The following is a 72,089-nucleotide window of genomic DNA, read 5'->3' as shown; positions in this document are numbered from 1 at the left end:
GGGATGCCTGTGGGAATCTTGAACAGGATGGGACTAGAGTTGCCTACAATCGACAAAACTCATATTGTCTTAAGGCTTGTGGCCATGGTGCAGAGTGAAGCAGCAGTTATCTCAAGTGCTACATCTTGGGTGCACAGACACACATGTAGGAATACTGATTATCAATGGGAACTCCTCAGGACGTCTTCTGTGCTCTGGATCCTTAGGTTATTTGCTGCATGGAGCATGACAATTCAGTTGCAGCCAAGGAAGCAGAATGAGCAAGAATCATCAGACAGCACCATCCCTTGTGTTTATGGGTTGTCATTGCCTTGCTCTGAATCCCTCAATTGATCATGTCCTTTAAGAGATTCCCCTGCAGCAATAGTTCTGAAACTTAACTGAAGCACAGCACTCAGAAGTTAAGACCCAGATTTCAGCACCACACACTTGAAATTTTTGGTTCAACAGGTAGAGCTTGGAGATTTATTTTTCCTTCGAGTTCACTGGTGCTGCCAACTCTCCCTAGTCACAGGACAGCTTTGCCTCAAGGATTGGGGAGGGTTTGAGTGCAATGACAACAGCAGTGATTTGCGTTTTAATCATTTTTTGTTTATTTTTATTTCGTCTCCAGACTTTTAATTTTCTGAAAAGACTAATAGAAGAAGAGTAAATAGGCAGTAAACACATTAATGTTTAATAATTCTTTAGGGTACGGCAACTGACAGCTTTGCCTGTCCTGTATTTTGTTCTTCAGTCTTAGTTGTCTACTGGGAATATGGACTTTGATATTCTGCTCATATCTCCTCTCTATTGTAACAGTCTCCCTTTCCTCCAAACTCAAATGGCAGAGCTGGTTATAAAAGCCTTTGGTTGTTGTGTCAAGCCCCCAACACTCCCTGTAGCGCAGCAGGCTGCTATGCCACCAGGGCGGCAAGTCAAATTCAAAGTGAATGACTGGCAAAGATTATACATCTCTCTGGAGACTCTGATGCCTTTTTTGCACAACCAGCTTAATTAAGAATCCTTGGCAATATATTAACCACAAGCTTATGGATCTCAATATGCCAATCATACATAATGAGATAAATGCAAATGTCAAAGCACAGACTCTTTGCCTAGGAATATCAAAGGCTTAAAGCTGTATCCTTAGTCAGTTGTCAGAAGGCAGTGGGAATAGCTGGGCCTGTAGAGAGCAGGGCTTGCCCACTGCAATTTAAAAATCTATGGCATGACCTCCAGGATCGCACTATCCCATATCCAGGTGGAATTATATGGCTAAAGTCAGACTAGAAAGCTTTGGTTCAATTTTGCATTTGCATAATAGTAGCAGCAGTAGTAGTAATAATAGCAACAATATAACAAAACAATAATAGTATAACAACTATAACAACAACAAAATAACATAGCTCAAGATACTGAACTACTTCTAGAGAACATGGCAAAAAGTCCTGAGCTAAAAATCAAAGACTTTCCCACAGAACTGTCATATATAATACTAAGTGGCAATCCAATGACTCACTTTGAATATCCAATGAAATAGGAAAGTTAATAATTACTTCATAATAATGCATATCAGAAAAGAAAGCAGTAGTTTAGTCATGTCTCTTTATCCTCTTGACAATGTCGAAATGGTTGATGTTGAGAACTCTACTCCGTGTATCAGAGCCAGAACCAGAACTTAGGGCAGTGGGCAATTATGACTTGAAATGAAACTTCCTAGGACTGAAGGACTTGGCCTTGCTACATTTGACATTGGCCACCATTTTTATTCAAGTCCCGTGTGAAAGTACAGTTACTAAATTTGAGTGACGTGATGAACGTTTGGGAAAGATATCTGTGTCTCCTGTGAATAATTTGAGAACCAAATATATTTTCCTTATATTTAGTGTTTAAGTAATTTTAATAAGCTTCACGAGAGATGGCTATAAAGTTCTTCTCCAAAATTATTAAGAACATTCAAGCTAATCCCTCAGCACACACACACACACACACACACACACACACACACACACACACACACACACACAATGCAGGTGATCTGAAAATCCCATATGGGAAAAACTGGGATACAGTGTGAAGTATTATGTTGTTATGTCTTAGAAGTGCTAGCTTCTAATAACATTACTGTGATCTGTATTGCTTTTAAAGGATAACACTATAGAGAGGATGGTGATGTTGTAAATGAACCAGACTACACCTGAGAAACAAGCCTAGGGTAGAATGTGAGCTCAAGGTAGAACACGAGTTTCCCCACGAAGTGTTCAAAGTCTAGCACTGTAAAGATAAACAGCTATTTGCTGTTTTGGAATATAAATCCCTGGATCATTCATCATGGAGGCGATACTGTGGTGGCACAGGAGGAAATTCTTTCTTTTGGAAAATAAACTTTCATCAGTATCTTTCAATGCACTGATACATATTTCAAACACACACTTAACTTACAGACATAAAAAATACTGCAAAGGTTGTAATAAAATTTGCAGCTACCCTTCCCTCTTAGCATAATCTCTGCTCTCCAGAGGTAACCCCAGGAGAATATTTTTATTCATTTTTGATGATTTCTTGCATTTCTAAACATCATGCATATTCTGCTTTAAATATGATTAAATTTTATAACTTCTAGAGAACATCAGAATTTGGATCACTAACACCATCCTTTTGCCTCCTCACATTCAACCATCTTAGATAACTGTTTATGAAAAAGTTAGCATTTAGGATACATTTTTAAAAATAAATTATGAGTGAGCCAAATAAAATATTATGATTATATAAGTATAATAAACATATATGCATATTCTTCTCATATAATTTTCTTGTATTTCCTATATTATTAATTGTCCTTTCATTATTTTCTAGTGATATTCTATAACACATCCCCAGATTTTGTATCATAGCTGCATCCATCTCGATGCAGTTGTCTACCTCTTTTTTGACTCCTAGAGTGCCCTCTCTCTATATTTTAATGGACTATTCTTTTGGAAAGATATATAAAAAATAAACAAAAATTGGAATCGACTGTCCATGCTGCTCAGTTTTCTGAAACTGTGACAAGATAGCCATCACAATTAGTAAACAAAAGGGAAGCTAAGTTTCAGAGATTGCAGTCCAGGTGGCACATCATAGTAGAGGGAAATGCTGGTTACCTCATAGCATCTGGGAGAGGGATGGTGTGGGCTGAGAGAGAGAGAGAGAGAGAGACAGAGACAGAGACAGAGAGAGAGAGACAGACAGAGAGAGACAGAGGCAGACAGAGACAGAGACAGACAGAGACAGAGGAGAAAGGAAGAGAGAGGGAGAGGGAGAAAAAAGAGAGAGGGAGAGAGAACAAGGGAGGGAAGGGAGAGACAGCAAGAACAAAAGAGTGGGGACAGGGTCTCAGAGAACTCTTCAAGGACATCCTCATAGTAGTTCCCATCTTCTTAATGGTCCCTATTCTTATAGTGCCCCAAGGTGCTGACCAAGCAAATGGGCCGTTGGGGAATCTTCAAGACCCATCTCTTCTGTAAATTTGAGAATTGTATAATTTTAGACTGAAACTTTTACTCTGTGTTTTGAAGGTTGACCATGTTATGATTTACCAGTTAATATCCAAAGTTGTTGCTAAGATGGAAACTGAACTCTTTGTATAAATGAGACATTCATTTACTTTTACTTATTTATTTGTTTTCTTTCTGGAATTGTTTAGTGACTTTTTCTTTTTTTCCTCAATGTTTTATACTGTGTAGAACTTCTGCATTCATTTTGGAGTGTCTCTTGGAAACTCTTGGCTTTTAGTTTTGACAACATTTCTTGTTTTTAATCTTTTTTATGTATATGTATGTGTGTTTGCTTAGCTCTGTATGCTCCACATGCACGAAGTGACTGTGTAGGCCAGAAGAGGGCATCAAACCCCTGGAACTGAAGTTACACACAGTGTGATTGGGTGCTGGGAATTGAACCTCCTAGAGCAGAAGGGATTTGTGATTGCAGAGCCATTTCACTAGCCATCTTTGTTTATTAAAAAGAAATCTGTCTCTCCTCTTTTCCATTCTATCTAGAACTCTTATTATAATGTATCTCTTGGATCTTCAATTTTTTTGCAGGGGGGTATTGGCTTTCATACTCTCCATTTTGTTTTATATTCTGGGGAGTGTTTCAATTAGTTTTTCAATAAGTCCACTAATCTTTATTTCCATTACTGCAGTATGAATGCCCAGGGGCTCCTAATTACCAGCTAAATGGAACATACCTACAATATTGTGGCTTTATTTTGTGATTTTGTTTGTTTTCTGTCCTTACCTACCTAGTATTTATATTCTCTTCATTAGCTCATTTTAACTCCTTGTATAATGACTGAGACTCAGTCTTTGATGTAGATACTTCTGTTTTGTAACCTTACGAGTCTACTATTAGTGTTTAAGATTAGCTTCTCTAGGAAATGGACCATGAAGCAGGTTTACATGGAATTCCATTGGGATCAACACTTCAGAAAGACAGTGATGAATTGAATGCTAATGTATTTGAAACCAGTCCTTAGGCAATCATATGTGGATCGATCCATTTTGTGTGGCTGTAAGAAAATACACAGACTGGATAATTGATAAAGAACAGAGACTTATTACCATTATGGAGGTTAAGTCCAAAATCAGAGCTGCATCTGATAGGCAAAAGATGTCACTGGTTAGTGACAACAGGAGAGAGGAACTGAACTTGTTTTTATATAAACTCATTAATCATCTTTTACAGTTTTTGTCTCTCAACACTGGAGCTCTGGGAGCTATGTTTCTAAAACATGAATTTCAGGGTGCACAATTAAACCATAGCAACATGAAAAGATTCTGGATATGTTTCTCAGTGATATACCAATGTGAAGAGAGTGCCAGGATGGACTTAGACTACATCTGTACATCATTAGATTTGAGTTGTCTCCAGAGATGGCACTGGCCTCAGGCAAGCAACTTTCTGGAAGGGAGCTGGGTATAATTCATAAGCTATGAGCCCTTTCAGCAGTTAGGAATAAAACCCTGGTGTGGAAGGAAGAACCTAGGTGATAAACTACAGCAGCAAAAGTTCTGAAATGCTGGCCGATAGATGGGCTTAGGCAAATGCTAGCCCTCACGGAAAAGTGAGCATTTTGGAAAGAGGTTACTGAGAGACGAACTGAAAGACAGATCAAAAGCTTTTATTTCTGACATGTAAGTTTTCGTAGGCAAGACTGAGGGGGGTTGGGCGGTGCCCAGTGTGGCAGCAGTTGCTCAATGTCCGGTGTGAAGGCTTGCACTTAATCCCATTGTTCTAGATGATGCTTTGTTTCCTATTTCCACCACCGACTGTGCCTTCTGTGTGGTTGTTGCCATTATTGTGTTTTAGCATTTTTACAAAGTATACCAGCATGCTGCTGCCTGGGTGGCAAGGAAAGCTTCCTCTGTGGACAAAGAAGAAAACCCAGTTTCCTGATTTTTCTTATAGGTCCTTGAGATTTGGGGAGATTTTTAAAAAATAACTACTCACTTGTTTTAATTATATTCCAAAGATGAAGAAAGAAGATAAATGGATTGCTCAGTCTTCCACGGTTGGCATTAAGTTTTACTAATTATTTTCTAAAAAGAAAAATGTGCTGCCTCAAGAAGTGACAAATTCTCAATCACTATAGGTATTTAGAAAGAACAATCTTCCTGGGGGAATGTGGGCAGGATTCTTGCCTCAGTTTGGAATTAGAATTCAGCATTATAGAAGCTGGAACGTCTGTGATTAAGCATTGTATTGTAAAGGTCTTTGTTTCCAGGAAAGGAATGCTATATGAATGTCAAAGAAGAGTAGTAGTATAGTGTGACTGCCTCATTTGATGGATAGGCTTAATTCTTGTGGCCCTTTGTCTACCACCCTCCGGTCATCACCATTCCCTGAACCCTTAAATTCAGCTACACAAAATTTCTAAGAGTTTCCTAATTATGACATAAGATTTTATGCCTCACATGATGTTATACATGTGGCTAATACCTAGTGCACTGTCAAGACTTCTGCTGCACTTCAGAAGATTTCCTTATGTGTAAGACATGGTTTTTATTTTGTTGTTCCACATTTTCGTGATCTCTCTGTAAGACTCAATACACTGAAGAGAAAGAATCCATTACTTGTAATTTTTCTGTTTGCAGAAATAAGTAATAATGTAAAAATCAGTGATTCAACTGTGGATAAAAGCCTGAGTGGTCATAGGTAAGGCATTTGAGAACATTCAAGACTTGACCAATGGTACCTTCCTGATTGTTGTCAAAGTTAGTCAGAAATAGAAGAAGAGTTTTTAACTTTAATCTACAATGTTCTTTGAAATCAAGACACAATTACTTAGCAATTACTACACATTTTCCTTTTGATAAGTTTGGAAAATGAAATTATGAATTCTACTTATTTGTGTCTACCTCCCTGTCTCTGTTTTATATCTGTAGTCTTTCTCAAAACTTTATTCACACTCTTGAGTTGTCTCCAGTTCACTTCACTTAATCTTTCTATTGTTGTTGCTCATCTACCTTTTCGTAATCCCCGTTCTCTTCACCTTTAGGGCACCCCTCACTTGACCTTTTAACACCATGGCTCCACTTGTTACTGTCTGAATGTAGGAAATGGCATGGCATTGGAGTAGGTGATGTTCACCTTTCCCCATTACAAAATCAAATTGTTATTGCTATGACTTCTTCCTTACTTAAATGTGAGTCACATAAAAGGTAGAGTAGGAAGCATTTGGGAAGTGATTAAAGAAAGAATGCTAGTTTAAGGACAGCCTAGGACACACAGAAAGAATATGACTTAAGCAAATAAACAACAACAAAACCTCAACGAAACCAACTGGGCAATAAACCAAGAAGTAAGCTAGAAGTTACTCTAGTGAGAAAGACTCACCTGCCTGCTTAGATATCTCAGTTTTTGTTACTGGGCAAATTTATCTGAGAAAAAAAATTTTTCCCTCTCAGGATGAGCTATTTCCTGATATACGTTTCAGTTTCTTACACAAATAAGCTCAAGCTGAGCCTCCTCTTCCAGCTGGCTGGAAGTATCCAACTGTGTCTGCATCCCAGCAGAGAACATAATTTAAGCTCAAACTGAGATTTTATCTACCTAAGAAGGGAAAATGAATTACATACTCAGGTTGCGAGTATGTATTCATAAACAGATAAGCACACTGAAGTAGTAGTCGTAGAATGGGCACACATTTGATGGTCTCTTCTAGGATAGTCACATTCAGGAGCGAAGCACAGACTCTTGTCCCCCCCCCCCCCACCCCACATACACCCTGAAGATCATCTTAACGATTAGACCAAATGTATTTTTTTATCACTTATTTTAGGCAATGTTACACTTAATGGTGAACACTTACATGGCTTTTGCTTTGTGCCAGTCACTGCTTTGCATACATTAACACATTTAATCCTCATAATAGAACTGCAGGAGGTAAGATAATGCTCCATCCTTATTTATTAAATTCTCTGAAACAGTGTCACAGAGAAATTTGGTAACTTGCTCAAGATCACACAGGCTGTAGGTGACAGACTCAGAATTTTATTTAGTTGCAGAGCAGATACTGAGCTGACTCTAGACTACAGACTACCATGTAGTGAGGAAGAGACCAGATTCTCTTCCATGTGAAACAATATCCTTCAAGAAACTTACTCAAAGAAATTCCCAGAGTGTGACCCAGAGGAGCAGCAACAGAGAAGAGTCATATCTGAAACAAACGAACGAACAAAGAATTGATTTCTGATAATTCTGCCAAAATATTTAAAATACACCATTTAGTTAAGACAAGTTTTGTTGCTCATTAGTAAATACATGGTGATACAGAAAATTCAGAAACTTGCCCTGTTTTATACAGACGACTCTAGCCTGTGCCTACCAGAATCCAGGTCTAAGGTGGGAACCACATCTCAGGACTGATTTCTGTGCAACCTCAGGGAGACTTCTGGCTCACTTGACTTAGTGTCATCAGTTCTCCATAGCTGCCAGTGACACATCTAGGACTATCAGCAGTTCACCATAGCTGCAAGTGGTTCATCTAAGACAAGCAGTATACTTGATAATCATGGAATTTTAACATAATCTGTTTGCAGCTCCAGGCCAGCTTAGCATTCACTCAAATACTGGGACTATGGTCATTTGACAGATTCAGTATTTATGTTTGTTATAATTTTAGAAATTATATGCAAAATAGGCTTTTGAAGATTTTAAAAAGCTAAGAGCTTTGGTGAGCCCAGTTGATTATTATAACATTTCCTGTTGGTCTATGTTGCTTGATGGCATAAATGTATGTATGGGCATTAACCCACACGTAACGCTCCACTTACCACATTGTTGCTGCTTCAGAAAATGTTCTTTAGATGGTTGAAAGTTAGACAGATTAAATCGCTTCTAGTCGTCACCATTGTTATTTAGAGTATTAGCTCTGGGTAGTCACGGAAGATTCTCAGTATTTTTAATTTTAAAAAGGAAATCTGTGATATTAGTGCCAGCTCCATAAAATAATATGAAATATATCTGGTATGAGTTCCATTATGAACATTTGTTTCCAAGGTAAAGAATATGTATTTTAAACATTTATTTTTGAGGGTAGAAATACTAACAGGCTTGGCGATAAAATTAGAAAATTCCACAAGGTGTCACTATTTCACTTTGTTGGAAATGCTTTGTTATCAAATTGCTTCTGAGCCACTTTAAATAAACAGAAGTGAAGTAAATAATCCCCCCCCCCTTAATGAGAGAGTCAACCAGCATAACAAACGGTCTACAGAGAGACACATTTTGATATTCAACCCAGCCTGCGTGTCAACTTTGATACTGGCACAGTACAGCCTCCTTAACACAGAGGCCGATTTGTATGGTATTGATACATATTTTATAGAGAAGGATGCAAGTACAGTTCACTGATCTGTTCTGCTCTAAAGAAAATTGTGAGTAGAAGTAAATTTCCTTTTAAAAAGCAAGCATTTTAATTACCATCTACAAAGAGTCACAGCCACTTTCTTACGTGCTCTGTGCTCTGTGCTCAATGTCATTGACCCAAGTGTAGACAATTAATTTCTAAAATTACCAGAAAGTGGCCTGAGAGGAATTACAGCACCCTTCTGTTACATTAATCAGATCACAATACATACAGATCTCAATTTGATTTTACACAAAGCATGAGGGCCACTTTCCTCTCATGCGTTTTTCTTTTTGTGCCATGGTTGTTCTCCCCATCTGCCTTAGTCCATTCAGGCAGGATAGCAAGGTTTCATACACTGGGTGGTGTAGACAACAGAAACTTATTTTCTGATGTCCCTCAGGACTGCGAAGTCCAAGATCAGGGTTCCCACAGATCTTATACCCAACCAAATTCCTCTTTCTGCCTCTTCTTTTACAGATGGCCATTTTTACTCTGTATCATTCCATGATGGACAGAAGAGATGAGAAAGGGGAGGGATGATGAGGAATATGAACCGATTTGAATCTTGTCTCTCTTTGGTTAAGGTCATTCACGAAGGCTTCACCCTTAAGACCCAATTATCTCATGAAACTCTCCACAAAATGCTATTTATTGTCTGTTAGGCGTCTATGAATTCTAAGAGGACACAAACATTCCATCCATAGAGCAGTCAAAAATACCTTAGCCACAAGTCCTTGGGGACAGATAAACAGCATGGTGACATGGCCCAGAATAGAACATTTGGAAACCTTTACATCTTGAAGACACCAGGAATGTTTTTACCAGACACACTTGCAGCCGTCTACGTGTGAGAGTGTGATCAATTTATTCATCAAATATTTGTTGAGCTCTACTTTGCTTCTATAGTTTACTAAGGAATGAAGCTTTGCAGATATAAAAGAGGAGATGCCAGGTGTCACAGAGATTCCTGATAATGAGGAAGAAGGACAACCAACCAAAGGAGTGTACTATGTGTCTTGGGTTACGGTAGGTGCCCGCAGAGCATGTGAGCACCAGAGGTGGAGAGTCTTTGAAACTTGGGAGGCTCTGCAGTTCATGCTCAAGAAGCTCTGATGCCCACTGAAAAGCAGCTTTTCTTAGCATAGTCCCCTCCCCTGAGACCTTAAGACCACCCGAGTAGGATGCATATATATATATATATAGAGAGAGAGAGTATAAGTCATGGGCACATACATTTCATATCCAAGAGTCTTTTTGAAATTGATGATTTTTCCTAGTAAATTTTTATGCAATCTACAGATTAAGTTTGGAAGCACATGATTTTATGCACTGCACTCCAAGTAATGTATGTATTTATTTCAATAACATAAATTTTAATGCTTTACCACAGAAACAGATTATAGGAAAAAGTAATGAACTGGCCTTCTTTTCTGATGAAGGTACCTAAATATGTCTTAATAAAATGCAGGATAAAACCATTGGTCATGTTGCTGGATCTTTGTCTTCGTGAGATATTTCATTGATTGATTAGCATTTTTTACTAAAATAAATGGCTACTTTTCTTCCCTGTAGAGGATTAAGTGTTTTAATCCCTAGACAAAGAGTGGCCCACTTTCATTTCATTTTGAATTTGCTGATACATGCAGATAAGCAATGCCCCTTGCCACTTCAGAAGCCTTAAAAACTGGCAGAAAGGAACAGAAACCTGACAGTCAGGTTATAAAAGAAGTAAGTGATGTGGAGAAGAGCAAAATGAAACCAGATGCTCAACTATTGGTATACTGGTATTGTTTTTTCAGAGGTACACAGTATTCCAATTGGAAAGTTAGGGCAAAAAGCTAGCGAATGGTAAATGAGAAGATTCATGGATACTTTCCTTGAAAAGGTGCATTTTAAAGTTTGTTGTGATCTGATTCGACTTAAAAAAATCTTTGTGTAGATGTTGCTAATGGCAATGTCTTTAAATTCACAAAAGTAGTTTATAATCTACTTGCAATACGCAAATAAAAAGAAGTCGTATCTTTTTAAAAAATCACTGCTCTTTTCTGGGCTGGTTTTTATACTGTTATTATATCAAGTGAAGCCACTGTGTTCTACAGTTTTTCTGTAAAGATATTCAGTGAGTACTTAAAGCATATTTATTTTTCCTTTAGCAATGATAGTTGTTAATTATGTCCCCCAGGAGCCAGAGCAGTTAACTGAGTCCTGTAATCTTCCACTCCTTGAACCCATGGCTATTCCGGGAATTATGCGAAGATCTCAGTATAGATAACCGCATGTTATCTTTCACATTAAAGCATTTATTTTTAAGCTCCTTCCCTCAAAAGCTCCCAGCACTCCTCAAACCCTAACCTACCTCTTCCTGGGCATCCTTTCTCTAGGTTTCACCCTCTGAGAGTCACACTCCCTAAGGTCAGTGACTTTGACACTGGAGCTCAATTTGTCTGCTGGAGATTAGTGATTCCCACATCACATGACCACACGGCCACACACCTTGTTAACAACAACTGCTGACTTGCTTCTCTGCTTAACTTCCCCTAACATCCCATCTCACGATTATGGAATGGAAGCGGTGCACAAAGAGAGCAAAATATATAGACAGATTTTATTAAAAATAATTTTTTATTATTGTTTCTCCCTGAGTGAAATGACAGACTCTAGATATCGCCTATGTGGAAGGAAGTGGTGATAGGGTGGGAGGCGGGGGGGGGGGGGATGGGGAGTATGGGAGGAGGGGAGGGAGAGGGAACTGGGATTGACATGTGAAACAGATTTCATTTTTTTAAAAAAGCAACAATACCACCTCCCTTGAAAACCATACATGTTTTCATAACCAGGTCACAGAATGCAGTGTTGGTGTGGGGAAGATATGTCCTGGGTTATGTCCAGTATTGTTTCTTGGCTTTCACTGTTCTAGTATCAGAAGACAATTACCTTCTTCTGTGAATGGCTTTATGATTCCATTATTTTGAGTGGGTCTCAAATTGATTTCCCTAGTTTAGTGGGCCACTTCAGTTGTCTAGCGCACCTGCTTCCTTGACACACACTTGACTGTGAATGGGTATTTCATTTCCTGACAAGGTCCATGTGCCTCCCTTGCACAGCACTTGGAACCATGGCCCATGTACGTCCACTCACTATTCCCATCACGACTGGATTTTTTAGTGTCTGTTGTATATTTGTGTACATGTGTGAATATGCATGAAAACTTTGTTTAGTGTTTCAGTACAGGCATGCCCATGCCATGGTGTAGAGGTCAGAAGATTGCTTCCAGTTTGGGACCTTGTCATCCAATTCATTTGAAATTGGACCTTCTGATATTTCCTACTGTATATGCTAGGCAAGCTGTCCTACAATCTTCCAGGATTTCTGCTGTTTCTGCTTTCCATTTCACAACTGAGTGCTCAGGTTACAAATGGATTAATTCTTTTTTTTTTTTTCTGAGACAGGGTTTCCCTGTGGCTTTGGAGGCTGTACTGGAACTAGCTCTTGTAGATCAGGCTAGTCTCGAACTCACAGAGACCCGCCTACCTCTGCCTCCCGAGTGCTGGGAATAAAGGTGTGTGCCACCACTGCCCGGTCTACAAATGCATTCTTTATATGGGTTCTGGGGATTTGAACTCAGGTTCTCACACTTTCACTGCAAAGCACAAAGCTATCTCCCCAAACCCCATAACTGGTTTAAAATGCATGCCATTATGAGTTTCATTGTAGAAAACCATTCAGAGAAGCGAGATTCCCAGAAGCACAGCTAATTTCTTCATCATGTTTGAATGTTACAATGTCCTCTACCATTTCTATCGCTTGGTGGATGTCCATGTGTAGTTTTATTTCTCTACTCATACTTTGCTCCATTTTCTTAGTGTTTTGACATTAGGGCATTTTAATTTCCTTATTGGAACATAGTTTTAGAAGAGGAACACCCATTCCTTCAGCAAAGGTTTCTGAATTGTTCTTTTTGTTTGTTTGTTTAATTTGAAGACAGAGTCTTGCTAGATAATCCAGACTTAAAATTATAGGCCTGTTACTTCATCTTCCTGAGTGCTGGGATTGCCAGAATTGAGAGTCTCACAGTCTACCCCACAGAACTTTCTATAGTTTATGGAGTCGGAAAATACGTTTTCCTATAGCTGTCTTGTTTAACTCTTGCTCCATGGTTATTCCATTGTAGATCATTCCTTTGCCATCCCTCATACTCCTAATCTTCCTCTTACTGTGTAGCAGAGAATAAGACAGAAAATATATCTCCCTGGGTCAGTTTGGTTGGTCCTGTTTGGGGCACCAGGCTCACCTTTGACAATGGGGCAGAGGTGACAGCCCAGACAGGGAGATGCAAGACAGGGCCAGGAAGCTTGACATCATTCCTCTTCTAATAAATCACTCCCACACCATAGGGACTTCTGACAGGATGCTTTAGAGGAAGCCTACTCCCGTGTTTTCTTCTACTTTAGTTTCCTAGTTGCACAGGACAAATGCCAGCTAATTGGTGATTGTTGTCACCTCCACAGCTCTGTCTTCACTTTGTCCCTTTTCTGACCCCTCCCAAAGTGCAATCATCATCAAATCCTTAATTCATGTTGCTGAAACACTCCCTGCGTCTCATCAAGACAATGGCCTCAAATAATTTTCTTATTCCTTTTCCCATTTTATAAACAGGCCACCATGGTTTCTCTTTTTGTTTCACTGAGTCACTTTTTCCCTTAGGAGCCTTGAAGCTGAAGCCCTCCTGGTCCTGTGTCCTGGCTGAAACTTTTCAGTGCTGGTGTGTGGCCCTCCTCCCATCATCCATGTGGAATTGGCCTGCTCTAACGCTCATGGCTACAGTGATCGTGTTTTGAACCCCACATAGTCGTCTCTTCTGACTGACTTGTTCATTTTGATTCAGAAAACATCATAAGAAAGAACATACTGAAAATGACATTCAGTCTTTGCAAATGAGTCCATTTATATTGTCTCCCAATGAAGGAGGGATCAGGCTGGGTTTAAAATTCCAGTTTATATGTACTTCTTCTCCCAAGTCAGAGAGCACTCTTTATAGTGTCTAGCAACAGAACTAACAGTCATTACAAATCACATTCTTATTCATTTATATAGTATATTTGCTTTCTTAGTAACTTTTAGTTACTTATCCTGGTAAAACTTCAGGGATTTCCATGATGACATCCTATGTTCATCTGTTACACCGAGCACTTGATGATGAGCCCTTGCTGTTGGTAGAAGTGCGCACACGCACTTATTCTGGAAAATATCTCATGTAAATGATTTCATGAGACTGTTGGTTAGTTTTTTCAACTTGACACCAACTAGAAGCATGCAGGAAGACGGAACCTCTACTGAAGAATTGCCTCCAGTAGACTAGCCTATGGTGGTCAAGTTTGTGGAGTATTTTCTTGATTTATAATTTCTGGGGGGAGCCTATCCCACTGTAGGTAATGCCATCCCTGTGCATGCGGGTAGCTAAACATGTAAGCACTCTTCCTCCATGGTCTTGGCTTCAGTTCCTCCCTCCAGGTTCCTGCCCTAGCCTCCGTTGAGGATTCTTCAATATAGCAACAAAAAGGATATATTTAAAGATTAAAGATGGTGACTCTAGAATGCTAAAACATTTACTTTAGGCAGTTTAAACATCTTTCTCTGTTCCTCAGTTTTCTTATGTAGAAATTGGGATAATAATTTGGCCTGCATTGTAGCAGTCTCCTGGATTAAATACATGGAGTTAGAACAATGACAGTCACCTGCTTTTATTTCAGACTTGAATATGAACCACAGGGTTTATGCCTTGTATAGAATACGTTTTATAGTTCACCAATGACAAATCAAAGAGAAACATAATACATTAGAGGGGATGTGGCTTCAGGAAAGGAGACTACTTCAGTTTTTAATTTTCAGGCGAGGTGAACAAGGGTCGCCAAGGAGAGGGAGCTTCATCTTCTCTATGCAGGTCTATGCAGGTCTTTTTATCAAGTTGCTTCATGGAGTCTCATGAGGAAAGAGGGTTCCAGTTCTCTTATCTGACACAACAGTTACCATCTGGTTTTATTGCCTCCTCCTGTTATCTCAGCTGGAGAGAAACACCTCTGTGTAGCCTCAGGAACTTTCCAGGGTGACTGCCTGCCTGCCAGCCAGCCTGCCTGTCTATCTGTCTGTCCCTTGATCAAGGGAACCCTCTTTCCCCATATAAAATTTTTACACAATTTTCAGTTATACCTTAAAACAATCCATTCAGGACTGCTGCTTGGATTTGTGACTCTCTCTGGAGGCCAACATCCCATAAAACAATGAATGGATTAGATCTATTCAAACAGAGTTCTTCACTTATGACAGATGTAATATTGATAATATCCTTCATTTAATAAGTCATCCAAGTATAATTCAACACAAGACTCAGGTAAAAATTACCATCCATATTCATCTTGCTTGACTGTTTTATAACACCAAAGAGGAGCAAGACCAACTGCATAAAAATTCCATGCTGAAGTCTAGACAGAGAACTGTTTCTGCCAGAGATTAGGCTATTTGCTCTTTGAGATATGACACAAGTCTGAACCCTTCCAGAAAGCCAACAAATGCCAGTCAGGCCCTGTGTGACTGTGAGTGAACAGAGGCCAAGCAGGTAACAATGGAGAGAGGTTATACATTGCTATGTGTGTCCTCTTCATCAGTACATACTATTTTTTTCAAGCCAGGTTTCTTTGTGTAGCTCTTGCTGCCCTGCAACTCACACTACAGACCAGGCTAGCCTTGAACTCACAGAGATCCTCCTGCCTCTGCCTCCAGAGTATTGAGATTAAAGGTGTGAGCCACTACTACCCTGTGGCACACACTTCTTTCCCAGTGTCTTCACTCACTGGATTTCTTCTGCTTGTGTGATGCTGTGGTTTATATCAGGGACAACAATGTGTATTCCTTCTAGGACATATATGTGTCTGTAAATGCATAGATGATCTGAGAATAGAGAATGCCCAGACAGCCAGTGCCCTAAATAAATAAAATGTTTTGTTTAGATTATAAAATAGAGATGTGTAGTTATGATGGTATGACATAGAAGTGTGTGAAAATTTCATTAGTCTATTTTATTAATGTGACAAATATAGGAGAAAGTTAAGAGAAAATTCAATCATCTCGTTTTTTTACCCTGCTGTATGGACTGTGTTGAGTCAGAATATCATGTGAACAGTTACTACTAGTGTTCCAGATGCAAGATCAGCAGGAAGATGTAGTCCCTAATGTGTGTTCTCCATTCCCTGACAGTGACCAAATCTTCCAACTAAGACTTTTTTCTATTAGCTCGACATAGTGCTACCAAATTATGGGCCTGGCAGGAGTCCATTCCTTAGGTTGGTGTCCCCAAGGGCCACTCCCCTCTTAGTGACTGGGGATCAGGCCTTTGAAACATGAGTCTTTGCTGGGTAGATACCACATTTGAATTATAACAAATTATAAGAACCATTGTAGGGACAAATCTGGTAAGATCTGTAAGCCACTTCTCAGTTCATAGTCTATGCCGTGAGTTCTGTTTCTTCTGGGGAAAGGTTAAGACACTGAAGTTTCTGTGGCTGATAAGCACATGAGAATACACTTGAAATAGAACTGATAATGTTTTCTGAGAACCGGCATCTTTACTTCAGCCTTCCTTTAGTCATTTCCTCACCTGGAATCTCAGGGCATGTGACATTCTCTCCACATGGCTTGCTTGCACTAGCCATCCTGTCTTATCCGCCACTTCCCAAACTCATTGCAGCATCACCTAGAACTATTCCACTTTTTCAGGCACACTTATCCTAAAAGCATGCCAGGTTTATCTTCCAGCTATTTAGTGTTTCAGCTCTCAACCTCAACTTAATTATCTGAAGCATAAAGAGTCTCATCAGATAGTCTCTGTGGGCGGTTTCAGTCTGAAGTTTTATGGTTTTACTTGTTTTATGATTCACATTATTACTTTTTCCAAAAATCTTAATGTCCATCTGCTGCTACAAAAGAAACCCCACACTAATCTCTCCAGCTTTGAAGACGCCTTGTGATTTGATCAAACCCCACAGAACAGCTGTGTCTGCAATCCAGCTTCTGCAGTGCCTGTCACCCTCCTCTGCAGGTGCAGTCCTTCTGCCATAGGATTCACTCACCTGCACACAGCACTCGTAGTCACTGTTTTTCAGCATCTTTCTCTTCCATCATTTAGCAACTGAAAGAGGGAGACATTCATTAGGAAAATGAAGTACAGTGGTGAAGATGAAAGTGTAAAGCATGCCGATCTGGCTCTTTTCCTGCTGTATCTTAGGTCTATCTGCTTGCTTTTCCCAAGAAACACCCTTTCCTGAAAGCTATAGCTTCTGCCTGCTTTATTTTATATTTCCAAGGTAATCAGACTAATGGGAAATTCTGACTGAACCAGATGGGTTTGTAAGTCAGTCGTTGCTTTGAACAAATTGCCAAATGTAGCTGAATGACTAGGCCTGTCCAATATGTTTTCTGTATTTGAATTTGTGACCCTAATCATACCATTAATAATTCATTAGTAGAGCTAGTAAAACATATTGTACAAATGAAAACTAATTTAACTACTCTCTAAATTCCACTGATTAAACTATATGTGAATATATAGAAATATACATACTCATTCAATGATCATGGCATACATAGTTTTATCTACCCAAGGCAAAAGTTCAGCTACTAGGAATTGTGGCAGAAACTTCTTGGTATGTGGTATGTTCTTCTCCCATGAAGGTGAGTGTTGACTGACTGCTACTGCCCAGGAGATGGTTTATGAGTGGGGTCAGAAACTCCTTGAGACCTCAAGGAAGCAAGCTACTTCCTTTTTGTTGTTATGAGAAAATGAATTCTGCCCAAGTACATAAGCTTGGAAAAGAACACTAAACCTTTAATGATGATACTTGGACTGGAGCCATCTAATACCATAAACAGAAGAATATGGCCCATATTCTGAATTTGAAACCATGAAAACCAAAGAAAACTCAGTGATTGTGCCTTGAGCCAAGAAATTTAGCATATTCTTAAGTATCAATAGAAAACCAATACAAGTTTAATCAGAAAATATTTATTGAGCATCTATTATATGCCAGTAGCTCTTCTAGAATTTGGAATACAGCATTGAGAAAATAAAAATATCTCTGTTCTTATGGACAATCAATTATAAATCTTAATTATACCCAAACAGGTAATTTCTTCTTGTCATCAAATGTAAACAATCAGTTCACTCTTTTCTCAAGAAGTAACTTAATCAAAGCTCTATTGCTTGTTATCCTTTCCGTATTCTAGTGATCAGAAACAAGTCTTGGTCCTGGTCCCCAAGGCAGATTAACAATGCTTACGTCATTTAAGTTTTCCCTCCCTAACAAACATAGTATGTTCAAATGTGTTTATATTTTACAATATAGTGAGAGAATATAATTTTTAAAAGAATAGGTAGTCATTTGAAAGATAGGTACTAAAAAAAATCCAGTGAACTAAAAAAATTAAATCTAAGGCCAGTGATAGCTCATTGTGTAAATCTCTTGCCAGATGAGCCTGGTCACCCAAGTCTTGTTACAGGAGATTATTGCCTCAGCTAGTCCTGTGGCCCTTGAGCCCCAAATAAACAGATGCTGCATTAATTATAAAAACTATTGGCAGATAGCTAGGGCTTCTTAATGGCTAGCCTTGTCTTAATTGTTAACCCATTTCTATTAAACTAAGTATTTCTTCATGGCCTTATCTACCATGCCTGGTGTGTCCTACCCTCCTCGGCTCCACATAGCAACTCTGTGGTCTATACTTCCCAGAATTCTCTTCCTTTGGTAGCCTCACCTATCCTTCCTGTCTGGCCACTAGCAGAACAGTGTTTTATTCATTAACCAATAAGAGAAACATATACACAGAAGGACAACACCTGATGCCCTGATCTCACAAAATGGTGCAAAGGAAGGTAATAAATACATGTAAGTTTATCAAATCATTTTTAGAATATTAGCAAAATTTTGAACAAGTGGTAGATGTTAAACTTGTTTACATTTTTAGAGACCTTAAAAAATGGAACAATGAAAATTCATTCAGAAATAGATTTGTACTATTTCAGGGTCATTGGTACACTGGAACTTTTACTAAGTTGAAATTAAAAATCAGTGTTTGGGGATAGTTGTTACTAACTGTGATAGTCATGATGAAAGGAACCCAAACAGAAGATTGCCAAAGCTGATGTTAATGTGGCTGGTTAGTAATCACTGTGGCAAATGTGTTATGTTTTTGCTAAAACCACAATGTCTGCCATTTGAGGGATTACCAGTATTCCCTATCTGCTGTTGAGGGTGGAGTTTTCTCAGGTTCTGTGTTCTCACCTCTGTGGTGAATGTGCATCTGGGAGGGTGGTTTTCAAAGTTATTCGAACACACAGAAAATGTGCCTCCATTTTCTTCTTGAAAGAGATCATAAGCCCACAAGCACAGATATGAGGTGTCAGATGTTCCCATTGGTCACTTGAACTTGACATAGCTTCTCTTTGTTACATTTACTGTGTCTCTATTTCTTCTTTAGTTATGTATATGGCACAGGCCAGTTTTCCCATGCAAGAACTTGCTCAGCAGAAATTTTCATGTCAAATCCAAACCTCTGACTAAATTGGAGTTTTTAGTGCTTATCATTCCACTTGTTGGGAAATACTGCACAGGGAGTTCATATTAAAGGAGCCTGTGGACAGCGCTGTCTCTTCATAGCATTGTTGTACATAAAATTCAGCTGGAGAGAATCAAACAACAAAGAAACTTGATTGAAAATCAATCCAGGAATTGAGAGCCCTTAGAGAGTTAGGATCAGGGAAAGCCATTTCCTTTTTCTAGGCTCAGAGAGTCAGGGTCTAGACGACAGGAGAAGAGGTGTAAGCACAAAACACTCATTGCCTCTTTGCCCAGAGGTGAGCTGGACTCTGAAATGAGACAAAGGCTGGCACAAAGGTTGATCTCTACTGCAGACAGTCACGTGCAGTCCTGAAGACAAAGAGGTGTCAGGAGATGACTGACATGTGGCTTGAGGTTGTAGAACTGAAAAGCAGATGTAAGCCCTTTACATTTTCTGTTATGGTTCTCTTGCATGTTTTCCTTTTACCTAAAGCCCTCTGAAATCATATAAAATGAATGCAACTGTGCTCCATGGAGCTGAGGAACAGCTTCTCTTCTGCTTGTGGGCTGCAGCTAAAGAAGGGAGAAATGACTCCCAGCCTGAAGTACAGGTGAAATGCAGCTCTGTTAGAATTGGGGAGCAGAACCTAGAATCAGGTGTTAAATTTGATTCCAAGGTACTGATGAGGACCAGAATAGATGTTGAGAGAATGTAACAAATGATCCCAGCGTCCCCTGAGCCCCTTGAGGGAAGAAACCCGAATAAGACATCACTGTCTCTAAGTCAAACAGAAAGAAAGCAACCCAACAAAATGAAGAACTCCTTTTCTTTTTTCAGTGTCCAACTGTTAAATTAAAATTTTGTTTTCAAGTATTCTTGACCCTCATCCAGTTCTTGACAAAACAAATGTGTTAAGTTTCCCACTCCCATGAAGCTTGGTGAAGCTTGGTTGCAACTGAGGACAGGAGTAAAAACCGTATGTTAGAACCAGAAGGATAACTTAAAGTTGAAATTGCATTATTTTTATAAATTAATTTCTCAACATATTTTAATGTGTGTTAATACAAGGGAAATATCACTATTTTAGCGTGACTATGGGTATATTCAAAATTGATCATCTAAATATCAGATAAAGAACTTTTTTGTTTCATACCACCTTTTCTACCCATCTCTATAGGATTTTTCTGTTATGGAAGGAATTCCTACTCTGAAAATCTAAATTCCTAAATATTCTAAAATCTGGAATCTTTGAATACTGAGATGATGCCACAGTGAATAATATCCTAACCTCCTATGATGAATAGCAGTCACAATTAAGGGTCACCAAATACTGTATAGTCACCTTGAGGCTTGGTGTATAAGGTGTCTATCCGTAAGAAATCACACATGATTCTGTGTATGTGACTATTCCAAAATACAGAAATAATATATAATCTGAAATACTACACAGTCTAGTCATTTATCATAGGAGACATTCAATACTAACCTCATACCAAATGCTTGGAAGCTGGCAGAATAATTTGTGACCCCTTCAGGGCAAAGGTCAGAAGGAACATACTGAAAACTGTCATGCTATATGAGAAATAACTATGGGAAACACTGAGGAGGAGAGTGGATGGATACTTAAACTTAGGAGTGTAATGATATTATCTGGCTTGTTCTTTCATGAGATAGGATGTAAGAAGTCTAAGTTCTAAGTTCTCCTATAGCATTTAAGAACCTTGGACTGTAGCAGTCATGTCTACTATGTATATTGGATCACATTGGTGTAGACTTACTTTTATAGTTCTATTTTTGAGCTTTCTCTAAACATTTGAAAACTTCTAATTTTTAAAAACTTTTCTCTCGAATGGCCAGATATATTTGCCTACATATCACTAATGTTCCACAGTGAAAGTATCAAACATGCAGGTGCCTTATTAGATTTGAAAGTAACCACTCCCAACAGTGCATTTTTAGGGCTTATGTTATGGTCTTCTGTCAGTACATTACTCTTTCAAGATATAGAGGACAATGAGGAATTCAGATTACTATGATTTAAATTTACATTTCATCTTCTATGATTTACAAGAACTATTTCTTTTTTTCATTTAATTACACCATGGGGTACAAAATTTGGAATAGAATCTCATTTTATAGATGAGCAAATTTAAGTTTAGGCAATAAAGCAGCCAGCTCAAGATGACAGAACAAGTTCATAACAAGTCAGAACCATTTTACGAGCAAGGCGAGACTTGAATCCAAGTCTTTCCAAGATATCTTTTCCTGCAGGTTTCTATTGCAGGACAACTTTAGGAAGGGTTAGAGTGTTTAATCTATTATTATATCTCAGTAGAAACTGACTAAATTTCAATCATTATCAACTACAGAGATAGAATTATGTTATAATTAGAATATGGCAGAAAATAGCTTACTATTGCTTAGCTTGATACTATTTTCTGTACCTTTAAGTAAAAGGAAAATGATGAATGGGGCCTTTTCTGATCAGAGTTTTCTGTGTCCTCTGAATCAATCCATCACGCTGCACACAACAGCCATCTTAAGCTGAGCTCATGTTTGTAAAGGTAGAAGCTTCTTTAGACAATTTCTTTTTGTGATCGATAAAGTGTATCTTCCTCCTCAGCTGACAGCTGACCATAGTCAGATCTGTCTTCAGGAGCTAGGAATGCTCTAGAGCATCTATTAAAAGGCCAGGTATCTCTTGACAGGGACAATACACGAATTCATGCTTTGCTTCTTCCATTGGAAGGCTGTTTTGATGGATTACAATGCAAACTTCCTTCAAAATATTAATATGGCTGTTTCCACCAAATGCTAGAGCAAATGTTTGACATTAAATATACAAAACAAGTCACGGTGATTTTTTGTGCGTGTCAATTGGCTGCTTTGATAGTATTTTTGTATCATATGAAATTTAACATTATCTACCAGATGCTAACATGGCTGTTGACAAAAGAAAATGCGAATAAACTAGTTATATGATGCTGTAGCTACAGCTTTACTGTTCCTGGTGCTGTTCTATATTTTTTGCTAAAGCAATAAAAAGTCTACTATGCCTCATAATTACTTCCTTATTGATGTTTTCTCCAGATAAGTTTTTAATACTGATATTTAGGCAACTAATTAAGTTCATGTTAAAGAATTGACCTTAAATGATTACTTTTCTGTTAAACTATGTTTTAGTGACCAGACTGAATTAAAGAATTATTAAGAGATAAATTATAGGTATGTATACGTTTTATATACACGGTCAATGAATTAATAGGAGCATTTTTTCTGTTTTTATCTGTGAGTAAAATAATACACTATTATTTAAAAGTAAGAAAAATATTATAATTAGATATTCTTTTAACTGCCCCTATAATATAACACAATCAAAGGTGATTACTTGGAATGTAGTTAGCACAATTACAGTGTATGTGAGGGACACCTTGGTCTATGGCTTGAAGGAAAGTAACATTTATTAAGCAATGCTGAGAAATACGTAATAGAATACAAGCACTAACCTGCACGTTCAGTAATTGCTTTAGATGTTCCAAGGAATGAAAGATTGATAGAGGCTCCGTTAGAAGGATTGTGTTCCAGCTGAGCCTTAAAGCAAAGGTCAAGTTTGAATTGATAGAGGTGAGAAAAGAAGACATTCCGGATGAGAAGGGCAACGTGAGGAAAATCCCAAGGGTGACAGCAGCAGGGTAAGCATTTTCATGTTTGTGAAAATAGAGTAATCCCAGGTGCTTTCATCTAAATGACTCAGACATAGTTCTAGAAAATGTCAATTTCCATCTCTTTCTGATTTCATAGCGCTTGCCTTTGTTTACTTGCTAGAGCAGTAGTTTTCAATCTTACAAATTCTGAAACTCTTTAATACAGTTCCTTATGTTGTGCTGATCCTCAACCATAAAATTATCTTCATTGCGACTTCATAAGTATAACTGTGCTACTGTTATGAATTGTAATGTAAATGTCGGATATGTGGGATATCTGATATGAAAACCCTGTGAGAGGGTTGTTGAACCCCACAGAGGGTTCCCAATCCACAAGTTGAGAACCACTGTGTTAGATCATTAACGGTATTAATCTTTATTAGAAATTATTACACGTCGATGATATATCACTGACCTCTTCTCATAATGCTTATCTAATCTGCACTTACTGTCTTCAATATCAACGCATATTAGTAAAAAGTGTTCTCAAAAGTAGTTCTCCAAAACCATTACTTACCATTTAAACTGTACTCTATAAATAACATACTGAAGAGACTATGTTCTTGAGAATTTGAGATACCAATGTTTTTCAGCCAGATTTGGTGCATATAATGTAAAGGCAGAGCTGTGTAAACAAAATTATGAACACTGCTTTTCCTTTTAGATATTCTTAAATGTTTTCATGAGTTTCTTGAGGCAAAAGTATTATTTTGTATTTAAATGACTAATTGACATCTGAAGACTTCTGAATATTTTTTGTTGTAAGCATGGGCACAACAAGACAATTTGTCTGCCAGCAACATAGTATTACAGGTATTTGAAGACTTACATACAAGAGACAATGTAGGAACAAGCAAATAAAAGCTTATTCACCAGAACAAATAAGAAAAATATGTTTAAAATTTACTCCACAGATGTGCAATGGTTGAGAAAATGATTTGGTGACTCATGAAGTAATCTTTTGATTTTTAAAAGTTTTATATGCAGTGGCATTATAATTACATATATTAGTATTTTACAAACTGTGTATGTATAATAACAATTGAACCACTATTTCAGATTGCATTTTACAAAGTTGCATCAGCCCCATGCAGGAGCTTGTGAGAAACACTGTTTACTGTGCACAAACCTAACATAAGAAACTTTGAGAAGGAGGATTGGGATAACCGTCACTTTAGGTTCAACTGATTCTGAGATTCACACATTTGATGAACAGGGCAGCTTAGACTGAGGCTAAGTGTTCTTTGTTTGTTTGTTTGTTTTTTGTTTTTTACAAGGCAGGGTTTCTCTATATTGTTTTGGAGGCTATCGGTCCAGCCCGGCCTCGAACTCACAGAGATCCGCCTGCCTCTGCCTCCCGAGTGCTGGGATTAAAGGAGTGTGCCACCACCGCCCGGCTGAGGCTAAGTGTTCTTAAGGTCTATTTAAATTTAATTTGAAAACAAATGTTGGAAAAGACATATATATGTAGAATGTATTTTTAATTACAGAAGTTAAAAATATTGCTTTCCCATGTAGGACTGTAGAAACTGTGGTTGGGTAAGAATTTACAGTTAAGAAATGTGAGGAAATGAAGAAAAGAAGGGCAAAAACAGGTAATGTGAAACAGAATGTGTCAGTGAAGAGCATAAAGAGCCATGTCAGAAAATATGAATCATTCACAGGCTGAGACTCTTGCTTCATGCTAAATTCTCAACATATCCTGCTGAAGATAGCAAGACAGAAACCCTCCATTTGATGGTGCAAGAACAGAAGCACTTCCCAGATGGCTCAAATTAATGGGCATTTTGTTTGTTAAAACACCAAATGTCTAAAAGCAAATTGGAGTCATTTGGGTCGGAACACTCTGCCTTAAATTTCTTTCCATCTGGCAGCAATCCAGTTTGGATACTTTTTGGGCCACTACTGTAGTGAAGAAATTTGTGTAAACTTACAGGGATCATGTGCCTCATGAAGAGTACCAAACAGTCCACTTTGGACTCCAGTGAAATATAATGAGAAGTTCTGGTAGATTTTTATTTTGTAGACTGAAATTTAATAATCTAATACTTGAATCATGATTTTGTTATAGAAGTACTTATTGTTAAACTAAATTACATTTAGCTGCATTATATTTGTTCTTAGAGCATTATCTATTAAATGATCAGGAAAAATCTTCAGTTTGTATATTGTTATGAATATATGGTAGATCTGGTTTTAGTGATGTATTATGGTTTAAATAATTGCATTGAGAATCTACTTAAACTTGACTGACTAAGCACATTTATATACTGAATTTTTACCACCATAGTTTTAATACAAATAAGTCATGTATACCAAAAGTATAGGGCTTGACTGACAAGTCTAAGTAGCCTATTGCTTGGGAAGAAAGTAACTGCAGAGGGATCTCTGTGTCACAAATACATCCTGATGGAATCTGAAGATGAAGGATGTATAAAACCCACAGCATCCCTCTGTGCACATTGTCATAAAAGACCAAGCACAGAAATCTGCTGTCCATCACTGAAGGAATTGGAAGTCATTGGTACAGTGAGTAATTATGAGTGAGATTGATTCAATCCTGACTATATTATTTCAGGATAAATAAAACAAAGAAAATGACCCACTACTAAAAAAATTATTCACTTGTCTCAAACACTTCAAACAGCCAGTAGTTTTTTTCCCCAAGAATTGTGTTAATATAGTCAATAATCTAGTGAGGAAAGTCAAGTAGACTAAATATGTTGTCTTAGGGTTTCTATTGCTATGAAGAGACACCATGACCACAGCAACACTTATAAAGGAAAACAGTTAATTGGCTTGCTTACAGTTGTGAAGTTTAGTCCATTATCATCATGGTGAGACATTGTGGTGTGCAGGCAGACATGATATTGGATAAGTGACTGAGTATCCCATATTTTAATTTGCAGGCAGCAGGAAGTGATCTGTCTCATTGGGCATGGCTTGAACATACATGAGGCCTCAAAGGCAGTCTCCACAGTGACACACTTCCACTAAGAAGGCCACATCTCCTAATAGTGCCACTCCTTTGGGGGCCATTTTATTTCAAACCACCACACATGTTAAGCAGCCATAAGTTGTTTCACTCACTCCAGTTCATTGAAAAGAGAAGATTCTCTGATTAAGGATAAAAGTAATGTTTGTCTTTGGGTATCAGAGTCAATATTTAGATTGCAGTGTATTGTCATTTCAATTTATCTAAGCAGCATTAGTGAGGTCCTTGCTAAGGTTTCTAATCTCTTTGGCCATAGATTTTTGACTAAGTTTTCCAGTATCAGGCAGGTATTCACTTACATGAATGGCCTCAGTGTAATTTGAGGTTCACGGATTAGCCCCACAAGAGTTGTGCCACTATTGTGCATATGGGAATGTCTTGCCTAGCAGATTTGCTTTTTAATTTATAGAGTTAATAGCTAGGTAAAACCATTGTGGTTCTGTCTACCAGTTTGTATAACATCTTCTATCACGATGAAATTAATCTAGCATGGGGAATCTTCCAACTCATTTCCAGTTTGCTTTCTGTATATCAGATGCTTAAAATACATGAAGAATGTAAGAACCATAAGAAAGGGAGAAGGAATGAGAAATATAATCTTCATGGCATAGCACAATCATTGCAAAAACAGATCTTACTGCAGATGTCATTGCTGGAATAGACCTGCACAAGACTAGACTTGGCAACATCCAATCATGAATCAGAGAATGTCTCATGTGGACATAACCCGCATCCTCACTCCTGTCCTAAATTATTGGAAACTGACAATTTCGGGAAGAAAGTTGTTGCCTTCAGTTGTGTGTCAAATGGTGATTCCTCTAAGCTACAATCAATAGTCACAATCCCATGGCCACACAGGGATCTTGTTTAATTCTCCAAATAAAACAAAAAGAAATGAATGTGGGGCTTATAGAAAGGAAGGGTAGGGAATGACATATGGAGATAAGAATGTTGAAGGTATATTTAAAGAGAAAGTATGGGTGAAAGGAAAGAGAGATTACAAAAGAATGCATTTGAGAAATAAAAATGCAGAAATGAAAGCAAAAGGAAATACTGGATTATCATTAATTTCTTTCAAAAACCTGTCTAACTAATGCAGATGAAATGATAAAATTTGAAATTATGTAGAGAAAAACAGACAACAGTCAAACATCTAGAAATATGGGACATTCCCAAACTTTATAAAAGATCTGAGATTGGCACTGCAGAATGAGAAAGGCAAGAGACAATAGCATAGTTACACATGCAGGCATACGTGCTAAGCAGTCTCCATCAGTTCACTTAAAGCAGCAAAGGACCATTTAAAAAAAAACTCAAAACAAAACAACCCACCAAGTTAAAATCATCTAAATACACCAATGCACTTAGGTACACTTAGGTACATTGTAACTGAAGTGTTTAAAAGGCATATCGAAGTAACTAGAAGGTGGAAAAGCCCAGGGAAAGTCATTGCTAGCAATGTCATGTCTCTGAGCAGAAAGTACATCATGCCAGGACTTCCATATATATGCTGATTCTCTGTGACCTGGTTAAAGAAGGCCAACCTAAGAAACTAATGTCTCTTCCATAGAGAGAAAGAGGAAGAGCCTCAGAAACTCACAGAAGTAGCTATACAACAGCCTAAAAGCATCAGGAAAAAGACAGGTAGTGATTGGAAAGAAGTAACCTAAGCAGAACACAACCCCAGCATTGAAGCCAGTCAGAGCTGTTTGTATATGAATTGCCAATCCCTGGATTGGGGACAATCCATGAATGCCACAGCCCTGAAGAAAAATGACTCTCCGTTTCCCAATAACCATCAACTTAAAGTAGCTCTTGACCAAGGATAGCGTCTAATGATCCCCTCCTCATCTATGTTGAAATGGTGACTTGTACAAATCTTGTACAGGCAGCCACAGATTCTAAGTTCATGGATGCAGTAGTTATGTCATATGTTCAGAAGATACTGTTTTACACCAGTCTTCCCAGACCTCTTGATCTCCATCCTCCCAAATATTCACTAAGTCTTGGAAGGAGGCTGATATAGGGATTTAGTTTGGGACTGAACACTCTAAATTCACTTATATTGTATCCTAATGCAAAGCTATCATTTTTTCTTTAAAGCTGACAGAAAAATAAGGATATTTCAAGAAAAGTGTGAATTAATGCAGGTTATAATTATCAAACCAGCACCATAGAAAATATTGAAAGGAATGCTGTACACAGAAGAGGAAAGTGAGTTTTAGTAAAGGTGATGAGAAATAAATTTCATGAAGGGAATAGATTAAAAAAGAAAGGAAGAAAAGATTAAGGAAGTAATCTGTTATGTCCAGCAAGGTCAACCAACAAATCCCTACCATATTAAGGAGTGAAAGAAAAGTACCATAACACTACTAACCAGAAAAAAAATCAGTAAACAGCTCAATAATAATTTAAATACAAATGACTTCAACTCACCAGCTAGGAGACAAAGACAAAAATCAAGATCCAATAATCTTTCCTGCAAGAAATACACCTTACTGGCAAGGGACCCCATGTCTGAAAGTCAAAGAATCGAAGGCAAAATATCAAGCAAATGAAAATTCTAAAATAAAAGTTTGTGTATTTGTCTTATATCTGATGAAGTAGACCAAATGAACTCAGAAGAGGTCAAAACATATACTATATATATATAAATAAAGAGAGCAATTCATAAAGAAGACATAAAAATTTAAGACATATGTACACTAAATTTAGGGGGAGGTTCCATTTCAAGAGGCAAAATCTAAAGTCTTCTTTGATAAGCTGGGTCCTGACACTACAGTAGTGGTTGACTTTACTGCCTTATACTCATCTTTAATTAGGTCATTCAAATAAAAACTAAACCAAGAAAAAAGTTTAGGTTGTAGACATAGCAGAGTAGTAAAGCAGTTGCCTAACACTCATTGGACTGTTAAGAAAAAAAACACCAAAAGAGACAAAGTAAAGAAAGACCAAAAGAGATGAAGTAAAGAAAGAAGAAATGAAAAATAACTAGAAACTTCAGAGTTAAATAATACCATAGATCAAATGGCCAACATACTAAATAGTGCACGTGACAGACATGGAGTGCTTGTTCTTCTCAGCAATTCATGGAACTAAATAGATCCAGTCCAGGCCAGGAAGAAAGTCTTAACAACTAAAAAGAATTAAAATAATTTTTATCTTACCAAGTAATAACAAAATACAAAGTATAACTAGAGTCAATGGCAAGAGAAACTACTTATCAACATGGAAAGTGAGCCATATATTATTGAATGAATCGTTGGTCATTTAGGAAATCAGGGAAGAAATTTACAAATTCCAGGAATCAAATAAAAATTAAAGGAAAACTTACCAGAATTTTTGGGACAAAGCTAAGGCAGGAACGTTTCTAGGCATCAGCTAGCTTTTATTAAAGCTGAGTGACTCTGAAAGTCAGTAACGTAATGATATAACTTATGGTCTTACAGAGAAAAAATCAAGCAAACAAGAAGAGCAAGCCACAACACCAAAACAGCAGGTGGTCATCAATAATAAATAGCAGGGCAAAAATTAGTGAAAGATGTGCTAAAAACAATGAATAGAAACAAACAACACATGTTTCTTTGAAAAGATAAAATGGTTGATATTCTAAGTGCATCCGTAAGAAAGAAAAAAGAGTAAAAAAGAAGCTGGTTCAGTAGGCTTAAACAATTGATTCATGAAGAAGCTCATAAAACTTACCAACTTTTAAAATGTGCTGAAAATTGAAACTTTGAGAAGTCTAATATCTACATCCCAAAGGAGGAGATACTGCCTCAAGAATTGTAGGGAAGGAAATAATTAGCTACTAGTGATGAAAACTGAAGACGGCTGACAAGGCTTGCATTTTTATTGTGACACTATTTTTTACTAGTGTTCTAGTTACATGGGTCCACTAATTTTTAGTGTCTTTGCCCTCACAAAGTAAACAATCTAGAAAATAACCATGACCAAATAATTGGCACTTGAAGTATATAAAAAAAAGCATAAAAAAGCAATGCCAATATACTTGACAACAGAGTTCTATATCCTACAAAGTCTCTTCTAAAAGGAAGGATATAAATAACATTCAAGTTTTTTTTTAAAAGGAGCCTGTGGGAAATTACCATGAGTATATCTGCAATGAAAAAAACATTAATGATGAGTTGTATAGACAGAATATCAGACCAGGTGAAAGTTCCATTTACCCTAAAGTGACAGATGTGTCAGAAATTGTAAAAAAAAAAAAGGTAAATATGAATGATTTCTTTGCATTTAAAAAGAAAATTGACATTAATAACAGAACAAAGGCCTTGTACAAATGGAAGAGGGAAGAGGAAGTACAGTGCTACAAAGGACATGCAGTGTGAAATATGAACAAGCTACATTGCCATCTGAAGATAAACTACGGCAAATCAAAATTGTAGACTGTAAACTGCAGATGAGCAAAGAAGTAAAACAATAACATGGTTTACAATTGACAAGAAGGGATTGTTAAAATTCTGAGTTCAGAAGATGCTCAGGCACACAGGAAAAAAGAAAACAAAAACACATACGACAACAGGCAAGAAATAACTAAATAATTTATCTAATCCCAACAATATCATAAGTACATTTCATGTAAATGGCCTAAATACGATTCAAAGACAGAGACTAACAACTTGAATCATAAAAGACACGTATAAACACTACTTTGACAATTTTTTTGTAGGAATCCATAAGATTGTTTTAAAGTTTATACGGAAACCAGAAATAGTTAAATAGTCAGTATTAGTGTGAAGGAAAGTGTAGGTAGTTAAAATGCTAATGTTAGAGATTTCTAATAGAATTTAGTTTTTCATCATTCACCTACGTTATTGAGTGTGACACAGATTTGGCATAAAAATACAACGGAGTTCACTGGCACAGAGTAGAGTGCCAAATAGACTGACATATATTAATTACTTCAATTTAAGGCAATTCAGTTGGGAAAGAAATCTACTTAACAAGTGGTATATGAATATATGAACACACATTCTTATATCCATCTAAATAACAAAACAACACCTTTTTTGTTATTTTTTATTCTTTTTTATTTAAATTAGAAACATGCTTGCTTTACATGTCAATCCCAGATCCCTCTCCCTCTCATCTTTCCCTGTCCCCCCAACCAGGTCCCCAAGCTACCACCCAATCCCCACTCTGATCCCCAGGGAGGGTGAGGCCCTCCATGGGGGAATCTCCAGAGTCTGTCATTTCATTCAGGGGAGGGCCTAGGCCCTCCCCCATGTGTCCAGGCAGAGAGAGCATCCCTTATTGTGGGATGGGCACCCAAAATCCATTTGTATGCCAAGGCCCCAAAGGTTGTCTAGGCCTCCTCACTGACACCCATATTCAGGGGGTCTGGATCAGTCCCACTATGGCCTTCCAGCTGTCAGTCTGGGTTCCAAGAGCTGACCCTTGTTCAGGTCAGCTCCTACTGTGGGTTTCTCCAGCCTGGTCTTGACCCCTTTGCTCATCCCTCATCCCTCTCTACCACTGGATTCCAGGAGTTCAGTTCAGTGTTTACCTGTGAATGTCTGCCTCCACTCCCATCAGTTACTGGATGAAGGTTCTGTTTCCAAGACTCTCAGGGCATGGGATTGTATCCTGGCACTCCCCTGATCCATATATGAGTGAGTACATACCATGTTTGTCTTCTTGTGACTGGGTTACCTCACTCAAGATGGTTTCTTCTAGTGATGTCCATTTGCCTGCAAATTTCAAGATTCCATTGTTTTTTTCTGCTGAGTAGTACTCCATTGTTTTCTCTATCCACTCTTCAGTTGAGGGGCATCTAGGTTGCTTCCAGGTTCTGGCTATTACAAATAATGTTGCTATGAATACAGTGGAACAGACATCCTTGTTGTATGAATGGGCATCTTTTGGGTATATGCCTAAGAGTGGAATTTCTGGGTCTTGGGGTAGACTGATTACCATTTTCCTGAGGAATCTCCATACTGATTTCCAAAGTGGCTGTATGAGTTGGCACTCCCACCAGCAGTGGAGGAGTGAGGAGTATTCCCCTTTCTCACAAAACAACACCTTTAACAATGGAAAACAACCTATGGGGCCCTGAGCAGTGGACCAGTGTTTATACCTGCCATACAAACAGACATCGTGTGTCCATAGCACAAAAAGGGATGCTGTCTCAGCCTGGGCTCTTAGGGGAGTGCCTGGACCCCACCCTGAGTGAAATGATAGACTCTAGATATCCCCTATGTGGAAGGAATTGGCAATAGGGTGGGAGGCTGGGGGGGGATTGTGGAGGGGTGCAGGAGAGTGAACTGGGATTGACATGTAAAACAAGCTATTTAAAATTAAAATAAAAAAAACAATGGAAAACATTAACATGAGCTGTAGATCCAAACAAGAGATCAGCAACCCTAAAGCTTCTGGAGGAAAATAGAAGTTCTCCATCAATCTTGTTTAACCAGTGGTTTCTTGGTTCAGGGGGCATTTGCCATTTATTACTGTAAACTAAAACACAGCAGAAGGACTTACACATTGGAATACTGAAGAAAGAGCTTTTAAAACTGATGGGAATACAAATATTATCCCTCTGTTATCCATCTGCTCCTGCTCAAAATCTTTATCGACTATGTATTTATTACTTTTCCTAGCTTTGATTTTTATTTATTTTTAATTTTTATCAGTTCTTTGAAAATTTCATGCAATGTACTTTGATTATATTCACAATTCCTCTAAGATTCACCTCTCCCTCTCTCCCCACCCAGTGTTGTGCTCTTTTCTTTTAATGACCTTCAAGTCTAATTTGTTATGAGGATATGTTCTTAGAAGTGTCACCTTCCACTGGAGTGTTGTCAAGTTACGAGGAGCAACAGTCTCAAAGCAAACTGACTCTGCCTCTCTAAGAAGCTATCAATTGCCAATATCTCCAGCTCAAACCACCATCACAATCTCAGGACTGTTTTTAATTCCATGATGGAAAGTGCCGGCACACCTATGGGTCATTGATGGACATGGTGATGGTGGTTTGAGCTGGAACTATTTGATGCATGCCAAACCTTCCCAGAGTCATGTGAGTCACAGGAGCTGTGCTTGCTCCTTTCTGCCTTTGCTTTTTCTTATTCACCTGCTGCTCTCTCATTTTTATTACCATCCAGTTCTAAAGCTAAGTATAAAGACAAGGTACGAAACAGGAGAAGACATATGAAAGGAAAAGGAGAATAATTAAAGTTAAAAAAAATAAAACATGTAGATAGGGTTCTGGAAACAGACGATGAATCTTTTGAGGAAGAATGAAATCCAAATAAAATTGTTAAAAGCTCCATCTGTGAACACAAAAGCTAGCCAGAGTGTGGGGATGACGTCAGAAATATTTGAGCTTTAGACTCTTCCTATCTACGAAATAGTATATAACTCAAATTGAAACAATTTATTAGACATGATTAAATGTTTTCAAAGTGATTTCTTATAAAAATGTTTTTTTCCTATCCGTACAATTCTGTGTATAATACAATTCCAGTTAGATTCTAAAAAAGTGTTCTCAAGTTCTAAAGACTTCATGGAACTTCAGCCTCCTCAGATCTCCTCACTGCGGATGTTGCACATTTTTGGAATTGATGTAGAGCACAGTGAAGCACCATCTGTGTGCCATTTACAGTAGGGAAAGTTTCTTTAAACTATTTATACTCTGAGACTTAAAAAAATCATTCTTGGACAAAGCAGGATCAGTTCTGATTTCAAGAAGCAACTTGGCTTTACTCAGCTGACACTCTAAGAATGAAGAACAGAGATAAAACTCCAGCTTAAGGAGAAGTCACAACAAACGCAGGTGGCTGTTAGAGAAAGCAAGGTATGGAGCTACATGATAGCTGGATGGGCTGTACAATCCTGATGAATATGGTGGAGTGAGCACCAGTCTGTTAGTGATCACCACAGTTACTGTGTGATATGAAATATTTAATGGTATGCAAATGGGTCTAAAGAAGCAAAATCATCAGTGTTAAGTACATTCAGTCTGCCAATATATGAGAAATAGTGAATTAACTATTCACTACACAAAATAGTTTGTTACATGTAGTCTCAAAGTTATAAAAGATTTGAACATTTGCTGGCTTGTATATTTTATGATTATATTTTAAAAAATGAGATAACATTTCTTCTAAAAAAAAAAACCCTTGTTTGAAATAAACAAGAGATGTTGCTATCTCTAGCACATCTTGGTCTTGAAAACCTGACTGATGCAACTGGGCCATAAGATTATGAAGAAAGCACAAGCTCACATACGTGGTAGGGAAGAGCTGGACTTGGGTATGTTCTTTCTGATGGAGTAGTACTAACCACCTCAACTCTGGACCTCAGTGTTTGTGACACATCACAAGAAGGAGGGGTTTGCTAGTCTCTAAGGGAGGTCTGTTTTGAGGCACAGTTTCAAGTTGTGAACATCCAGGAGGAGTAAACTGTCTGTCTATCCTGCTAACATTCACACATGGAGCAGAGGGAGGCTTGAGCAATTCTCATGGCTCTGAGGTGTCGATCCTTGTCAATAAAACACATTTACTCAGGACTTCATCTTCTTACACATTTGTTTGAGACGTCATCCATACCACACAAAATATGATACCATACATGGAGAGAAAGCATTTAAAGTAATATAACGAATAATTGGATATATTTAATTGTGTTTGTATCATGTTCATGCAGAATGCAATGGGTAGTATAATAGTACTTTGACGAGGTGCTACAATTATCTTTCTCTAGAGGTTTATGTAAAATCTTTGATTTTCCCCCTTTGTGATTGTTTCTAGGAACTTGAATTTGTGGATAACTTATTCAATGAAAGGACAAACATAATGGTATGCATAGTTATTATCACTTATTCATCACAATTATTTTCAATATGAAATAAATATACATAATACCATTAACTTGCAGTGATTACCAGAATCTGATAACTAGCCAAGAGACATTACCATGAGCCTGCCTTTGTAAAATTGTGTCAATGTTGGCTGTACAGCCTAGCCTTAGGAGAAGCTGATATGCCTCATTTTTGGCAACAGAGTGCTGGTTGAGCTATGGTTAAGACGGACTTGGTTCTTGGGGTGGAACAGAGAATTTTTGAATCCATATAAAATAACACTTTTTTATCTTTTAGTCCTGGATTTTATTATTTATTTATTCATCTATGAGTTGTCTGGTGTCTTACCACAGGCTGTTAGTGAGGTGTCCATAAAGTAGAAACTTAGAAATGAACTAAATTAAAAAAGAAATGCATTGAATAAAAATAAAAATTTTGTGTTTGGGGGAAATATGTCTTACTGTATCATATAAAGCCCAGCTGAATCTCTAATAGACATGTATTCCTTATATAAACTGGCGATACTAGTTGGATTGATGCATGTTTTGTCTTTACTTACACACTTCCTTTGTACCCATCTGTTGCTAGCAACAGCTTGATTAGCCAGGCAACATTCAAGATGACATGATTCCTAATCTTATTCTATCTCAAAGGCATGATTTACCCCTGAATATTTTTTTTGTTTTGTTTTGTTTTGTTTTGGTCTCCTTATAAAGTTCATTACATTAAACCATCAGGTTTCCTCAACTATTACATATTATGTGAAGTGGTTTGGGAAAATTTGAAGTTAATGGCAACTGGTCCTAAGCTGTGGATTGCATTTCTAAGACAGAGGCTTCATGCTCATTCTTCACATATTAATGGACCCAGCTTCCCAAGTGAGAAATGGCAAGAAAAGACAGGTAAAATGTTCTGAAATTTTGTCATCTGGATATTGAAATGAATAATTACCAGATGATTCTGCAGTTTCATTCCTATATTGTCTATAATTATTATGAAAAAGAGAACCACATATCTACAAACACCTTGAATGAAAGTGTTTATGTTGACCTTATTTCATAACAGTCAAAAAAATTAAAAATAACAAAAAATTCTTATCACTTCAGCATGCAATATTACCTATTTAAAAATGAAGGCACTATTGACCCATGTTAAAAAACATTATACTAAGATAAAAGAGTAGCCATAAAGACTACATGGAGTGTTTATCTGTTCAAAATGACATGTCTATAATAGACAAACAAGGAGAAAGAAACAGATTTCTGTCTGCCTACATCTAGAGGTGATGAGGAACTTTGAGCAAAGATGGCTAAGAGCTGTGGGATTTTTTCTTAGAGCAGTGAACATCATCTGAGACTGACTGTAGCACTGGCTATACTACTTTAGGAATATTTGAAAAGCCACTGAGTTGTATACTTCAATTCGGCAAATTATTTGGTATCTTACTACATCATGATAAAAGTGTTAAGATGTTTTATGTATTTCAGCTTTGAAGAGGGGATTTTTAATGTACCCAGTACAAAGAAAACAGAAATTAGAATGATTAGAAGTCATACACAAGTTTGCTATCCTGAGTTGATTATAACCAAACATAAACAATAATCAAAATATCACATAGTACCTCATAATTGTCTACAAATATGTATCAACCAAAAATTTCTAAGAATTTTTATTGTATATGAATTTTCACTCACAAGTGAAAAGCTGATAGTGTTATTATCAGTATAATGACAGTTGATAGAAGATATATTTGCATATTTTATGATTTTTAGAATTTTCTAAGGTAGTAGAGTATGAACATCTTTTCAAAATTTGGTTTTAGGAAACATGGTTGTTTTTCTTTTTTTGGTTTTTCAAGACAGGGTTTCTCTGTGGCTTTGGAGGCTGTCCTGGAACTCGCTCTGTAGACCAGGCTGGCCTCGAACTCACAGAGATCCGCCTGCCTCTGCCTCCCGAGTGCTGGGATTAAAGGTGTGTGCCACCAATGCCCGGCCATAGTTGTTTTTCTTAAAAGCACATTATTTACAATAATGAGAACTTATTATCATAGAATATATATTAAGACAATGTTATGTCAACAAAGAGCTAAAAAATTCATAAAGATTTTGTGTTGCTAAACTTTTTGCTATGGATAAACTGTGCTAAGCCATTGGTTGAATTTACTGTATTGGTACAGGTGAGGATGGACAAAGAGAAACAGTGATAAAATACAAAATTATGGGCATTCTCACCCACAAAAGGATTTCATCAACAGTTGTGTGCCATGCATGAGGCTTGGGTTGGTGGGACTCAAGCTAATGCAGCCAGGGCTTTCTAGTGAGAGGCAAGTTACACCACCATACCAACCGGGAGCCTGGATAGTTGGGCACTATTATGATCTTTTTGTAATGAGGAAGAGTGAATGGTCCTGTCCAGCGCCGTGATGGACTGAGCAGGACAAAGAGACCCACACGCAGACCTGGGGAGGTCTGCCTCAGGCTCCAAGGAGAAAACACGGGCCTCCCAGCACCTTGCGGAGACAGGCAGATGGGCACTACTATGGTGAGGAAATGAATGGTGTGGTAAGGGAGAAAGACAGAGAACGGTTCATGTCCTGTGGACAGAGGCACATATGAAGAAGTGAAAGAAATGAGGAGTGGGCTGAGGTGAGTGACTTGATTGCCACCCGAGGTCATGGTGTTGTCTGGGGCAGGGCTGCTGCTGGAGAGCCCATGTCTGGGTTCACGGCTCTGATGCAGCCGTGGGCTCTACTGGTGTAGATGGCTCCTGACACCACGAAAAGTAGAGAGGATAGATCTGTATAGAGTTGGTCTAGCCCGTCACTGGCTACAACACTAGGAAAAACTGGTCCTGACCTTCACTAGCTAAAGCACTCAGGAGAGAGGGTCCTACACATCACCTCAGTAGCACAATAGAGCTGACCCTGTTTATAGCAGGATGATGAGCTGGCCTTTAGGCCGTGAGAACTGGGAGAGCAGGTCTTGCCCCTCTTGTCTGCCATGTGATTGAGTGGGAGAGGGAAAAATGGCCTCCTCCCCTCACCCCTTGTCTCCTGCAGCAGGTGGTGGACTTGACCCAACCAGATAACAGCTGGAGCACTCAAGTGAATGGACCCTGAGCCTTGCCTGGGCAGCATAGTAGAGTTGACCCTGTAGACGGGTGCAGGTGAGCCAGCCCTGAGGGCTTGAGGGGAACATACTGCTTCCCTCCTCAGAAGTGTGGTAGTCGGAGTGAGGTACAGGATGCCCTCTCTCCTCGCTCCTACTGACTCCGGCTGGAGAGGTAGCTGACTTTTCCCCTTACCAGTTGCTACACTCGGGAAAGTGGGCCTGCACCTCATCCGGACAGCACAAAAGAGCTGACCTTGTTTATGGGGCGTAGGGTGCGCCAGCCTGGACAATGTGAGCATGAGAGATCTGGCCCCACCCGTCATCTGCCATATGGTGAAATGGGCGGGGAAGAGATGCCCCACCCACCCCTTGCCACCTGTGGCTGTTGGGAGAGTTGGCCGTGAGGTCATAAGAGTGGGAGAGCTGTCCCTGCCACTCACCAGCTGCAGCACTCTAGAGAGTGATCCCTACACCTCAACACATCAAAGCTGGCCCTGAAGGTTCAGGTATGGGAAAACCGAACCTGAGAACATGAAAGCAGGAGAACTGACCCTGCCCGTTACTCATCGCTGCAAGTGGTGAATTAGCCAGGAACAATGCTGGAGAGCTCATCTTGGTGGTGAGGAAAAGGGAAAGGTGGCAGGCTGACCAACCCTGAAACTACCCAGACCCAGAACCAGGTTGTGAGTTGGCCCACCCCAACATCACCCCTTCTGTGATCTATGTGAAGGGCTCCATCCTGCAGACCCAAAGGTGCACGGTTTCCATGACACAAGGCAGCAACAGAGTATCCAAGGGGAGTCCCATTGAGGGTTCAGCATCAATAGTGTAGCAGAAACCAGAAGCCTTGAACCAGACCAATGACTGTTTGCAATGAACTCCTGCAAGTAAAGATGTATAAACAAAAGGATTTACTGTGTCACACTACAGCTTCCATATCAAGATTGTCCTTTTCTTTTTCTTCTTAAATTTTATTTTATTTGGGGGGTGGTAGTTGCAAGGGAAGATGGCAGATATGAAGGGATCAGGAAATGAATGGGATCAAGATGCATGATGTGAAAGGCACAAAGAATAAATAAATAGTTTTTTAAAAGACACTTATGTAGAATACAAACTAAAAAAGAATGTCATTGACAACAGAGATTGCTATGGGCTGGGAAACATGAACAGCATGGCTATCTGGAATGGGTTAGCAATAAAGAAAGAACCTGGAACAACCAGGAGAGATTAGGGGAGTATATACCTTAGGAGTAATACTAAATTGATTGGAGAATAAGGGACATTCAAAACATGCCCCACCGAAAGCTGAAAAACTGTGATTTAAAAATCACTGTCACTCTCAAATAACAACAATGACAATGATACTGATTTCCAGTACACAATATCAGAACATACAATAATATAATATTGTAATGGCTATCATCTGATAAAAATCAATATAAATGTGAAAGAGTAGAATAATAAATCCATACGCAGAAGACAAATCCATCAGCAGAAATACTCGGAAATGATAGAAATTAAGGATCAATAAAATATTTATATAAAAGGCCATAAAGTATATATTCTACCCTTTGATTTTTATTTCCTTTAAAAATAAGTACTTTGAAGATTTCATAAAACAAGTTTTGACCACATTTACCCCTGTCCGACTCCCCTCAGATCTACTCCCCTTCCTGCCCTATGCTCACAACTTCATGCTTTTCCCAGCTACCCCCATCCATCATGTCCACTTTGTGCTTCCCATATGCCCTTGAATGTGTTGTCCTCTACTGGAGTGTGGTAAGGGGCAGCCCTCAAAAAGACAACAGATCCCTTCTCTCAGCAACTATCACTTGCCAAGAGCTCTTTGACTAGGAATGAGACTTCATATCCACCTTTCCTGTCCATGCTGAGAACTGGTCTGGCTTGTGCACATTGTCATAAGTGCTATGAGTCCATATGCCCTGCTGTGTGTATAGTGCAAGCTCCTGGAGGCACAGGTGGCCAGACCATACCTTTAGACTATAACAACCAGCAGTAAAGGTGATTTCCAGCTCCTTGTGAGGTGTTGTGCAGTGTGTTTTACCTTGATTCCTGACTGCCACGAAACGTTTTGCATCAGATCTTCAACACTTACACACATGAAATTTTTTTTCTTGTATTCATCATTGCTTCTGGCTCTTCTGCCCCATTCTTAATGATTTCTGAGCCTTGGGAGAAGGCAGTGCTGTATAGGCCTCCCATTTATGGCTTACAATTCAGCAATCTCTTTCTCTGTACCTTGGTCAGTTTTAGATCTCCAGTTAGTCACCACCTACTACAAATTGAAACTTCTCTGATGAGGGGTGAGAGACACATTAATCCATGAGTATAGCAGTAATCCACTGGGAGACAGCCAAATACTATATCCACTTAGTTGAATAACTGCAGTAGGTTCTGATCATAGCCTGTGATCTGTCTAGCCATTGGTTCCTGGCCCGACAATGGTACCAGATCTGGGATCCATTTTTTGGAATAGGATTTCAACTTGATCGCAAAACAGTTAGCTACTTCCATGATGTTTGAGCAACTATTGCAGAGGTGGGCCTGTTTCGCCAGGCCAACATTATTGTAACTCACAGGATTCCAGCTAGGTGAGGATTGATGTTGACTTTCTTCTCCAGTAGTATGCAGACTATCTTTCAGAACTGTGAAATGTGGCCAGTAGAGATGAGGTTTTCAGTTCCATACCACATTAGTGTTTTCATATTTTGTGACACAGCACATGGTGCCTTTAGCAAAAGGATTTTAGTAGCAAGTTCTAGAAGGCAACCAAAAGCATTGGCAATAGCCTGAATGTGAGGAGGGTGGTGGGGGCTATGGAACATGGTTGCCCAACAATTTTAAAAGAGCAAATCCATTTTTGGCACAGGGCTTTTTATTTGTTAGTCTGTGGTGTCTGAGTGGAATTGTTGTCTAGTTACAAGGATATATATATTAAACACTGCTTTCTAGTTCATATTTTTTAAAGTTCATTTATGATTTCTTTCATATATCACCTCATTTTCATGTTGTATATTTCTTTATATTTAAAAATATATTAAAATCCATAGATGAGAGAGTACATGCCATGTTTCTCTTTTTGTGACTGGGTTACCTCACTCAGGATGGTTTCTTCTAGTGTCATCCATTTGCCTGCGAATCTCATGATTCCATTATTTTTTTCTGCTGAATAGTACTCCATTGTGTAGATGTACCACATTTTCTCTATCCACTCTTCGGGTGAGGGACATCTAGGTTGCTTCCAAGTTCTGGCTATTACAAATAAAGCTGCTATGAACATAGTGGAACAGACATCTTTGTTGTATGAATGGGCATCTTTTGGATATATGCCTAAGAGTGGAGTTGCTGGGTCTTGTGGTAGGTTTATTCCCATTTTTCTGAGGAATCTCCATACTGATTTCCAAAGTGGCTGAACCAGTTGGCACTCCCACCAGCAATGGAGGAGTGTCCCCCTTTCACCACATCCTCTCCAGCATAAATTGTCATTGGTGTTTTTGATTTTAGCCATTCTGACAGGAGTGAGATGGTATCTCAGAGTTGTTTTGATTTGCATTTCCCGGATGGCTAGGATGTTGAACACTTTCTCAAGTGCCTCTCAGCCATTTTAGACTCCTCTATTGAAAACTCTCTATTTAGTTCTGCAGCCCACTTTTTAATTGGGTCCTTTGATGTTTTGGAGACTTGCTTCTTGAGTTCTTTGTAAATTTTGGAGATCAACCCTCTGTCAGATGTGGGATTAGTGTATATTTTTCCCATTCTGTGGGCTGCCTTTTTGTCTTGCTGACTGTGTCCTTTGCCTTACAGAAGCTTCTCAGTTTCAGTAGGTCCCATTTATTAATTGTTGATCTCACTGTCTGTGCTACTGGTGTTATGTTCAGGAAGCTGTCTCCTGTACCAATTCGTTCAAGGGTACCACCCACTTTCTCTTCTAAGAAGTTCAGTGTGGCTGGATTTATGTTGAGGTCTTTGATCCATTTGGACTTAAGTTTTGTGCATGGCGATAAACATGGATCGATCCGCAATCTTCTACATGCCAGTCTCCATTTATGCCAGCACCATTTGTTGTATATGGATTTTAGACATAGATCTGGGGAGTGCCAGCCTACAATCCTATGGCCAGAGAGTCTGGGAAACAGAAACTTCATTTAGTGGCTGATTGAAGAAGAGGCAGACTCCCTTGGTTAAGTACTGAGCTGAACTCAAGAAAGCCAGTAAACAGAGAGGGAAGACTGATGATCAAAGAGATTAAGACTGGCCTGGTTTAACCCCCAGAAACAGCTGACCAGACAAAGGTTAACTCTTGAATCCCAGGCATCAGCCTGGGAATGCAGCATGGGACTGATCAAGACCCCCTGAATCTGGGTGTCAGTGAGGAGGCCTAGGTAATCTATTGAGCCTTGGGCAGCAGATCAGTACCCATCCCAAGTATACACATGGACTTGGACTCCTATAGAACAATGTGAGGTGCACTCTCACCCTGAACTCCTGGGGAAGGGTCTAGGCCCTGCCCTATATGAAATGACAGACTATGGACACCCCCATGGAGGGCCTCACCCTCCCTGGGGGAATGAGGGGATAACGGGAGGGGGGGATTGGGGGGAGGGCACGGGAGGAGGGGAGGGAAAGGGAGAGGGACCTGGAACTGACTTGTGAAGCAACCTTGTTTCTTATCTAAATTTAAACTGGAAAATAAAATAAAAAATAAAAATTTATTAAAATACATAGTTTGCTATTTATTCACAGTCCATCTTTCAAAAAACATCCTGTGAGTTACAGCTACTGAGCCATTTTGGAGAGTGATAGAATGAATACAAAGGGAATTTAAAATAAGTGTGCTCACCTCACAGAAATACATATAGTAACACACTTAAGCTCAGTGAGTCAGACTTAGAATGTCTATGAGTGAAATATCATACTAGAATACCAAGTCGGAGAGTTAATTGTTGGTGGTGCAGGGAAAGTCCTCACAGGATCATTTTAAATATGCAGTAATGAGGAAATTCAAATGGCTTCCCATTACATGTAATACAATCCATAGGACAATAGGATGGTGATAGCTGTGTAGAGTTGGGAATAAAGAACTTTCACCTCTCAAAGTTATTACTCAAAATAAAGTTAAAATTAGGCATTTATGTAATAACAGAGCCTGAATGAACTTGTCATTCAGAATCCTCCACTAGAAGATACATTGAATAAAGTTCCATGCTGAAAAAAAATAGTTCAGAGAGAAGCTCACATATGCATAAAGGAAGAAAATGGTCTGGAAAGGTTAAAATTTAGGAAAACATGTCATATGATGTTTTGTCTTAAAATTTCCCACAATATATTTAACTATTTAAAGCAAAATGTAAAAAAATATACGGTATAGCATACATGCAAGCAAATTATTGATAGGAACAGCATAAAAGACAGGAAGACAGAAATTGAAGTATTTGGTTGAGATGCTCATACATTATACATGAATGTGTTTTCTTCCAGAGAAATGGTTCCAGAAAAGATTATCCAAATAGGAATACCCACAAGGATGATATGATTGAGAAGTCTTCCATATAAAGGTTTTTTTTTAGTTCCTCTGATGCCAGAAGTAGGTACTGTAAAAAGCCAGACCACACATCACTCACCAATTGCCAAAAGCACAAATTAAGTTGGATTCTGAATTGTATTTATATATTTAAAAATCCAAGTGCATTACTCTTCTTGTGATGCATGCCACTAAGCAGATAAACACCATCTGAGTGAGACACACCTGGGGGAATCTGCTTGTAAATCTGGCTACTTGACAAACAGTAATGTGCTATTTGTTTGAATTCCGAAAAAGAAATCAAATTGGTTTTATTCCCAAACACTTAAGTGAGATAATACAATGATATCAGTGTGAGGATGCAGAAAGTTGAAGTGACCAAAGAGTATGAAGGCTGCCGATCTGAATATGAGGAAATTCAGGAGAATGATCCCGGAGAAATCTTAGAATGCATTGCAGAAACTCTTTGGGAGAAGATGGAAGGGTGTTATGAGTATCACTTTGATTTTCAGGGTGGACTTCAGAGAGAGAGGGAGAATTAAAATGAATCTTTTAAAACTACAAAAAGGATTATTGGATCTTTGAGTAAATACAGTTCATGCATGACTTACTCTGATGGCTGATCTTTTTGTTCATAACTGAACAGATGCTCTTGTTTATGCAGCATCAGTCAGAACATCAATATAATAGTGTATTTTAACATTATACAATGGTCATTCTCATATGGTCTTCTACAATGACAGAGTCTGTCTTTACTCACTAGGGTTAAATTTCCACACCATTGCTATAAAAGCTTACAAAATAAAATAAAAACTTTTTATTGAGAAACATACATTATATTAAATGAAGACCAAATATTTGAGGTTACTTTATAAACTTAAAATCAAGCTTATAGTAGAAAAATCAGGAAAGAGAGTTCAAGCAATGGGTATTTCTTCCTCATTACATATGTTACAAAGCAAGAAAGACTATGGCCATAGTGCCTTTTGTAAGAAGGTATGCAGAGAGGGTCTAGAATTTGAGTTGAACTTGAGACTAACAGCATACACAAGACTCAGCCATGGATAGCCTTTTTAAAATCTTGGGAAAAGAAAAATTACAGGCTACTGTTTTCCTAAGGCAAAGAAAAATTATAGGCTGGTGTGACTACAGGTCCTACTAATGGATTCTCCATGGGGTCTTAGCTATGTGTGCATGGGAAGGCGGAACATAGACAGGTTTCCCACAGTAATTTGATGCCACAAGCAATTCTCTTCTAATGGAGTTATAATAGACTCTTTTCTTCAAACAAATACTGGTGCTAGTGGACATTAATTTTCATGGAGTTTTCCTCTCAAAGAGGAAGGATTTTGTTCAGTACAATAGGACAGTGTTTCGATTTATGAGATCCAAGTTTTCAAAGAAAGGAAAAAGAGAAATCTGTGCTTTTGTTCTTTGTTGAGTTTCAACTCAAGTTTTCTGCTTTGTTCTCTGGTCATATCAATATTCACCATTTACTACAGAGCATTTGATGGCTTTGCTCCATGGCTGTGCAGTATTGTCTTTATAATGCATTTACAATGTTTGCAATAATCACACTGATAGTCAATCTAACAGTCAATAAAAGCTTTCTATGAAGAGGAGACAGAAATATTCCACATTGATTGGATTTTTGTGGTTACTTGATTGTCTTTTCTTCTTTTTTAAATTTAACTCTTCAAATACATAAGAATATATTTAAACAAGTATGAAATCATGAATGTGTAATTGTTTAGGCTTGAGGACTCTGTAGACATTTTGGGAGATACATATTAGGAAATTACATGTAAGATTTAGTGTTCCTTGTCTTTGCCATCATAGAATATACAAAAGACAACAGAGTGGTAGTGGTCAATACAAAACCATGATCTTAAGCTTAACTTCTTCCCAGAAGTGTAATGTCTATTTCTGACTCAGAAAAAGTTCCTTTGCTGAAACAGTACTTAGATTTACAAGTGCCATTCTTCACCAATTTCAGTTCATATCAAATATGCCAAAACTCTTCTAGATTTTTAGTACAGATAGGCTACAACTTTGAAAACTTTTCTATATGATTGATTATGTGCTCCATAAACTATGCACTATAATTTTTGAAATTTGAAATTCTAAGTCCCTTCAAATTATACTCTGTAAAATATGAATTAATCTAAACTTGATGAGTGTCTAAAAGATCCCATGGCTTTGCATTACTAACAAAGAAAGATCTATACTCCTGAAAATGACTTCCAAAATCTTTCTTGATCTGGATCTTTCTAGGTAAAAAATTATTGAGATTTACCTATACTCTTGGCTACTTCTTACCTGTTTGTTTATCATTAATTCTGTGTCCTGTATCTAGAATAAATGTTCCATTTCCTTTTGTCCCGGTTACTCATCTTATGCATATGAATGATCTTTTCTTCTCTAGGAAGTAGTATTACTTAATTGAAAACTGATTATGAAACATTTGTAGTACTAGTAAGGCATACATTTAAGTGTGTTCAGGAGAAACTTTTTCCCAGAAAGGAAAAACTGAAGAAACCATATCCAGTGTGAAGGTGGGTGGCATTATCACATGGGACAGAGTTCTGGCCAATCATTAAGGAAATAAAGGAGGAAACAAGCTATCTGTCACTATTCCTCACTCTTTGATTCCTGGTCCATTGAGATGTGAGAAGGAGTAGCTTCATCTTCTATCACCATGCCTTCTCTACCATGATGATCTACTTTGTCTTAAATGTGAGCAAAAAACAAATCTTCTTCCCTTAAGTCTATAACATGTTCTGTTAGAGCAATGAGGAAAGAAACTAATATAGGAAATTGATGCTGAGAAGTGGGTTTATTAATGCAATGAACTTAACTGTATGGTTCGGTAGGCTGCCAGGATGAATGTGGAAGAGTTTGGAACCGTTAGGCCAGACAGGCCCTAGAATGCTCTCAGAAGAGCTTAATTAGCCATTCTGGAAGGAGTTTGGAAAACCAGAATACTGCGAATATTGTAGAAAGTGCAAGCTGAGCTTATAAAGTTTAAGATGACTTCTACTGTGAGGTGAACTGGAGTTCATTCATAGAAACATTCTGCCACTGTTAATGGATGAATTCTGCCTGTGTCCTGGAAAGGTGGAGTGTGTCTGGATGAATCTGAATTCAAAAGAAGTTGTTTAAGGGAGAAAGTTTCAAGACTGCCTGACATCTAAGCTATAGCACAGTTACTGCTCTTAACCACATTTAGAGAGACAGAGAGCAGAATGGACTGAAGAGTATAGAGTTTGGTGAGGAAGAAGGTTGAAGCTGTTAATGCTGGGAACAAGTCCAAGTTCTGGTGAAACAGCTGTAATTGTTCATGAGATTAATGCCACTAAAGAAACAACTTGAGATTTGTCTGGGGCAATAGGAAAGCTACATTGCAGGAAAGACATAGTGCTCCAGACTACAACCATGCAAATTTAGTTGACAGTGTCTGGAAATATAGAACCTTCAGGAGACCCTACTGTAAAGCAGCTGCCTATAAAACTGTTTTCCTAGATTCAGCCCTGAAGTCATATGGAAGGTACTTCATGGACTGTTGTCCAATGGGACTGTCTACATCTTGAATTAGAAACAACTTGGTTTGGTTTCATCCACAGGGTAGTGGTATTGCACATACACAAAGTATGCAATATCTGGGAGTGATTCACTGAAGCTTCCGCTAACATTTTAGAGAAGCATCAAGGTCAGGAAACATGTATCATACTTAAGCTTCCTGTGTGGAGTTCCACAGTGGGAGGTATTTAAAGCTGGCAAGGTAAAATCTATATTGCAATGTGAGCCAGGGGGTAATGAAAATAGTGTGAAATTGGATATTATTTAAGGAAAGCTATAGTCAATGAGTGGAACTAGCATAAGAGAAAGGCCACATGTGCCAAGGCCCACATCCAAGAAAGGTGGGATATATGAGGCCATTGGTACCCATTAATCTCATCACAAACTGGTCTTGGAGCTATAATATTTGATATTTGCCCTTGTCGTTTTTGTCTTGGTTTGATCTAATCTTTTCTCCTCTAATTTCTCCCCTTTGGAATGGGAAAGTTTACCCTGTTCTATTGTTTGATGGAAGTATGTAATTTACTTTTGATTTTAGATGGGCTCACAATTAAGATAATTCCTTGAGTCTTAGAATAGACTAGAACTTTTAAACAGTGTTAGTACTGTCAGAGATTACTGGGGTTTTTGAAGTTCAACATGATGCAATTAGCATTATACAATGGCCATGAGTCTATGGGGACTGGAACAGAATGTTGTGGTTTGAATGATGTGCAATTACTCTCACAGGCTCATGTACTTGAACATTAGGTTCCTAGCTGTTGGCACTAGTTTTAGGTTGTAGATTCTTTGGAAGATGGGACTGAGCTAGAGGTAGTAGATCACTTAGAGAAGGACCTTGAAGTTTTATATCTCAGCCTTACTTCCTGACTCATTTGCCTCTCATTCTGCCAAGGCACTAGGATGCTAACAGCCCCAACTGCATTGTTCCTTCCTCTATGGACTTAACTATTGCCACACCTTCTGTATAATAGACTATGTTTCCTCTAGCAATGAGCTAAAGTAAGCTTTTTCTCTCTTAAGAGACTTTTTCTCTCTTAAGACACTCAATCCCAGGAAAGAGAAAAGCAAGGGCTACAGAAGCCTTCCCTGTTGTGTTGTTCAGGTTAAGATTCACGCCTCTGGATCATCATCAAGGAGTAGCTCTACCATTGCACTTGCTACACTAAATTGTCATTAACTGTGTTCTCTCTATCCTGTGTGATATTTTAAAAGCAGGATATTTTAAACTTTAGCAGTGTTCCACTAAAAATGATAAGTAAGTTAGTTATGCAAATGAATGACTGAACCCATGGTTTTGAAAATGGTTACTATTAGATGCTATCAGCTTAATGTATGTATACTGCTGATATTATTTCATCCTGCATCTCCTAAACACCTTGAAAAAAGTACAGCCTGAAGGATGTACCATACCTTCCATTTGAGTAGGTTTAAAAGTGTGTGTTATGTCAACCATAGAAGCCTGAGAGAAAGCATATTTATGCTCAAGTGACTTGTAATCATACTAAAGGAAGCATCCCTCCTTGATTTATTGCCTGAAACTTTTCAGCGTGGGAACAATTAGTACATTCTTAGAATGACTCCAAATGATGAGGGATTTAATTACACTGGGGAGCTCTACCTCCAGTTGCTATAGATAGAGACATAAATTTGTGTTTCTATCTAATTCACTTGAAAGAGTTTTGATTTTAGCCACAGATTTGAATTTAAATGGATATAACTGAGAGCTATAGTTAGTCCATTATTTCTGAGAATTCAATGATTAGAGATAAAAATGTTTACATTTGTTTAATTCAAAGTAATATCCCAGTTTCCGTGCTAACAGCAGAGCCCACTTTTTCTTTCTCTTCAAGCAGCAGCACAAAAGAGATTTTCATAAGTCTTCTTCTTCTTCTTCTTTTTTTGAGACAGAGTTTCTCTGTATTGTTTTGGAGGCTGTCCTGGAACTCACTCTGTAGACCAGGCTGGCCTTGAATTCACAGAGATCTGCCTGCCTCTGTCTCCCGAGTGCTGGGATTAAAGGCGTGCACCGCCAACGCCCTGCCAAATACAGTCTTCTAATTCTTTTAATTCCTATGATGGATAAATGTTTTAACTGCAAAATTACTGAGTACATAATCTATTTTACTTACAAAATATTTCATGTTTATTGTATTGTAGCTTAATACAATTTGAGTCTGATGAGAACTTAAAAATAAATAGTTTTTATATTTTCTCTAGTAATCCAAAGGTTACTAGATTGAGGGCTGAGGGTATATCTCAGTCGTATTGAAAAGATGGAAGAGCCCAAGGTGATCACCAGCAAACAAAAGAATGAGAGGGTGAGAGGCAGCAGAAAAGAGAGAACTTATTTAATATGATATTCATTAATCATTTCAAAGTGAACACTTTGATTGTTTTTATTTATATACTTGCATTGAATGTTATATAGCCAATGTTATTGTAATTACTACTAATTTTTAAAAATCAGCCTAGGAGAATCAGAAGCCTACTAGGCAATTATAGCCCATTCCTTCCTTCCTCTCAGACCTTGGCAAGCAATGCTGTTTCATGTGTCTGTGAAGTTGTCTATTATGGACATTACTAGCATACTAACACCATGGCAAATTATCTCATGTAAACTAATTTATAAGGAGAGAAGATCTTTTGGGTTCACAGTTTCTTGTTTCTGTCTATGGTTGATTGATTCTGTTGCTTTTATAAAAGCACATAGAGAGACAGTACACTGTGACAGGCAGCAAGTGGTGATGTTATGCGGCTGTTTATTCTAGATTGGGTGTGATTGCTGCTGTCTTTAATCGAATTAACTATTATCATATCGGAAGACGTTGACCCTTTGGTGCTGTCATTGCCCTTAAATTGACTGGAGGACTCACTGATGCGGATTTTACTAGTAGTTACCAATTATGAAGTGGGACTGTGGGTGATACAGTCATCACAAATCATATACCTCTGTGAACAATGTCCTCCCGTTTTCCTGGAAATGAATTCAATAAACTTACTGCAGAAAACAAATACTTGCTTTAAGAAGTACTAAGATAGGTAAATGCAGATTTTAAATTGTCTACTTTTTGGTGGACTGACTTTTAGGGATTATTTAATGACCTCTCTGTCTTGATTTTTGTCATAATGACTATATTATTTGGTCTTACTATATCCATTTCACTTCTCCTTGATTATTATTTGGGATGAATACTTTTTTATTTGTTCACTTTAAACTCATTTGTGTCTTTAAAATGACCACATGTCTCTTATGAGTAGAATATTGTTGGATTATTTCTTTTAAACCAATTCTACAAATCTCTTACTCTTATGTGGATAGTCTTATCTATTTATATTTACCATGATTACCTATAAGGAAGCTTTAATATTGTTATTTTGCTAATAGATTTATATGTTATATCTTTTTTGTTTTAAAATTCATTCATTAATGACTTCTTTTTGTTATAAATAGATTTTTTTCCAGAACTGTTTAAGTGCCTACACTCCTTTTATTTTCTAAATTATTTGGGTGCTTTCTTAGTAATTGCCCTTCGGATTTACATTAATATTTTAAAATGTGTGTGTGTGTGTGTGTGTGTGTGTGTGTGTGTGTGCTTTTGCCCACATATCCGTGTATTAATATGTAGGCAGGTACAAATGTATATGCATGCATGCAGAAGCCAGAGGGCAACCTCAGTGCCATCCTTAGGAATGCTTTCCACCTTACTTGAGACAGTATTTCTCATTGGCCTGGAGTACACCAATTAGTCTAGATTGGATGGCCACGGAGCTTTAGGGTTCTTCTTGTATCTACCTTCTTGGCAGTGAGATTTTTTCAATCATGCCTGGCCTTTTCACACAGGTTCTGGGATTTAAACTTATCTCTTCATGCTTGTAAGACATTTTAATGTCTGAATTATCCCCTCAGCTCATTAACTTGCCAATTTAATTTGTAACAATTTAGGCCACATTGGTACAAACTAATTTATTCCTGTGTCCTATCCTCCCATTTCTAACTTTATTTGCCAAGATTATATATTTACACACCAAGTGCCTATCAACATCGATCTATAATTACTGTTTTACAACAGTGTCTTTTAAATGAGGTGGTAAAAGGAGGATTTAAAAAGCAAAACATACTGTATATTTACTTATATACTTGTTTTAGCAATGTTCTGTTTTTTTTTTGTAGGTGGAGTTTCCATCTGCCACTGGTCAGTACCCAAATAACCACTCAAAGGCTTAATATTAATTGTAAATGCTCAGCCAATAGCACAGGCTTGTTACTAGTTAACTGTTACATTTCAAATTAATTTACATTTCTTTTCTGTGCTCCACCACATAAGCTTGATACCTTTTCTCTCCTTCTCTCCGAATCTCCTTGTGATCTCAGACTCCTCCTATTTTCTTCGTGCTCTCCTTTTGTCTGTAGGTCCTGCCTAACTTCTACCTGTCCAGTTATTGGTCAGTCAGCTACTTTATTAACCCAATCACAGTGACATATATTCATATAGTGTAAAGGAATATTCCACATCTCTCCCTTTTGTCTAATTAAAAAGGAAGGTTTAACTTTAACGTAGTAAAATTATATACAACAAAACAAGTTATCAAGTAAGAATTAGAATGAGATGGCTCAGAGGTTAAGAGCACTGGCTGCTTTTCCAGAGGCCCTGAGTTCAATTCCCACCAGCCAGATGGTGGCTCATAACCATCCATAATGAGATCTAGAGCCCTCTTCTGGTCTGCAGTGCAAGCATGCATGTAGGTAGAACAGTGAAGCATAATAAATAAATAAATGTATATATATATATTTCGAGACAGAGTTTCTCTTATTGTTTTGGAGCCTGTTGTGAAATTTGCTCTGTAGACCAAGCTGGCCTTAAACCCACAGAGATTCGCCTGCCTCTGCCTCCTGAGTGCTGGGATCAAAGGTGCGTGCCACCAACACCTGGCTAAATGAATACATTTTAAAAAGAAAAAAAGAATTGCAGTTATAATATCTGGTCCATTTGTATTTGGCAAAATATAGAAAATGTTCCATCAGCTCTCCTCTCCTGAAGAGTCCAGAGTTTCATACCTGATTTACTTTTGAGCATGATTAGGGAGAATTGTAACTGTAACTAGTCTTCAACCCAATCAAAGACCTGAAAGATATAATATTACCTGAGTAAACAGGAAGCACAGATCAAGTGACTTCCAAAGTAAAAGATGGCAAAAAATTCTGGCTGCACTCTAGGTCCTTTTATTACATTAAAGCATCCAACTTTGGCCAACAGAACTAGACTATCTGAATTTTTTGTGAAGCAGGAATTTTGGAGGACTGACCTTCCTTGTCTTGACAAAGTTTGGCAGTCACCTGTCTTTGTTCCCTGCTTGTCCAGTTGAACAGCATTTTGTCAACTCTCTAGGCAAGGGCAATTTCTTACCCAAATGGCTAGCTTTTGCCACAATTTTTGTTGTTGTTGATTTAAATTATTATATGACAAGCTTACCTTTTACCTGAAAGGTGGTTTCAATAGGGCAGATCTAATAGCAATAATAGCTTTACTACCTCCTCCCATTGAAAGCCCAGCTACCTCTCTGTCAGGGCCACTACTAAGCTACAGGCATGGGATACGATCATGATATGATAAATACTCCAACTTTTTCTGTTTTGACAAATTTCCACGTGGGTTTTCATGATATATAGTTTAATTTTGTTTTGTATTTGTTTGCTTGTTTGCATGCTTTGTTTGTTGAATGGAATCAGTCTTTGTTGTTTAGACTAGCCTTTAACTCTAGACCCTCTGTGGGGGACGATAGGTTAGGGGAAGAAGGATATGGTTATCTTTCTACAACATCCTCTTACTTGGGCTGCTAAATGGCTTTCCTTACATTCTAGAGTTCTGAGAAGAATTTGTTCTCAAAATATCTTCACGGTTTTGTTTTCTTTATTGAGACATGTATTTTAACAGTCCCTTATTTCACCATTTTTGTTGACATCATTCTTTCATACTTGTTATAGCTTTTATTGTATACTTATTTTCTTATTGCACATGGGGTCAAAATGCTAAAGAGTTAGATTTCCCTTTGAATTAACTGTGCCTGAGAAAAATCAACTCTCAGAATATTTTAGAGGAGCTTCAACTAGATTTGTTTAGTAATTTTTTTATTCTACAAATAAAAGTAAAATAGACACAATAATGTCTGGCTATCATAAAAACAGATGTACTCTCTTTAATAAAAAAAAACCCTGATTTATAAATGTAGTATACATGTATCATAACTAGGTGATATATGCCATTTTCCTCTTCACATTTAAATAATAATTTCAGAATAATGAGTAAAAGATAAAGAATTCATTATCAATTCACAGCATTCTGGTCTGGAGATCTTATGCACAGTCTTGGTGAGGCTGACATGTAGAGCTTGACTTCAGCACTGTAACCAGAGAAGGAGCAATGAGAAAACAATGTATGTAACCCGGCAATGGAGAAGAACCAGGACTGTGATGTGGGTGGATTACAAAGAGCAGTTTAGGAAAGTGTCATCTTTACCAATACTCAATCTCATGATCTTTATCTGATGTCTTTCTTTTCTCACTGCCCATATAGATCTGATATTACAAATGCTAGAAAAAGTGAATTTCAGAGCCCAGTCTGGTATGGCTCTTGGGATTGATTTCCTAGCTTCCCAACAGCTTCAAGATCTTAAATTGCATCTTTACCTAATATAGTATATGTTATGCAGGTATTATAGCATCTTTTCAACACATATTTTAATTGCAAATATGTTGATATTTTTATCTACATGAGTTAAATGGACCTCCAAATGTTACCCCAAGAACATTTTTATGTATCTACATAAGTGAGGATGTAGAGAAATAGCTCATGTGAGGAGTAGAATATTCATTGGACAGACTTGCCAATGAACTTTCTGATTCTAACTCATTCATAAATCATGGAGCTTCCATGTATCAGGAACTTTGTTATACTGCCTTATAATCCTGCCACAGCCACAGAGCAACTGTCTTTATTTTAGCCCCAGCCAGTTCATGCAGGTGAATTCCAACAACCTTCTCCTCCCAAGGCTTTCTGTGATGGCTTCTGCTGCCACAGTTGCTGGTTAGGATGTCCATCAAACACTCATTGAAGTGCAAACTGGAAGCATTCCAAAGGACAGACCTCTGACTGAGGGGAGACAAGTACACATGTAGACGCTCCCTCAATTCCTATGGAAGAACAGATTCTTTTATGTGATTTGTAAATTCTGAGGAAGTCTGGAATTTAGGAACAAGATGTCTGAGCACTTAACCAGGTCAAGGCACTATCTTTCATTGGTTCTGTCTTTTATAACAATGTAGTGATCCTTCGTTCACTTATTTTTTTTGGTCATGTTTTTTTTTTAACCCAGTATTTAGTTCCATATTTTTATTTCTAGTGAACTTAGTTTTAAGGCACCCTGGATTAAAAATGATAACTGAAAAATAAGTGAATAATTATATAGGCATAATTTATAGGTTGAGACTATCATTCAAATAAATAAAAATATAAGCATAAACAAACATTTGTATAAATCAATTTATGCAAACAAAAGTACTATTGAACACATACACAATATCCTCTTTATTTCATTTGAGCAAAGATTTGTCATTCAGCAGTGTGCTGTCGTAGCTCAAATATTAACTGTCAGGTCCAGGACTTTTGATTGGAAGTTAAAAACAAAATGGTGTCTATGTAAATTATATTATTGGCTAGGAATTACATAGGCTGCAGTTTTTAGCTTAGGGTGGAGAATAAATGAATCCTAGCCACTAAAGGGCATGGCATTTCTTTAAATCTTTCTCGGTAGGAAGAAGACATGTCCTTGGTTTTTAAAATCAGGAATAAGCTACAATGAAACAATTGTGAACACAATTCCATCAGCAGCAAACCCTGCACTGAAAGCTTTGCTAAATGTGTCAAGTCGGAATATGATATAGGCTCATTCTGATAGGCACTATCACATTTTGTTCACACAGCGCCACATGTTCACACTGACTTATCTAAAATCCATGCACTTTAACGCTTTGGCCGGCTCTCCCTGAAGATCACACATGCTTCATTCATAGGCTGAATGCTCCATATGTGTCTTATGGGAGTCCAACGTAAGTACTAGCTAAACTGTCGCCCGTGCACTGAAAGATCTGACATCCCATATCATCCTTGGTCCTGCTTTGGCTAACCTCAGACACTTGTTTTCTACTGCTGGAGCAAGATCCCAAAAAAGTTAGTGAGTGACAGCAGGGGTATCAGTAGATACCACTTGGCATCCTTAATTCATCCAAATCATGCTCCAGTCTTGAATTTAAATGTTGGTTTCCTGTGGGTTATTTTTTCCCTTCTTCTTCCTGGCACAATGCTCTTTGAATGGCAAATAGTAGGCTTGGGATAAAAGGGAAAGATTATCAGAAAGTGTATATGACTCTGGTAATATAGCCAGCAGCCAGACAAATGTAAGGCACAATTAGTGATAATTTTTTGTGGTTTAGTATCTAAAGTACTAGAGAAACATCCAGACATCTTCCTCAGGACAAAATGGATTGCTGCCCTTTCACAACATCTATATATTAAGTATGAATTTCAAGTCAGACGACAAAGTGACTAAATGATGGCAACTGCATTTGCTTCTTGTGTGACTCTGATTAGATGATAATTTTTACCAGGAAAATATAGATTGTGATATCTGTATGACCCCAGAACCTTAGGCAGGAGCAAATTGGAAACTAAATGAAAAATGTATTGCAAAGTATAAAATATGCAAAGATAATGAGTTATTATTAGTAGTAATTTCTTATTATTACTGATAATACTCATTTATGTAGTAGCAGTCCATTTGTATCTTCATATCAATTTGAGAGACCTAAAAGCCTGTTTCTAAAGAAAAATCCTGGGAGTTCTGAGGCAGGTGGACGGAAATGTGTGTTAAATAGCAGTGGAAATGATGCTGGGGAAAAAAAAACTGAAGATGAACTTATGTACTTTAAAAAATAATACTGAGATTACATTTGATGAACATGACCTGTCTTCCTCCTCCTATAGCTGTGGGGATCACTAGCAGGATGCTAATGGAGCTGTTAGTTACCTGATTATACTGCACCTGAATGGGTAGGACAGCTGCCTTGAGCTGCTTACTCTGGCCCACAGGGACCCAGGAGATGGATGGTGGCAGCCATTTTTTTCACCTTGTGTTTCCCTAGAGGAGAGGTAATTTTCTTCCATAGAAAAGCAAGCATGGTATCTGGTTAAGGAAGCTGTCTACCATTTACAGCCACCCTGTTCACTGTATTCATGATGATGGGTGGGGCTGCTCATTGTGAATAAGACGAAAAAGAGGATCTTCCGTGGTCCAGCTAATGCAGGTAAAGCGCACATGCTCTCTGTCTCTCGTGGCATCCATTCTGTGGTGATGTCATCGTTTTACTGAGCTTGCCATTCCTCTCGGCACATTTTGAAGATACAAAGTCCTGAGTGTGTTGTATCATCCAAGGGCATTTGTAGCTATTGTTTTGCAAGAATTGATAGTTAATGACAAAAGGAAAGGAACAACTAAAATATACGAACATTATTATTACGTTACATTATTCTATTAGGGCAATGTCTTTCTTGATAATAGATTGAAGTTGTGTTGATTTGAGTAAAAATTTGAAAATGGCTTCCTATTTTTTAGGCCAGATTGTTACAAGCTTTTAAAAAAAGTGTTTCCTTTCTATGATTTCTTGATTTAAAAAAAATAAGGACTCAGACTTAATTACAAACATCAGTAAGGCTAAATACAAATTCAGGTGTGAATAAAAAGAATCCTAGAAGAGCTGTTGTTTTTCAAACAAGATAAGACTTTTCAAGGAGTAAAAGCTGGGGAAAAAGTCATGCCAAAATAAGACAGTATTTGGAATTTCTGGTATATGAGAGATTAATACATGTTCAGGCTTTCCTTAAAGGTACAGGATACCACCTGCATAATAAAAGAACAGTGTTTGCTTCTGCTTTTCTTGGGCTTGGTTCTTTCTTCTTGCATTTCCCTGCAGAGGAAAGGACTGTGGCTTAGGTAAAGAGAAAAAAATGCCTTACAGCCCAACCGCAGTGTTTCCACTCGAGGAAGGCAATCTGTAGTGAAACCATTAGTCTACAGAGAAATTTCTATGAGAGAGCTATTTTGAAGAAATGGAGAGGCCTCATACTGTGTGCAGCACAATGGTGGTAATAGTTGGGGTCCTGTGGATGAGAAGTACACAATAGCCTGCTGTGTAATTAAAGAGGGATGTTAGAAAGATTGAGACGCCCCATACTGAGTCCACAAAGAACACAAATACTTTTAGGGAGATGTGATGGAGTTATACAACTAGTCACCAGGTTTTCAAAATAAATTAAAGGGTACCTGTTAATCTTTAGAGACAGATGACACCTACTTTTCTCCCTAGACTAAAAGAGCTCATCCGTCATTGATTGCTGCTTATCTGGTTTTGATACTACTTTCCCTCTCTCTCTTCTAAGACTACTTGCTTTGGGAATTTTGATGACTATTGTAGGTACATCCATGGTTATTGTTTTATAGAATAAAATATCATTAAAATAATATCATGAAAAGCATGTCATTAAAAATTTAAAACCTTTAGGTAAATCTACAGCAAAAGAAAACTTTAAGGTCCTAACTGTACCTTGGCTATCTTGCAAAAATCTGTAACTTTAGGTGAGTTTCTTTTCCTGTCTTTTCTCTTCTATAAGCTAATTAAATTCAGTTTATGAACTTTGATAGATTTTACACTTGAAGAGACAAGGGCATAAGCATATTGGGATTTATAATAGAATTTTCTCTCTCCTTCCTTCTTTCCTTCCTTTCTCCCTCCCTCCCTCTTTTCCTTCCTTCCTTCCTTCCTTCCTCCCTTCCTTCCTTCCTTCCTTCCTCTCTTCCCTTCTTCCTTTGCTGAAAGTAAGATTTAGTATACATGACTTGAAGTAGTATCTGGTAAATCCTGTTGAAAACTGCCTCTGAAGAAGGGATTCTTTCTACTTTCACATATTCTTTTAGACTCATCTTAAAGGCTCTTCTGAAAATGAAAAGGCAGGTTCCCAGGTTCCCACTTCCCCATTCTGATCCTCTGATTCACTAGCTCTAATAAACCACAAGGAATATTGTTTCTATTCCCTACCACAAACACACCCTTAGCAGCTAGGATTCAGTTAACTAAACTGCATTACTGCTGTGTATAAAATGCTGCTTTTATTGCTCAGGTTTGCCAAAATCTTGCAATTTTTAAAGTTGAAGAGTTACTATGTAAGAACTGCCATTCTCTGGTTTTACTAATGGACTAACATTGTCAAAGACACTATTCTCCAAACATCACAACTTTACCAAAAGAGCCAAAGTAAGAAAAGTCAGAAGGAACCACGGTAACCAATAGAAGGATATACGGTTCATACAATAAGAGGTGGCAGAGTAAGGCCTCTGAGGTAGACTTTAGGTGCCCTAATGGACCATCATGGTTAAACAGAGAAAGCCTGGGGAAGACCAGAATGGCCACTAATGAAGAAGTCTTGGGGGTTCTCTGATTGGCCTTGAGGCATCTGTTAACCTTTTATTGCCTAGCAGGTAAAGAGGATGGTTGCTCTCTTAGAGACAGGGTAGAAAGACTCATTTGATTTTGCCTTGTGCCTCAACCTTTGGGTCCATGACTTGTCCCAGACTAACCTTTCAATAAGTCTTTTGCTGTTGTTGTTGTTGTTGAGTTATGACAAAGATAATTTTCCATGAGTAGAAATTTGACATCATTTTATAATATTTAATCTTCAAAGATTTGATCTGATTTGCCACTACTTTTCCTTAAAAGTTCCATTTGAGTCTAGGACTGGGAGACATGGGCAGGCAGAGATTGTTAGTTGTGTCCGTACTTCTGGACCACTTAGAAACCTTGGGAAGTAGTTTCTAAGACCACCTTTCTTATATTCTAAGCAAATAAGATGGAGTCCAGGAATTAGGACTTTTTTTTTTTTTTTTTGGTTTTTACGAGACAGGGTTTTTCTGAATTGTTTTGGAGGCTATTGGTCCAGCCCGGCCTCGAACTCACAGAGATCCTCCTGCCTCTGCCTCCGAGTGCTGGGATTAAAGGCGTGCGCCACCACCGCCCGGCGAATTAGGATATTTTAAAACTCACTGAAAGCAGCTGGGAGTTGATGGCATATGCCTTGAATCACAGCACTCAGGAGGCAGAGGCAGGCGGATCTCTGTGAGTTCAAAGCCTGCCTGGTCTACAGAGAGAGCTCCAGGACAGACCCCAGACTCCAAAGAAGTACAGAGAAACCCTGTCTCAAAAAGCAAAACAAAACAAAACAAAAACAAACAAACAAACAAAAAAACCACCCACTTTTCTGGAGGAATCCAATATACATCCAGGAAATCAGATATCCCTATAGCTCTTTACTTACTTTGCTATATGGTCATCTTCTAATTCCAGATAGATCATTCAAAGAGCTCTGTATTTCTAGTTTTTATGTATGCTGGGTGATAGATATGAAATACTGTAATGGTTTACAAGAAACAGTAGCCATAGTTTAAGATACTAAGTGATGTCAGCAACATGCAAACATGCCGGAATACATTTCTACTCTGTCTTAATAATGTTAGTCTCCTTGGTCCCATTTACCTTAGTTTCACTGAACCCTTGGCTCAGTGAAAACAATTTTTTTCTTGTTGCTTGTGTTTGGATTCAATGATACTAAGATTCAAATGATGACACTTTCCAGTGGTTTTGGGTTAGTTGCTAATGTCTGAAGTAGGAATCTTCCATTTCATCTCTAGCCCAGGCTCCTATCAATTGTTACTATAGACATAACTAGCCACCCCCTTACCAACCACCTTTGCATATCAGAAAAGCAGTAGCATGGCAAGGCTCAGAGTTAGAGAAGACAGCTGAAAAGAAAAACTTAGCATTTAATTGTGCATAGTATTTACATACTCAGTTCTATATCGTCTTAAACTTTAACGTAAAACTGTCTATTGGTGTGTATTAATGTTAAAACAATAGGAATACATACCCAGATCCTTCTTATTGTTGCTTTCTTTTGGTTTTTAACTAATGGCCTCACTCTGCAGCCTAGGTTAGAGGCTGCAGCCCAGTAACCCAGACTGGCTCCACACTTGTAGCAATCCTCCTGCCTCGGTCTCTTGAATGCTAGGCTTGTGCATGTGAGCCACCACAACTGGATCATGTTCAAATTTTTTAAATGTTTTCTGGGTAGACACTTTTCCTAAGCCTAGAAGGTCTTCAGAGATAAAGTGGAAATATTATCATGGTGCACTTAGTGTAGTGAAAAGATTGCTACCGACTCCTGACATGTCAGTAGGATCCTTATCATTTATCGTATGCAGTTCTATTCATCTATAGAAAACAGACTTCATATTAACTTCTGTGGAAACATGCACTTCTCAGTGAGCCTTTCACCATTTGGTTGTTTTCTACAAAAAGCAAAATGCAATGGGTATTCATGTGTATCTACCCAGTTATTTACAGAATCATAGAGAAAGTGGGAATGATGAACATGTGCCTCTCAAACTTGGATTGCAATTTGGACATGTTTAAGTAAACCTTGGTAGGCACTGTTGGTAAACAGAATAAAAGAGGTCAGAGTAGCACAAACATGAAAAGAGTGGGCATTGGGGTGGAGAACTGAGACATTAAACCAGTAAGGGCCTCTATTCTGATATAATAAGAAAAGCATACTGTGTAGGAGCAGTGCTGGTACTCTGCTCATGAGAATCACATGTTTCCTATAATGCAGCCTCAAGAAGAGCAGAAAGATGCCTTATTAAATGGCATGCGCCAAAGCTACAGGACTTGGAAGGACTTGTTTCTCAAAAAGGTTGATTTCTAAGGTCTCATTAGTCTTTGTAGTTATACACATGATGTTTTATTAAGAAAGCTTAGAGTCTATCATTGCAACTTGTTATCATTACTGAGGAGAAAATGTGAATTCCATAAAGTGAGCAAATATTCAAGATGTGTTTTTAATACAATATAGCATTAGCAGTCTTTTATTCTTGACCTTTCTTTAAGTAAGACTTGGCAGTTGACACTGATATAGAAAGATTTACGATTCAAATGAAGTGGTCCTTCAATCCCTACTTCTGCTTTATAGGATGTCAACCATGTTGGTTATAATCACAACAAATTGCATACATTTAACTAAGCTCAAATGAAATAATTCTCCATAGCACCTGAGCTCAAATACCCACTTAATTCTTCATAATTATAGCTTTGAACATCAATTTTTTATTTAAGTCTCTCCTTATGAAAGGTTTGCTTTGCCCTATTTTCACCACAGTGTAACTGCTAAATACCAAAACATAATGAAAACATGAGATCAGGCTTTCAGAACGTCAAATCTCTAGCCAATCTTTACTTTAATGGAGCAATTCGCTGTGTATCCTGTACTACGAAACATTAAACTTGGCATTTCCTTGGAGTTATAAAACTTTAAAGCTCACCTATAAACAGTTATTTATGGAAAGCAAATGACATGTGACATTCTTTGTCAGGGAGAATTTGGGGGGGCTCAAAACTCCCCTGTTTCTCCTTTTAGTCATAGGCATCTGTCGACATTCACCTACCTAATCTCAAACTTTCTTTCTACTTTCTGCTTTCCCTCCATGCCACATGCTGGGGGAATGCATTGTTACAGGATGCCTCTGTGAGCAGACAGACCCAGCCTTGTATAAGTACTTTCTTCCCTAGCACAATACCTGGAATGTGAAGGCTGTCCAGAAAATATATGCAAATAAAGGAAAGTATTGCTCAACTAGTTACAAAACTTGAACTATACTCTTGTAATTTCTGAGGCTAGGAAATATTATATAGAAAACTTTTACTGTTCTCTAATAACTATTTCCAATGTGATTTCAAAATTAAGTCAGAGTGTGCTTTATAATACCTTGCCAAAATGTATGTATACACAGACAAATCTGAGAAAAAGAAATGTCTGAAGTGTTAACCAAGATAAAAGACAATAATAAAGTTTGTTTTATTCCACTTGTGTTGATTAACCTTTTTTGTTTTGTCATTTTACCTAGTGGAATATATTTGTTTCACAAATAAAAACTAAATGAGTCTAGATAAATGATGAACTTTGAATTTCTTATTAGACATGAATGATTTTATTTTAAAAGTAAGGAGTCTGATATCTTATTGTGTCAAACTTAATAAATTTTATTCATGTAGCATTTAAAATATTTCAGGACTTGGGATGTTATTCAGTGGTAGAATGTTTGGTTAGCATGGACCAAGGTCCTGAAAAAAAACTCAGAAACTCAAATAATTCTTTGTGAAGTCTGTCTTTTATGTAATTACTAGCACTTCACTAAGATATTTAGATATGCTATATCTTCAGAGCTCTTTTGAGTAACTGTAACTAAGAAATCTGCAAATGTGTATGGGGTATCCTTGAAGCTCTGTCTTCTGAGGATGTGATCTAATGATGTTGACATCATACAGCACATGTTTATAAAAGAAACAAACACATTATTGCTCGTAAGACCTGTATTCATTATTTAAGCAAAGCTACAACTAAGATTCAGTTGAATGTTTAACAAAAAAGATCTTGGTTTGTCCTCCCCTGAAGAGCCCAGAACCCAGCGTTTGGGTGTGCTGAGCCATCCCACCATGGTATTCTTGTTCTAGGTGTCTCAAGAGTGCTTACCTATCCCAATGGTGAGTGAGTGAGGCAATATTCGAATCCAGCTATGCACACTCCATGCCTGGTACTCTGAATGGAGGTAGAAAAGGCTCTTATTGAAAGAACCCTGCAGATGTCCTTAGAGTTGACCCAGGCTTATTGTATTCTATCACTATCTTCTTAGAATATTAATCTAAGGGATGCTAGTGTTACTTATATCATGGCCTAGGAACTAAACCTTCAGCATGCTGTATGATCTTCACTGTCTCACTTGTTTAAGAATTGCCTCTCAAAATGGAAGTCTTTTTCCACTGGCATAGGAATGATTTGGAATGCTCCTATACGAAAAGTTTAGGTTTGAATGGAGAATGTTTTTGCTTTCAAAGTTCAAGGAAGAAAAAGAAAATGTATTCCTTTAGTTTGTGAGCTCAACTCTAGCACTGCTCATAATTTCAGCACATGATAATCACCTGTGTGCTCACTTGGCTGTCTGTGCCATGAATGCTTTAATAGTAATTATAGCAAATTTGTACTGAGTACAAAACATGACCAAGACCCTGCAGCATCATGTCTTATAAACATTTACCTTGGTAATCTTTGGAACTCAGGAAGTTAGTAGTTTAAATGGCCACTCACAGGTGAAGAACACATTCAGTTAATTCAGTAGCTCAAGCCTACAAAGCTAGTGAGTATCAGAGCTGGGATTTATTCTAACCCTGACTAGCCACAAAGGTTCCTTTTGGTTCATTCTTTTTCTTTGTATTTGACTCATCCTGTGATCATTTTGTAAGACGTTCCATGACTTCTACTCCCTGCAAGAAGAGAACCAAAGTTGCTGACTTTGTTTCCTTATTTTACAAGAAGATACAACATATTTTTTAAGTTAATGATCTTTGAAAGATATGTCAAAGCAGGAGGAATTAGGATGAAGACGGGTCAGAGAAAGCAATTAAAATTGCTGTCTTACAATCATCATGAAGCAAATGGGAGGTGGAGGAAAATCCTGGGCAAAATGTTATGATTGGATTCTATTGGTTGTTGAATACTTCCTTTTCAGTATTAATAGTGAAACATAAACTAAGTGAGTGGCAATATAGCCTGTGTACCTTCTCTGGGAAGTGAAAGATAGTATGCCACTTTTACCATAGTTCTCAAGTCACACATTCAAACCATGTGACTCAATGCTCTGTGCAAGTGGCTGGCTGTCTGCAAGAGCTGTTTGCTGCAAAACCACATCAATCAAGCCAGGCTCCCCCAGCTCAGAGTGCCAGAGCCATCACAATCATTAAACAGTAATGCAAATATAAAAGCAATATCTCACCTCATTAGTACTAAATATGTTGTTTATTCTTTCCTCAAGTAAAATGTTTAGAAGCCTGCATAATGAGGGCCTCGTTGACAGAGGTGTGGAATTATGAAGCTGCTAAACCCAGTGTGAAGACAGAGTGATAAAATAGATTGGATTTTGCAAGAGCTATGCTCAGAGCAAACTTGGGTGGCTGGATTCCACATTAGCACATTGTTTTGACATTCATGTGCTCAGAGATTCTTTTTCACGGTGATGGGAGGGTGGTGTGACATGTGGATGGGGAAGAGAGTTTGCAGTCGGAAGTCAAAAGCTACCAGTGATGGGCAGAGAAGGAAACTGGATCAGTCATAAAGTTATGCCCTATTTTATAATAAGGATATTTGCACAAGAAATGCCATGTAGATGGTGTGGGAACATATGCGAAGCCTATGGATGAACTAAGGCACCACGTTGAACTTGGGAATCTTTACCCATCTGAGGTAGTGTTTGTACAACTGTGTAGTACACTTGAAGGTCTATCCTTTGAGCTCTCTTTCAGTGTACAGCAGCATGCCGAACGCTTGAAAAGTTGTCAGAAATGTGCTGGTTGCTGGTGGATTTTCATGTGTGATCCTTGATAGTGTTGGTGTTCTGGGATTAGGACCCTTATGTTGCATGGAATGTCAGGCTGCCATATCTTTCTTCAAAATAATTGCTTAAGTTTGTAGTGATCTGACCTTTCAAAACCAAATTCAGTACAAAGGACACAAAAAGCATCAACTCCTTGATTCCATCATCCTTGTGTGACTAGCGTGCATATTTCCTGACGTAGCAAGGCACATAGTACCTAGCTGAGGCTACAAAATACTGCCTGTCTGAAGGAAGGGTGAATCCACCATAGCTCTTTTCCACATTTACACACCGCTTCTGGGACACTTGAAAGTTCTAGGCACTGTCTAGGAAGATTTCTAAATGTTTCTGTGAGGAAATAAAGTCGGAAGGTTTGGCTGAGCCCGGGTTGATTTCAACTGATATCTTCAAGCTTATTTTTCTAACACTATTTGTAGAACTGCATATATCATATTCATGAATACAGGAAAAAGAAAGGGAGCTGTGATGTCACTGAAGATCATCTACATTTTTAAGATAATTTCATCTTTCAGTGATTATTCTGTTTCATTGGTGGCCAGTCTTTTGTTATTAGTCTTTGGTGATTAGTAGGAAAGTGTTTGAGGGAGAACTTCCTATCCTTAAGTGTATGGGCTTGGAAGTTTTTCTAATGGAAAATTGCTTTCCTCTGGGTGCTGAGCTTCTAGTTCACAAATAAATAGATCTCTTGCTTTTTCAGGTCCTTTAATGTAGAGTAGTGGGTAGTGACTACTTAAAGCAGTCCAAGGCTCCTAATAAACATCTAGACAAGTGTATCAGTGAAGTTCCCTTACAGTGAATATACATTTGGAACTAATTTACACACTCTGTGTGTGTGTGTGTGTGTGTGTGTGTGTGTGTGTGTGTGTGTGTATGTGTGAAGATTTGGAATAAAGAAAATTGTATTCTACTGAATCTTTGTAGCTTGCTTGTATAAAAAGTTCATTATCTTCATTCAGTGTCTTCTCCTGCCCCCCTTAAAATGTGTTGATATTGATCAATAATAGGTGAATAATCCTCATCATAGGTGTAACTATTGCTGTAAGTTAGTTCATTATTAGTATCACTTTCTTCTTGTTTGTTAGTGTCCCCAGTGAAGGGACAAAGATTCAACTTCTCATCCCCACCGTCAGCAGACTCAGGAGTTCCCCAGAATTTTGGAGACATCATTCAGGTCTCAAAATCAGGATTCATAGTCCAGAATCAGAAACTTTAGTACAAGTATTTTAAATAAGCTTAAGCACAAGAGTTGAGAAGACAAGGCACACCTGGCAGCATGAGTGTGTATTTCTAAGAAAGTCAGGGTTGTAAAGCACACCCATGTGCAAGGAATTCTCAGTGAGAGAAGCAATTAATTGTCTGGGCATATGTCGTTTTGATGGCTCTCAAGTTACATCTCCAGAGGTTGCTTAAAATACTTTGTGTTTTCATCCCATTGAGAAGAGACTTGTGTTAGCAGCTCCAGAGCCTCCTTTGATCTAATTAAATCTGATGAGGTGAAGCCAGAAGCAACAGGGTTGCACAACGAGTTAGTACATAGACTTTGCCATAAGTTAGAACATGGTAAATCTCTAGCAAATTGCAAGTTTAAGGTGGAAAGAGAAGTTGGTAATTGTGCTATAATTCTTGCCTCACTGCTGGCAAGTACTTCTATTTGACTCCAGGGCAAGGGGCTTTGTTCACTATCTCACATTCCCCCAACTTTGCCTGCCATTCTATCCTGCCTCATCAAATTACTCTCAAAGTCATGTATCCCTAACTGGCCTGCGTAGTTAAAGATGATCTTGAACTTTGGATCCACTACTCAAGTGATGGGATTATAGGCACATGCCATCATACCCAGTTATGTGGTGCCAATAATCCAATCAAGAACTCTGCATGGTAGGCTAGCATTCAACCAACTGATTTCTTCCCTCTGCTCAGGCCATTATTGCCTGTAAACTGAATATTCAAAAATGCTTTAGTATGTATATTTGGGTGCCTCCTTTATTTACTTTGTTTTTGTTGTTAAGTTTGGTTCAATGACTAAGGTCTCTGAATGGGATCCAAATAAACCAGCATTCTAAAAATTGAGAAAAACATTGCTATTTCATCCATTTTAGCACATTGATTTCACATATTCTTATGCTTAATAATGAGTATGTGTTTGTAGAAGGAGAGAAACAGAGGGAGAGAAAGAAAGAAACAAACAAAGGAAGAAAGAAGGAAAGAAAAATAAGCCAGGCATTGGTGGCTCATGCCTTTAACTCCAGAATTTGGGAGACAGAGAGTCAAATCTCTATGAGTTGGAGGCCAGCCTGGTCTACAAAGCGAGTTCCAGGATATATATATATATATATATATATATATATATATATATATATATATATGTACTTGTATGTGATCACCATTATTTGTTACATTAGAATTAAATTTCCCTATATTGACAGTGATTCTTTTTAGAGTTCTTAGTTGGGATGAATTTCCTCTTTATATTTCTCTCATTCTGTACAAGGAAGGATATGCTTGGGAAAGTGTTTTACCTTTCTGGGTTTTAGTTTCATACCTGAGATATTCAGAGAATATGAGATGCAATTACTCCCCATTACAGAAGAAAGAACTGTATCCCATTTCAAAAGGTCAGCAAAGCTTAAAATTAGGTTAATCATGCAGATGATGTGAGCAATCCCTGGTACTGATATTTAATTAACTTCCTATTCCAAAAGTGTGTGGAAAGACTTTAGATGCCTTAACAAGAATAGGAGGGTAGTATGCACTGAGGTTTTTATCAGTGCCACCAATACTACTTTCCTTGTACATAGAACTTAGAAACATTACCTTCTTTTAGCCAACTCTAAATAATTGAACTCCAACACCAAATCCAAGTGTGTTTCATCATCTGAACCCCACATTCTCACTATTCTAACTGAACCTATGCACTTAGTACTACAGCCTGGGCAGTTGGTATATGATCCTGATTCCTTGTTTTTCTATGGCATCAAGTGTCCACAGCACAAGGATTTTGGTTATTTTTTAAATTTATGTTTATTGAGAATATATTCTTCTCTCAAACAATACATCCTGACCACAGTTTACTCCCTCCACTCTTCTTAGCCTTCTCTCCACTTACCTTCTCCCCCAAACTTACTCTCCCCACTCATTTCCTCTTCAGAAAAGAGCAGGCGGCCAACAGATAACAGGCAAACACAACAAACAAGATACATTAAGACAAGGCAAAAGCCCTTGTATTGAGACTGGACAAAGCAACCCAAAAAGGGGAAAAGAGTCCCAAGAGCAGGCAAAAGAGTCAGAGAAACACTTGCCTACAGCAACACCAAGCTAACAGCCATAACATATACAGAAAACCTGGTGCAGACCCATGCGGGCCCCCTGCTTGCTGCTTAAGTCTCTGAGCCCATATGAGCCCTGCTTAGTTGATTTGTTGGGGCATGTTCTCCCAGTATCCTCCATCGCCTCTGGCTCCTACAGTTTTTTTCTCCTTCCTTTTTCCACAGATTTCGTGATCTCTGAGGGGAGGGGTCCAATAAAGAACTCCAATTTAGACACTTTGAGCATAATATCTGGCTATAGGTCTCTGCATCTGTTCCCATCAGCTGCTGCAGGAAGACTCTTTGATAATGACTGAAAAAGGCCAAGGCAACAATCAGCCTACAAGTATATCAGGATATCATTAGGAATAAATTCATTATCATCATCATCATTATTATTATTATTATTATTGCCAGCTGTGTTTGATTCTGTCTAGTCTCTAGTTCCTGGACACCCAGGAAGTGTAGAGCTTGGGCTCCCTCTTGTGGTACACGTCCCAAGTTAAACCAAACTGGTTGGCTTAAGTTCTGCACCACTTTTAGGTAGGACAGATTATAGTTTGAGGGTTTTGTGGCTTGGTTAGTGTCCAGTTTTTTCTTTCTATAGCTTGTAGAGTACCTTCCCACACCAAAGAGATTAGAACATAGATGTGAAGGCTCCATTCAGGCACCACCTAGACCTTTCTACTGTCAATGACCTGTGTTAAATTGTACTTAGCAATGGGATCCTGCTGTCAGTTTATAGAGAGCTACCCTTTGTTCTAGCATCATCCTGGGTTGTTAAGATGATTTCCATGGGATCCTCTTGGTCAATAACCCAACAACCCAACAACACTACCAAATAAGCCTAGTTCCACTGCTAGAAGCCTTGCATGGTCAGTTCACACTCCATATCCTCTATTACTAAAAGTCCTCATTAGGGTTACCCTCATAGATACCAAGAAGTTCCACTGCACTAGCTTTCCACACTATTCCCCAAATGCCTCCCAACTTTAGTTGTTTTTCTCTGTACAATATCCCCACACCCTCCTCATTTTATTCTTCCCTCTGCCATCCCCCAGTGCACCCATAAAATCTATTATTTTCCTTTTACAGGCAGATTCATGCATCTCCCAGAGCCCTCCTTTTACCTAGCTTCTCTGGCTCTATGTATTTTAGCATGATTATCATTTACTTAATGGCTACTATCCGCTTATAAGCGAGTGCACACGTTGTTTGTCTTTCTGGGTTTGGGTTATATCACTCAGGATGATTGTTTCTAGCTCTATCCATTTATCTTCAATGTTCATGATATAATTTTTTACCACTAAGTAATACTCCATTGTGTAAATGCCCCTCATTTTCTTTATCCATTCTTCAACTGAATATATAGGTTGTTTCCAGTATCTGGATATTATGAGTAAAGCTTCTGTGAACATACTTGAGTAAATGTCCTTGTAGTAGGATCCAGTGACCTTTGAGTGCATGCTCAAGAGTGGTATAGCTGGGTTCTGAGGTAGATCAATTCACAATTTTCTGAGAAACTGTCATATTGATTTCTACTGTTTCTGTACAAGTTTGCACTTTACCAGCAATGGAGGAGTGTTCTGAGCACAGGGATTTTGAAGGAAAAAACACAAAAGTTTTATTATTTAGTATGTGTTCTACAACTTTTCTGGAGAAAATGTATGGTGTGTAGCTTCAGAGAGCTTTCATCTTCAGGCTTGATTGACTATCACATAGTTGCTAAGCTGAATGAGAAAACACACTTCTCAAAGAAGTCAACATTTAAGAATGTGAGGATAGGTAATTACCACTCCAGACATCTTAGGCACATTTTATTAGATAAACATGCAGTCCTTGAAGACAGTGACAACCAGAGTCAGTTTAAAGATTCAAGGGACTCAAAGACATTGTCATGGAATATTTCTGATCCCAGGGCTAAGGATTTTTAAAGAAGTGACCATCAAATAGATGTTGGGGTCAGTCCAGAAGGAGAGGATGGATGCCAATGTTAATGTTTTATACTGTTTTCCACGAGAAAAGAGTATATATTGATGTGTAGAATTTATAAGCTGTAGTTTCACAGAAAAGTTCTCCTAATGTCAGAGCTATGTCTTGAACAGAAGGTGGCAGGAAGTTGACTGTCACATTGAGGGAAGCTTGTGAAAAAGACCTCAAAGACCACCCAACAGTGATATACTTTCTCCAAAAAAGCTACATCTCCTAATAGTGACACTTCCTTTGGGGACCATTTTATTTCAAACCATCACACAATATCAAAGTACACTTTTAAAATAGGAGACAAAGACTGATTACTGTGATTGGTGGAATGAAAATGTGACTGGCTGTTTTCTATGCATTATCATAAAAAGACTAAATATCACTGTAGATAACTTTTACCCTGCAAGTGTAGACTAGTTGAAGATTTCATGGAATAGTGCTAGAGCCCAGGGGATAAGAAGTAAGGTTCAGTGAGTGTTCTGTGAATGTGCCTGCCTATTGTCCCAAGACCAAGTTCAGGTGAGCCATACACCTCAGTCTTTATTAAAGTGCTACTTGGTGTGATCACATCTGGAGACATTTGGGACTATCACATAGTTCAGTGAGAACTATGATTAGCGACCAGCTTTTCCTCAAGTGACTATTAGGTGACCAAGCTCTTTCCATCTTATGACTCAGTTATGTAGAGAGTCGTCATCTGGTATCTTAAAGGAAAGACAAGAATGTGAAAAAGCATACCTTCTTCTTATATATCCCAGTATAGAATGAAATTCATTATTTCCCGTCAACTGGCAAGAAAACTCAAATATCACCAACTAGCTAAGAGTGAGAGGTAGTACATTTTATTTATTGTTTGCTTATATACTGTTAATTTATTACCACTGTAAATTATGATAGAATGTATTTATAGATTTCACAGAGATGTTATAGGTATACAATACAGATTAAATTGAGATAACTTATCTATATTTCACAGACTTACTCCTAGCAATTTTGAAATCTATAATAAATTATTGACTGCAGACACACAACACACCTGATCTCCAAGCACTCCTGTTTTCTGATTGAAAGTATCTGTGCTTTGGCTAACTGTTTTCCACTTTTCGGGTCTCCCAGAGACTAATCATCACAATTCTAATCTTCGCTTCTCATTTAGATTGTTTAGATCAACATATAGAGTGACATCATATGGTACCTTTGCTTTTGGATTTAATATATTCTACTCAGTGTTGTATACTTTAGCTCCCTTTAGGTTGTCCCAAAGGAAAATTCCTGTGAGATGTTTGTGGACTGTGTGAAGATGTGTTGCTGTGATTGGTGTAATGAAAAGCTGAACATCCAATAGCCAGGCAAGAGTTATAGGCGGGACTTCCAGGCAAGAGTTACAGGCGGGACTTCCAGGCAAGAGTTATAGGCGGGACTTCCAGGCAAGAGTTACAGGCTGGACTTCCAGGCAGAGATTGAACTCTGGGAAAAAGAAAAGTGGAGTCACTAGCCAGATGCCAATGGAATGTGGAACAAATAGAACATATGGTACAGAGGAAAAGTAACTGAACCATGTGACAGAATGTAGATTAATAGAAACAGGTTAATTAAGTTATAAAAGTTAGTTAGGGAAAAGCCTAAGAGAAGGCTTAGCTTTCATAGCTAATAATAACTCTCTGTGTTGTTATTTGTGTGCTTTTAGTCCCTATGAGAAAGCTTGCTACAGGAAATGTTCTTTTTAAAGGCAGAATAGAATTATATTGGGCATCTGAGTTATGGTTGATGGTTGTTTTTTGTTGTTGTTGGTTTCATATAGATAATGAACATGAATGCACAGGTATGATATTAATGTGCTGATTCCATAGTCTTTGGCTATATCCTTGAAGGTAAGATTGCTTGATCATATGATGAGGCTGGTTTTTTTTTTTTTTTTTTTTGGTTTTACGAGACAGGGTTTCTCTGTACTGTTTTGGAGGCT

The sequence above is a fragment of the Mesocricetus auratus genome, unplaced genomic scaffold, assembly GCF_017639785.1.
Source record: "Mesocricetus auratus isolate SY011 unplaced genomic scaffold, BCM_Maur_2.0 Super-Scaffold_6730, whole genome shotgun sequence".
NCBI lineage: Eukaryota > Metazoa > Chordata > Mammalia > Rodentia > Cricetidae > Mesocricetus > Mesocricetus auratus.
The sequence above is the reverse complement of the archived record's forward strand: the minus strand, read 5'-3'. Positions refer to the sequence as shown.